This window comes from Carassius auratus, unplaced genomic scaffold (assembly GCF_003368295.1).
Source record: "Carassius auratus strain Wakin unplaced genomic scaffold, ASM336829v1 scaf_tig00023612, whole genome shotgun sequence".
Taxonomy (NCBI): Eukaryota; Metazoa; Chordata; class Actinopteri; order Cypriniformes; family Cyprinidae; genus Carassius; species Carassius auratus.
Genome location: NW_020525285.1, coordinates 172,512 through 244,600, shown reverse-complemented (window position 1 = coordinate 244,600; position 72,089 = coordinate 172,512). Strand labels below are relative to the sequence as shown.

At 36.5% G+C, this 72,089-nt stretch overlaps 5 long non-coding RNA genes across 6 annotated transcripts; all 5 read left to right on the top strand.

Moving 5' to 3' along the window:
* The first annotated feature begins 26,561 nt into the window (after positions 1 to 26,561).
* Positions 26,562 to 35,707, top strand: LOC113077955 (uncharacterized). 2 transcript variants are annotated; one of them, XR_003281426.1, is made up of 4 exons: positions 26,562 to 26,772; positions 34,289 to 34,480; positions 34,615 to 34,660; positions 34,802 to 35,707. It is a non-coding gene; the product is annotated as an uncharacterized LOC113077955 (long non-coding RNA). The 2 variants fall into 2 exon arrangements; XR_003281425.1 differs by lacking the exon at positions 26,562 to 26,772 and having other exon boundaries at positions 33,442 to 34,480.
* LOC113077954 (uncharacterized) lies at positions 28,958 to 32,482 on the top strand. Its single transcript, XR_003281424.1, has 4 exons — positions 28,958 to 29,403; positions 30,487 to 30,527; positions 30,620 to 30,734; positions 32,086 to 32,482. It is a non-coding gene; the product is annotated as an uncharacterized LOC113077954 (long non-coding RNA).
* Positions 35,708 to 38,458: 2,751 nt separating the features above from the next.
* LOC113077952 (uncharacterized) lies at positions 38,459 to 50,517 on the top strand. The gene is made up of 5 exons (XR_003281423.1): positions 38,459 to 38,527; positions 40,182 to 40,304; positions 48,826 to 48,976; positions 49,113 to 49,176; positions 49,371 to 50,517. It is a non-coding gene; the product is annotated as an uncharacterized LOC113077952 (long non-coding RNA).
* Positions 50,518 to 58,690: 8,173 nt separating this feature from the next.
* LOC113077957 (uncharacterized) lies at positions 58,691 to 61,985 on the top strand. Its single transcript, XR_003281427.1, has 4 exons — positions 58,691 to 59,083; positions 59,208 to 59,403; positions 61,579 to 61,624; positions 61,757 to 61,985. It is a non-coding gene; the product is annotated as an uncharacterized LOC113077957 (long non-coding RNA).
* A 4,829-nt stretch (positions 61,986 to 66,814) lies between these two features.
* Positions 66,815 to 70,799, top strand: LOC113077971 (uncharacterized). The gene is made up of 4 exons (XR_003281438.1): positions 66,815 to 67,011; positions 67,136 to 67,331; positions 70,422 to 70,467; positions 70,600 to 70,799. It is a non-coding gene; the product is annotated as an uncharacterized LOC113077971 (long non-coding RNA).
* Positions 70,800 to 72,089: the final 1,290 nt, after the last annotated feature.

The window sequence follows — 72,089 nt, the reverse complement described above, 5'->3', positions numbered from 1 at the left end:
AACAAAATGCATGCATTTACAAAACCCAACAAAACAGAAATGTAGAGAGGCTTCAAAAGAAACTGTGGTGTAAAACACAATCTATGATCAATACAATATACTGTCTATTGTATAAGAGCAGATGCATAAAAGAATGCAGTTTCTGTCATTTCAGCTGATGATAGTGTGTTTTTGTCATTGTGTTATGATTGACTAAATGTTCCTGTTGGAAGAGAACATGTGTTAGTGTCACTAAAATAAAGAACATCATTTACAAAACACACAACAATTTCTCAATCAGTGTACAGACATTTTTACCAAGAAGTTATCTGTCAAAATAAAGGACAAGTAACAAATAACAAGTAGTGTATAAATAAGTAGTGCATGACAAAAATGCATGTTGTTTTATTAAAGGAATTCTTAAATATAAAATATAGGCCTAATAATATGTGAGAATATTGACGTTTTGCATATTAATCCATGTAGCCTTGCTCACTAAAATAAGCTACCACTTTTAATGCTCCGATGCAAAGTAAACTACAATTTCACATAATTCATATAATATAAATAATACTGCACAGCTATTAAATGTGTCAAATCTTAAATATGGTGTAATGCAGTGTAGCTTAGAGAAAATATAAGCACAGGTTCGTAAGATTGAAGAATAAGAAATGCACATAACTTCATAAGCACTAAATAAATGTTAAGCATATAAATCTGTTATTATTATATTTGTGATGACTTTATACATCATATTTTGCAATAATATTCTTAAAATATGTTGAGAATATTTTCTATTTAAAAAGTCTCTCTTTAGAAAAGGATGTTTCAGAAGGGACAGCGTGTTTTGAGTAATGTGGGAGAGTGAAATATACCGTGTGTTATTCAATTTATAACATGTGCATTACAGTAAGAAGGTTAAATGCCATACATGTAATTTTTATTATTTTTGGGGCTTATAATACAGCAATATTATTTGTTTAAAAATCCAGATTTACAATTTAGCAACTAGAGGACGATGGGATCCTGAACCATGATGTGTCCATGACTGCCCAGGACTGATAATTACTATTATTATGAAGTCTTCTTACCTTTACAATTTGATTAATACAAGCTTTTTAAAAAATAAATTATTAAATAATAAACAATATAATAATAATAGAATTTATAGAAGTTTAATAACAGTTTTAAAGTCATTTCATGATCCAAATTTTTTATATTTTCAAAAATTGTTTATTAAATTATTTTGTTATCTTTATTATTATTTCTAACAACTCTCAATGCCAAAAAAGTGAAAGTGGTGACATTTGCCAAGTATAACCCATACTCCAAACTGGTGGTCTGCATTTAACCCACACAAACACACACACACACACAGATACACACACACTCAGACACACACACACAAACACACACACACCATCCAGCTCCTGCCGACCATAGTTTGTGGGCTCATATTGAAACATTATGAAGTTATGACACGACTGACTGATCAGTATTGACTAGCCTACAACTTGGATAAAACATACCAAACGTTCTCAGCTCATGTTTTATCATTATATTTTATTATTTTTGAGTTCTTAACTACTTCGGCTGTGTGTTCTGCGTCATCAAGCTGGAACTCAAGTGTTGATTCAGTTTAATTGAGAACCAGCTCAAAACAACGATTCGTTTCAGAACCGAACATCACTATTGTGCTAGATTACCTTGTGTGAATAATATTACAGACTTTTGTTTTATAATTACTATTCCCCGCCTCCAGTTCACTCACGTGTTTGAAGATGAAATATTACATGGAGCGTGTTGCATTCTGGGAAACAGTCTCCCATGCAGTGTCTTCAGATGAACACATCAAATTTCAGCAAATGTAGCAGATAATCTGGCAATTCCATGCATACTGAACATTATCTTACTATTCACAGTATACACGCAGCAAACTGCAATATAGTAAGAGTTGTGTGGTAGTGTGCCATTCTGAACACAGCTTCTGTTCTGGTTTCAGTGTTCATGAGATATATTCAGCAGATTCTGCAGGTCATCCGGGTGTCTGATGCACACAGAACATTTGCACACTATGCACATCATCCATACTGGATACTGCAGAAATAGTAAGAGTCGTATGATAGTATGAGTCTGCATCACAGTACGGTGAGGGACATGCTTGAGGCATTCGGCCAATCACAACGCACTGGACAGCTGACCAATCAGAGCACACCTCGCTTTTCAGAATGAGAGCTTTGTAAACATCTATGTGTTTCAGAAGGTGGAGCATAGAGGAGAAACAATACTATGCATTATATGGAAAATAATATAAAAAAAGCATTATATAACCCTTTAAAGTCTGTTCCAGAGTCATTTTCTTCATCGTGCGAACCCTTATTGCAACCAACTGTGACAGTCATGTATACAGACTTATACTGTTAAAAACACATTGTAAAAATGTCTAAAATCTTATCTTGCTAATCAATATATTTTTTTTGAGCTGACACTGTGTTTTATCCACCATTAGAGGTAATGCTAGATGTATAAATATTCATTTTTTGAAACGTAAGTGAAAAAAAAAAAACACATTATTTATATATTCATATTAAGGCAAGGCAAGGCAAGTTTATTTATATAGCACATTTCATACAAAATGGTAATTCAAAGTGCTTTACATAAAAGAAAGTAAAATAATCATGAAAAACATAATAACAAAAAAAAAAAAAAAGCAATTGTAAAACTTTTATTAAACAATTTAACAGTTTTTTTTTCTGAAACTTTACATTTTCACCCCACTATCACACTTTTTTCACATTTTTAATTTTCTCTGATCATGATCGCGTGATTGAGTGACAGTCTGTCAAGTGTCGCTCTCTACTGGAGATCAGCAGTATTACAGTAAATGCAGTGACATCCAGAGTAATTTGACCCGCCTGAGGATTTTTACAGTTATTATCCTATGTCTTTAGATTAATTATTAGCACCAAAAAAGCTGCCTTCTCACTGCCATATTGGATTGTCGTCTTCCCAACATCATGTTGTACTCTTGTTAGTTTGTTTTATATTCATTAAACTGTTAACTCGAAACACTTGTTTCCAGCTGCTTCTTCACCCAGTCGTCACAGGTTCCCAATCTTGGTCCTGGAGAAGCACAACACTGCACGGTTTTGGTGTCTCTCTTATCTTACACACACACGTTTGAGGTCTTGGAGTCTTCTCAATCTTCACACTCATATATGATGTTAATGTTTTTTTGATGATCCATTATTAATTTCCTTGAATCTAATTTGTCTTGATGCTATTTCATCAACTTTATAGTCTATGCTTCAATAAAATGAATATGGGGAAAATTGTGTATTGAAAATTCTTGGAAAACATCATATTATAGGGAGGCTCATAATGTGTTTATTTTAGACTTGGAAAAGCTACATATTATTAATTATCGGGATCATTTTTTACTTAAGACACAAACATTTTTGATCAGATAAATGACATCTGGAACAACAAAACACCAGAAAGCTATAATTGTTTATATTTAGTAACAAATATACCATTTTTTTGTGAAATACCTTTATTAATTATTATTTTGTGATTTAATTATTATTATATACATTAAAGCAGAAGATGATCATAGATTGAGTTCTGACATTTCAAACAAAATACAAAATCACCATTATTGTTATTTGTGAATTAATAACTTATCAACATTCACTGAATTAACCGGAGAAAATTTAACTTGTTTCAAAATGGATTTAAGGCATTATAAATTAAATGTTTATCAGTAAATATGTTTTATAGTTATCATAAAACATAATATTGACTGCAGTCCACTAGAGGGCGCAAATAGATCTTTTCTTTTACTCGAAGTCCTTTAGTTTTAGGTTAAAGACGGTGAAGAGAAATCAGGGATCTGCAGCTGGATAATAATATATAATAATATCACACACTCTTAAGAATAAAGGTGCTTGAAAGTTTCTTCAAGAGATGCCATAGAACCATTCAGTCAAAGGTTCTTTAAACAACCGTCTAGACTTCTGTGGGCTTTCACTGACTCAGAAGTGGAAGAATAACATGTTCACTTTTACTAATATTCAGCTGCAATATCACTTCATTGTGTTGATGAGTAACAGAAAAGAACAGATCTGTTTGTGATACAGAATGATCCTCATTTCAGCTCAACACAGTCACACTGTTGTTTCTAGTTATGCTCTAAAGGGATTTTTTTTGTATGAATTCTGGACATTAATGTGTTGTTTGCATTATAATTACAATCATGGCAGAAGATCTGTGGAGCATCACAAACTGCAGGAGGACTGAACTTCAAGACAAGAGAAAAAGAGACAATCTAATGAATCAGGAGAGAAACAGACACTGAGACAAGACAGACAGAACAGCATTAATACAAACTGTGAGTATTTATGATGTTAAAGATGAAACTCAATCCAGTTCTAGCTCAGTTCTTTTCAGATTTAGGAAACCATGTGCACACCAGAATCTGTGCAAAAAATTCAGCCTTGTCTCCTCCCCGAAATCACCAAATATACAAATGCATAACCCATCTACATAACACAAGTTTAACACTGTCAAAGTTACAAGTCGTTAAGGAAATATGAGATAGGGACTATAAATGCCATTTGTCCCATACTTTAATTTTTTATTGCTAAATTTATCCAATTTCCTTCAAAATATCAAAATAAATCAAAATATTCATAAAAACAAAACTGTTTAAAATAGTTCTGAGATAAATATTTTATATTTTTATAATAGAGTTAATCTTATTCTTACATTTAACCAGTTCAAATTCAATCAAATGCAGTTTTGCTAATAAAGTCGGTAACACTTTAGAATAAGGTTCCATTAGTTAATGTTAGTTAACTACTTCCGTTAACATGAACTAAGCAAGAACAATCCTTCTACAGCATTTATAAGTCTTAGTTCATGTTAATTTCAACATTTACTAATGCATTATTTAAATCAAAAGTTGTGCTTGTTAACATTAGTTAATGCACTGTGAATTAGCATGAACTAACAATGAATAACTGTATTTTCATTAACTAACATTAACGAAGATGAATAAATACAGTAATAAATGTATTATTCATTGTTTGTTCATGTTAATTAATACATTAACTAACATTAACTAATGGAACCTTATTCTAAAGTGTTACCATAAAGTCTAATAAAGTGACCGTCTTTTACTTTTTTCTTTTTTTTTTTTTTATGGGGAAATAGATATGTCTACTATATTACTGTTTTTAAATATATTACTATTACTATATTACTACTGTAAAAAATATTTTCTCATAACAAAAGATCTGAGTTTAAAGATGAATTATTGTGCACACTTCTCGCTGTCATTAAAACATAGCATGCCACAGGAAAGATGATCAAGAGCATCCTCTACAAATATGTCTAAATTCAGATAACTTCTACGTAATGGCTTTATTTAATTTCAGTCCTTATCTCCACCAGCGAGAGTGGAATAAACTGTTTAATGGAAACGTGTATAGGCCTATTGACATGAAAACAGAGTTTAAAATCCTTGTTTAGGAACTTTATAAATTTCCTCATTACAACATCTCAAAAATAGGGACATCAGCCTCCTCATGATCTGCTAGACATAATGATTTCAGAAGAGTTCACAATAATCAAATATAACATCTAATTTGTCAGGTAAGAATCCATCATGTTAATTACATAATTAAACTGAGAATCTAATTCAGAATTAAATTCAGTCACAGTTCAGATAAATCCATAAAATCAATTGCTAGAAGATGAATCTCTTTCATCAGTGAGAGATGTGATCACTGTGTGGGGGATTTCTGGTTACTGATTATAACCTGGTCTTACTGTAAGTGTGGCGCAATGTTTTTTCTTTGATATTTAAAGGGTGTGTTAGTAATATGTGCATGTAGGTGGGCAGACAAAAAAAAACCTATTACTTATTAAGAAAATTGGGACAACACATTTAGACTGTGCACTAGAAATGCCGACTCATTAAACTAGCAGAAGTGAATTCGTACGCGCCCTAAGTTCACCTGCGCCGTGCGCTTAGATCATTAAAATAGGGCCCCTGATCTTAGTGCTCATTTGTGCACCCATGGGCGTGCTGGTCTAAAAAAGAGGTGTGTTCAGGTGCATTACTATTTTAAGGAGCTGAAAATAGACTGCGCCATAGACCAACTCAAACCTGGTCTAAAGTCTAAAATCAATGTTTTATTTTTGTTATTTAAAGAGGACTATATATTTCGTAGAATATATATATATATATATATATATATATATATATATATATATATATATATATGCCTACATGTTATAATGGATAGTCATCGCATGCATCAGAATCTATTTGCTCGCACACGATCAGCTCCGTTTCATTTCAGAAGTCCTCCAGAGTTTTGACACTAAAATAAGATCTTAAATCTGTGAAAGGTTAGCAGTGGTGAAGATGACTCCTGAGTTTCCTAAAACAGCTGTTTCCAGTAATCTGCCTCAGAACCTAAACTTTCTAGAAACATTTGATGATAATGAGCTTTTAAAAAGGTCTCAGCTTTGGTTTTGGAGGTTATGAGAAAGCAACTCAGATTTTCCTTTGGTTAAATCCTTGTTTTCATTACAGTTTTTTTCTGATCGCTTAAGCACATTTTTTTGTAACTATTGGCTATTTTTGTAACTATTTGGCTATATTTGACGTGATGCCTGGTCATTATCTCCACATGCCTCCTTCATTGCCTGTAATTCTAATGAAGATGACGGTCGTACACTTTCCAGCGTCAGGCAGAGAAGAACTCCTCGATGGGATTTAAGAATGGAGAGTAAGGAGGGAGCTTGAGTGAGTGCCATGAAGGATGGGTGGTCTGTAAACCAGTAGTGGACCAAAGCAGCCCTATGGAAACTAACATTGTCCTATATGATGACATATTGGGTATGCTCTGGTCTCTGAGCAGTGAGCTTGTCATGTAAGGTGTCCAGGAATGCAATAATGTGTGCAATGTTGTATGGGCCTATGGTTGCATGATGGTGAACAACACCATTTTGGCTTATAGCTGCACACATGGTTATGTTACCACCACGTTGTTCTGGGACATTGATGATGGCACGGTGTCCAGTAATGTTCCTGTCACGTCTCCTGGTTTTACTGAGGTTAAAACCGGCCTCATCTACAAAAAGTAGCTCATGTCCCATGGCATCTGCTTCTAGTTCCATCCCTCTCTGGACAAGACAAAACGAATGCAACACATCAGGCCCATGCACAGCACTACAGTATGCACTTCCAAATTCAGACCCAATGACACTATAGCTTACCTGCACATAGTCATATCGCAGTTGCTTTACACGTTCTGTGTTTCTCTCGAAAGCAACTCTGTAAATTTGCTTCATTCTTATTCTGTGGCGCACAAGTACACGACTCAGTGCAGAAATGCTATTTTGAAAGATGGTGTCATTATCAATTATGCGCTGCTGTATTTCGCGCAGTCTTATTGCATTATTGGCAATCACCATGTTCACTATATGGGTCTCTTGCTCTGGAGTGAACATTCTTCCTCTGCCCCCAACATCTGGACGTGTAGCAATTATTTAAAGTAACAATTTCAGTATTATTGCATGTATGGTACTGTTGTGTTTCTTATTAGAGTATGGCAGTGCTACAAAGTACTTAACGATTCTGATTTTGAAATGTCCTAATGATGCTTGCCACAGTGTAGCGGCTCAAATTAGGCTGAACCCGTTGGCCAGCTTCCCTCAGGGTCATCCCATGGTTGATGACATAGCTCTGATGTCATCAGTTATTCTATTTCATACTCTTCTTACCCTTTCTCTTTCCCCTCCTCGTCCTCTTCTTGCACCTCCTTGTCCTCTTCCTCTAACTTCCTCTAAGCCTCTCACTTCTTCACCTCCTTGTCCTCTTCCTCTAACTTCCTGTAACCCTCTCGCTTCTTCACCTCCACGTCCTCTCCCTCGGCCTCCTCTGATTCTCACTCTTCTCACTCTTACTGCTCCTTCCATTGAACTCCACACAGACAGCTTACCTGTGACTTATTTATAGTGCTTAGGCTGATTGCAAAGTGAACTAATGATCTAAAACAGTTTTCACATGTGAAAGTGTGCCAGACAGTGGGCAAAATAGTGTTAATGACAGCCATACATGTGAATAATTTTGCTAGGAGTGTGTTGGTAAGTGAGTGTAAGCAGTGAGTTGTGTTTAAAGTTCTGCAAAAAGAGTGTCGTGCAGTGAATTGTGCCTACAGTTTTGCAAAGTGTGTGTTACAAATACAAAATTGCAAACTGAGTGCAAAGCAGTGTTTGTGCTTTAAGTTTTGCAAACTCAGTGAGTGGTTTTGCTATACGTAATCAGTGTTGTGGGTAACGCGTTACAAAGTAACGCGTTAGAGTACTCTAATTACTTTTTTCCTGAAATTTGTAACTTAACGCGTTAGTTTCGTGCGTAAGTAATCAGTAACTTCGTTATTTTTTTAAAAAAAGTAATCCGTTATTTTAAGGAAAGGAAAACCCCGACTGCAGCCTGCTTTTTGTCAGACAGTAGTCCTAGGTCTACTGTGCCACCTGCGGATGTACAGTATCAGCGGAGCCGAAGCTCTGTGATCGTAAAGTCAATGGCTGTGATACGTCTGTGCCCTGCGCCTGACCCTGTGTGTGTGGGGGTTTTTTTTTTCGAACTCCCGGAAAGATGGCAGAGAGGACAGCGTTTGGTTTATGGAAGTACGCACATTATTTTCAATTTGTCAACGAAAAAGAAAAGAACATAACGGTAAAATGCACACTCTGCTTTGGTGAAAAGCTTCTGTCGACCGCCAAAAATTCTACCTCAAATTTAACGCTACGTTTTAATCACTACTTTGAAGAGTAAATGTAAGAGGACTGTGTTACAGCGAATTTAGGCTTGTGACTGTGAGTGACACTTTAATAATAATTAGTTCGGCTATTAAGCGATTTGTCATTTGCCTGTGTGGCAGTGAAGGATTTAATTCGGTTTGTTATCATTTTTGTTTGACAGGCAGCTGTTAATTTCTGTTAGATCGTTGGCTGGCTGGTTGTTCGTCATTTCAAAATAGATTTAAATCTGCAAGCCTGTTTGTGTTTACAAGTAAGCATACTTGTACTTTGATAACTGCATTATGTAAAGTTAAAGAAAAATCAGGAGTTATCTTGTGGTGCTCATAATATACAGTAGCCTAGGCTACCCGGGCTGGGTAGCACCGGCGGCGACAGGGGGGGTCTTGGGGGGTCTCAAGACCCTGCCAAAAAATGCCTTTACCCCCCATTTGACCCCCCAGCCTCTTCCTGATTAAAATATATATATATTCGGGATAAAGATCCAAAAATGTTTCTCTTCAAACTACGCAGAACAATAATAAATAATAATTATTTCGACATTTATTCATACACTGAACCGAGAACCGTTTCTGTCGGACGCGTCCGATTCGAGAACCGATGAGCTGATGATAACTGCGCATGCGTGATTCAGCGCGAAGCAGACTGACACAGAGCGCATCTGAACCGAACTGATTCTTTTGGTGATTGATTCTGAACTGATTCTTTGCTAATGTTATAAGCGCGGGTAAACCAAAGGCTTGAATGAAGGGCAATCATCGCCAATGACGGCATTACATCGAGCGCAAAATAACCGGTGAACCATTTTTTTTTCAGCTGGTTTATTTGATCGAATTGTCCAAAAGAACCGGTTCACTTGAGCACCTGCTCCTTTGCCCCTTAAGTGCCCTTTTGTCAAAGCAAAATTTCCTCAATTTTTTTTTTTTTTGTAATAACATAAACTTTTGTGAATGCCTGCCCACGCCCAATCATAATATGAGTACAATTTATTAATAATAATTTAGCCGTAAATAAAATGACCAACATGATGACAGTTCACCTGACTACGACCTCATCCAACCGGGAAGATTCCTCATGCTGCACGCGCATTTTTTAATTGCTAGAGGATATTTTCAACATCGTGGCAGCTGGTAAGTGGTGTTTCATTCTCACCGAAGTGATTTTGGTGTTTATTTACTTATTATTATTTTACAAGAACGATGTGATGTGAGAACATGCAGATACGTTGTTTATATTGCTGTGTGTAGCCTGTAGTGTAGAAGTAACACTAGCGTGCTGTTTGAGGGAGAAAAGTTTCACAGGCATCGAGGGGTCTGGTCTTTTTTATGTTATTTGAATAAACTTTTATTATATTACAGTACTTATTTATTTTTAACACGTAAAAATAATTATCACAACACTGGTAAGGCTTATTCAGATTTTCTCATTCTCTGAATTATCATTATAAAAATAAAAACAATTCAGAAATGAATTAAAATATAATTATATTTTAAATGTGATGCAAATATTTTTTTTCTACAAAAGCAACAGTGTTTACAACAGCACGACCACTTTAGCCTGTAAACTCAATAATATTTATCTGGAAATAAATGTAAAAATATCAATGTCAATAAAAATGCATAATATACCTGACATGAAAGTGCAGTGTGAAGGATATGAATAACAAATGTAGCCATTTGTTTACATTGCAAAGGTGTTTTTGTTGTTTAGTAGCAGAAATATGCAGTTATTAGCCATGTCCACTGTATTTTTTGTTGGTTTTCATGAGACCCCCCTCGAAAAGACCAGGACCCCCCCATTGCCCCCCCAATCAAAATTGTCTGGAGCCGCCACTGCTGGGTAGGTGCGAATTTTGATTAATAATATGTTCTGTGATAATAAATAAATAAAACGCCATGTGGAATAGCCTATTGCTGACTGTCTTTCCTGTTATTGTTATCCTGCAGTGTTAATTTAGTCGGATGACTGACGTTATTCATTGTCGGGAGTCACGACTTCTAGGTGCATTTAAAGGGGCCGGGGGCTGTGTCTGTCATGTGTGAGCCGCTGCAAACGGCTTTTAATTTTTGGTAACGCATGAGTACTCTAACGCGTTACTTTTATGAATAGGTAACGCTGTATCATAACTGATTACTTTTAATTGATGGTAACGTTGTAACCTAACTAACTACTTTCCAAAGTAACTATACCCAACACTGTACGTAATAATAGTTTTAGAAATTGTGCTACAAGAATCACGATTAGAGCTTAAGCATTTAGAAAAAAAGTAATTTAATTATAAATATATTACCTTCTTACTTTATTACTCAAGTAAAAGTAATTCAAATATTGAGTACAAGAAAGTGCTACATTTGTATTGTTCTTAAGTATTAAAGATAAAACAAACAACAACTTTTATTAATGAAATGTAGTGCAGTAAAGAGTATGATATTATGCTTTGGAATGTAGTGAAATAAAGTTCCACACACACACACACACACACACACACACACACACACACACACACACACACACACACACATGGTTAAAAGCCTGTTCCCTGTCATAATATGTCTTCTCATAAATTGAAAAACACTCATTCAGCTCAACACAAGATGATTAAAACACACTTGTGGTTAAAAGCCTCTTTCCAGTCATAATGTGCGTCTTCTCGTAAATTGAAACACCCTCATTCTGCACAACATCAACAGACATCTCAGAAATGTGTTTCATGTTTCTTCTCTTCATCTCACCACGAGGTGATTAAAACACTCATCTTTCATTTTTTTGTTAAGAGTTTTTATTCATTTATCATGGAAGCTGTTAAAGTAGCCCCACTGTGAGACTAAAATAAATAAAATAAAATACACAGTGACATAGCAAAGATTGTAATTATAATATATTGTATTATAGTCTAATAACACCAACACAAGAACAACAGACTGGAGATTTGATGAAAAAGAAAGAGGTTTGCTTCTAAACAAATGCTTTTATCTCTTTTACATCACTGATGTAGAAACATGTTTTACTGAACAGTGTTTTATTCCTGTACATGAATTGATTCAATAATATATTTCTGTTTTGCCTCAAGAAGCAAAGTAAAGTCCATGTGCTGCATGCAAGAAAGAGCTCAATCTGATTACCAATGTTCAAATTGGTAAAAATGATTTTTGGGGTGAACTATCAGTTTTATAAACTCTATAGTGTAGATTGGGGAGAGGGTCCTGAGGACCACTATCCTGAAGAGTTTAGCTCCAGGTCAAACTAAACGAGCTGATCAAGGTCTTACAGATAACTAGAAAGCTACAGTCTGGTGTGTTTGACTAGGGTTGAGCCATAAACTCAAATTAAACACAGTATTGTAACATTTACTGTAATTTCACAATGGTATTTGTAGTTAAACTGGTTACATAAATGATAATCAATGCGCAGACAAAGCCTTAGTTTGTGTATATGAAGAGATTTCATATTTGTTTTATTTATTTGTTTATGTAATGTGGGATTTGTTTTAATACTTCACTTTAGTTTCTTTAGTTTAGTTTTTTGACATTTCAGTTTCACAAAGAACTGTGCAGAATTTTATAAACCTCATTTTGTTAAAAACAAATAGAAAATCATATTGTTAAAAATCATTAATTCTATTGCATTAAGTGAACGATTACATGCCTACTGTTGACTGTTACTGGTTCAGTGAACTTGCTCTTGAACTAAACTCTTCATGTCATCTGTGTGATTTAACAGATAAAGACAGACTGTAGAGAAAACTGCTGAAACCAACAGGACAGAGAGAAAAATGACCAGAGACCAGAAATGAAGCAGAAAGCAGTGAATCACAAAAGAAAAGCAGACAGACACACATTATGGAGCAGCTTGTGGAGTATAAAGACAGACTGTAATGGTGCTTTCCCTCTGCCTGGTACGGCTCGGATAATTAACATTTCTTGAAAATAATTGAAATCAGACGAAAAGAAAAGAAAACACAATCAAAACTTTTCTGATCACAGTCAGTTCCCCTCAGAGAAACATTTATATACATTTCCAATCACACTGTGAATTGTTTAACATCTCAACCGACTTAAACTGTCACATAATTTAATTCTCAACAGGAGAATCAAAGTGACCCTGGACCACAAAATCAGTCACAAGTGTCAACTTTATGAAACTGAGGTTTATACATACATTATCTTTCCATTGATGTATGATTTGTTAGGATCTGACAATATTTGATCGAGATAAAACTATTTGATATTCTTGACTCTGATGGTGCAAAAAAAAAAAATAATAATAATAATATTGAGAAAATCATCTTTAAAGTTGTTCAAATGAAGTTCTTAGCAATGCATATTACTAATTAAAAATTACATTTTGATATCTTTACAGTAGGATTTTACAAAATATCTTCATAAACATGATCTTTACTTAATATCCTAATGATTTGTAGCATAAAAGAAAAAAATAAACATATTTAGTTATGAATCATTTTCATACCTGGTTTATAAATTATATAATTGTCACTAAAACTATGATAACTGTTCTAGACACATTTAACTTTTGGGTAACACTTTAGAATAATGGTCCATTAGTTAATGTTAGTTAATTCATTAACATGAACAAACAATGAACAATACATTTATTACTTTATTTATTAATCTGTGTTAATGTTAGTTAATGTAAAATACAGTTATTCATTGTTAGTTCATGCTAATTCACAGTGCATTAGCTAATGTTAACAAGCACAAGTTCTGATTTGAATAATGCATTAGTAAATGTTGAAATTAACTTTAGTTAAGATTAATAAATGCTGTAGAAGGGTTGGTCTTGCTTAGATCATATTAACTAATTAACTAATGGACCATTATTCTAAAGTGTTACCGACTTTTGTTCTGTTCCACTGATAAAACATTTAAATCTTTAAGAGGATTTACCCAGTTCACCCAAAAATCATTCACACAAGAAGAAGATGAACATTGAGTGGTAATTTAAACAAAACAGATACAGTGCTTTCTTGCACAGAAAACATGGAGTTTGCATTCCTTCTTGTGACAACCTAAATAAATTAATTGATTTAGGAATAAAACACTTGTTCAGTAAAAATGTGAAAGTTGTGTGGTTTTGTCTGAAGTGTTGATTGGCTGCTTGTGTTAAACTATATTCTAACTGCTCTGTGAACACAATGTCACTAGAGAGCAAGAACCTCCTGATCTTGACAAAACTATGTTACACATGCATTATATTCATCTGAAAAACCAACAGCACTATAAGAAATTACAGACTGATACAGAAACCTGACACCTCTGACTCATGGCTGATATAATAATGACTGAAATAAAATATACACTAGCATTATCATTGTGTTGCTGTGGACGACACATGGAAGGAAAGAAAGTTACTGGATGATATTCATATTAAAAATAACATCTGATACATCAATCATTCACTATTTCAAACAAAGTCAAAGATCAGGACGAGATGCAGGATCATTACAGCTAACTGTCTTAGCTTAAAGACAACATTGTGAAACCACTCTGAAGACTGATTCATATTTGATGAAAATTACAAACTTAAACTCATCTAAAGCAAATCTTAAACTGTTCATTATCAGTTCAAATACTTCTAGTAGCATAAAAAAACAAGATAACATCAGATGCATGGAACAACGCCAAACCCGTCTGGACAAAATAAAGAAAAAAAGTGTAAATATGACAACTAACTAAACTAACAGTTTTAATCAGTGATCAATACTGACAAACAGCTACTTTGTAACCTAGGAATGAACTGAAAATAAAAATAAGGGACTGTAGAAGCCATAATTCATTCTGGTGCTCTCATATTTCATAAGAGGAGAGAATAGTGGTGCAAGCAGAGAAAGTGTGACAGAGCTCATTTATGTGAGCAATGATTGAAATGCTGGAAGAAAAACATAAATATTACACTGGGAAAAATAAGAACTGATAAGATGTACTTCAATGCAATGTGTAATAATACAAGATTTAACAGTTGTTCTCATTTTGTTGTTGTCAACTTTAGACTCATTTAGCAGTTTATGCTAACAGTGTGACACAAACATTCTTGATTGTCATTTAATTTGTAGAGCATTTGTCTCCATCCATCTCATTTCAAGGCTGCTACACAGAAATACAAGTATTTGTCATTAATGCCAAATGAAATTGTGGCTAGATAAATCTTATTCAGTTAATAACTCAGAAAAAATATATATGTTAAGAATATTGGGGTAAAACAAGACAGAAGCAGAGATTGAGTGTTCATGCAGAATGATGTCAGTGAAGTGCAGCAGTGAGACACAGATCTGTTTGTGATCAGATGAGTTCAGGAGCGGATGTGGTGAAGGATGGTGTTCAGGTCTCCACAAGAGACTTTATGAGATGAAAATATGTACCGCAATGATGAATAAGAAGACACAAACGTCCATAACGAACAAACACATCTACATGATCTTACTGTTACTCTTGCGGTAAAATGAGTGGTTCGTGTGTCATTACTGACTCTTTTTTTCCCTCACAGTGCTGTGGTTATGAATCACCTCTGGTTTCAGAATGCAATGTGTTTTTTTTTATCAGCTTCTAACCCACATATTTGTACTCTGTACTCCCTGAAGTCCCGATCAAGCAGCGGTGTTTCAAGCAGCAAAATTATAACGAAATTGTGAATAAATGTTCCTAATAAATGTAAGTAAAGCTGATAAAGCATGTGAGATTGAGTCCCGTATCCTCCACTGTTTGTATCTTGACTGATATTCATCTGTTCTCTCTTATTTCACTGCAGCTGCTCAATCTGACAAGGCTCAGTGTTTTACTCTTCTGTCTTCATGTGTTTCTGCCGTACTTAAATCAACAAGGACTATAGAAACAAACAATGATTACAATATTAGAAACATTTAATAAATTATTAAAACATATCTGATAAAATTACAAATAATCCAGATATCCGTGTGAAAATCTTCAGTAAAGTACAAGATGATTCTCAGCTGTGAGAAGAAGAGAGATGTAGAATGATTCAGAGATCCTACAGTGTTTAGTCACACAGAAATGAAGTGAAGGTCAACAGAGAGATTCACTGTGTGATCATAGAATCATATGAACTGTTTGTAGTCAAATTCTGAGAATGTACTTATTCTGTGGACTGGTTCCTGTTCTCTTTTTGTATTTGGGGAAATTAATATCTTAATTTTTGTACTGAAGATGAAACAATGTCTTATGCGTTTTGAACAACATGACGGTGAGTAATCAATGACAGAATTTTCAGTTTTGGGTGAACTATTTCTTTAACTTATTTACCAGTGAGTGAAGAACACGAACAAATTGAACAAAATCTTAAATTTGTTCTTAAACAAGTTATTAAATATTGAGCTTTTCAAAAGAATTTAGTTTAACTGTGTAAGCTTTATAATTATGGAGTTGCTTTTGAACTGGTGTAATACATTTTCATCTTTGATTATCGGTTGACTGTTTTTGACTGTTGTAATACTGTGAACCTCCCAAGGCGTGTCTTCCCAGTTCACCCCACATACCACTCTAACGGTTTCTACCGCCAGCCCATCCCCAAATTCCCTTCCAGTGCAGTGAGGGATTTTCTGGGTCGTATTAATAGCAAAGACACCGTACATAAACCGTACTCTATATTATGCTGCTCTCGCTTAATTTACAGATTATAAGACCTGAAATTAAACTATCTTCCTTCCTTTGAAGTCAAAGTCCAGGGACCATTTTGAAAATCTGGAATCCAAGGGTGCAAAAAAATCTTAATTTGCTCGAGGGTCACAAATGACACAAACTTGTCCAAACCTCTCTCCCTGCTCATTTATGACCCCTCTCTCTCTTTCCCTCCAAAATGCTTTACTGAAAGTGTAATAATGGTGCTTTTCCACAGCATGGTACAGCTCGCTATGGTTTACTTGTGTGGGGGTTCTCCACTGGGTACAGTACTTGGTGCTTTTTTTTTTTGTTTTTGTTTTTTGAAACAACCATGTGGCTATTTCGTTGTCTGTTGAGGAAGTACAGTTGTTCCTCTCGTTGCTCACACAGGAGCGGATCAAGCAAGGGGGCGGGGGTTTTGGATTGTATTGTCCCTTCTATGACTCTAGCTTTGTGGGGGTTATTTCATGTAGAGGTCTTCACGGGTCCAAAAATTTGTGCCCGAACCCGAAAGAGAACCGTGATGTACTGCACCGAACCGACTCGGACCCATCTATTATTTCAAAAGTTGGACCCAGCCCCATGTAGGTCTGAGAAATGCCTACTCGGACCCAACCCCTACCCATCTATTATTTAAAAGCTGGACCCAACTGGACCCGATTGTCACATATTCCCCCTTAAATTGCTATTACAACTCATTAAATCTGTTGGCGAAAAATACAGCCTTTTGTCTTACCTAATTTAAGGAGCCGTAGTCTCTCTTCCTTGTACCTGACTGCCTGTGATGCATTACAATCCTCCAACAACAAAGTTTTCCATGTTATTCCTCTCATTATTCCAAGTCCAAGCTTAATCCACTCATTATTTCAGCTTCAAAATTCCACTTGATGTCACGGTTATGGATTACAAATGCAACTGTGCACATTCTTACTCGAGTTAACTCGCATGATAACTTTGACTGTTTGCCCTTTTGAATTATAATAACCATTGCTCGTTCAGTGCCATGACCACTGACGTTATTTATTTGCTATCATCTCTGTGCTCTCCGCTCTGCGTCGAGTCTGAATCTGAGCACTAAAACTTAAAGATTAAACGTTCATTTATATTACTATAAAAATGGGAGAAAATGTAAAGCGCAGTTTTGCTGTCGAAGAACCCGCTTTTTTTTTTGGCTCACACTTTTCTTTTCCCAATTTTTCCCAAGTTGCACGTTACAAGAAACACAAGCAGTGTCTGATCACGGCCGGGTCCCGGGGCCACGGGTCTCGGGTCCACTGTGAAGACCTCTTATTTCATGTATGTTACATTTGCAGCAGCAACATTCTTCCATGCTCACAGCTGCATGTTGTTGATGTATTGGCAATAGCAAGTCTCTGTACTTGCTCTGCCCCAGCAGCGTAGTAGATCTATTCCCCCAAGACCAAATACATTAACGTTGTCATGTACATTATCATGCCAATCCCTCCAAGAGTTGACAGATATTATATAAGCTAACCATGATGGGAAACATAATATAAGAGGAGTGAAGTGAGATGTTTGGAGAGTGCATGACCAAACAGACCATAGCCCCAAGACAGAAAAGATGGAGGGAGAGACACATTGAGTTGCTAATATCAGACAGGCATTACCTGAGGAAAAGGTGGAGGAAATCAGCCCCAGAGGAAAAAGAAGGACTCAAGCTCTTACGGGATGACCTAAAGCAGAGGCTGGACAAGCTACACTGGGCAGAACAGATCAGGAGGCAGAGGAGATGGAAGGAGAAGGAAAGGAAGAACTTCTTCAAAGACCATTTCAAGTATGCCCGTCAGCTGCTGGACGAGAAGTGGAGTGGCAAGCTGGCCATCACTAAAGAGGATCTTGATCATTATATCAAGGACCAGTATGTAGATGCAGCCAAAGATACACCACTGAGCTCACCAGGTTATGTGCTTCACCCAGATTCCCCAAGGACCCCTTTCGACACCTCCCCACCCAGGCCGTGTGAGGTTAGAGAGGTCCTTAAAAAGGACAGATCCGTCTCATCACTAGGTCCAAATGGGCTACCATACAAGGTGTACAAGAACTGCCCACAAGTTGAAGTTTCTGAAGTCAGAGATGATTTGGGTGCCTTGTTGTCTGCTGGTGTTGGTCCATTGTGTTTTATCAAGTCCAGAGTCAATGCAGCCATCTACCAGTAGATTTTGGATTTTGTTGTCAAGCTTTATGGAGGTGTTGATTTAATTTTCCAGCAGGACTTTAACACCTGCCCACAGTGCCACAACCACTTCCAAGTTGTTTGCTGATCATGATATTACTGTGCTTGATTGGCCAGCCAAGTCACCTGACCTGAACCTCATGGAGAATCTATAGGGTACTGTGAAGAGGAAGATAAGTAACATCTGAAAAGCAATACAGAGGAGCTGAAGGCCACAATCAAAGCAAACTGGGCTTCAATAATGCCTCAGCATTGCCAAAGGCTTATCGCCTCCATGCCACACCGCATTGAAGCCCCAACCAAGTTTTGAGTGCATTATTAAACCTACTTTGGAGATCTTGAACATTACTGTTTTATAAATCTTTTTTTCGATTGATCTTTGAAAAAATATATAAAAAAATTGAGGTGGTGAATTTTCATAACCATCAGAATTAGAAAAAAAAGAAAGTTTGCTTTTTTTAATTAAACTACAAAAAAAATAAGACCTTTTCTATGACTGTCACGTGGAGGGTAGGGATGAACTCAATTGCAGACAGGATGTACAACACAGCGGTTTATTAAAGACAAAAAGGGGAAAACAAAACCCAGGAGGGGGAAAACAATTACTAGGACAGAGACTAAGTAACTTAACAAGACTGGGTTGAAACGATAAACAAAGACTCTTGACACAGGAACTCTTACTAAAGACGAACACTCACGGGTAATACAATGACTTCTTCAAGGGGAAACAATGATACAATATCTCACTAGGAAACAATCAGAAACAATGAACCGCACAGGACAGTGAACACAAGGGGATATAAATAGGAAAACTAATGAAGGTACAACAGGTGGCACAGGTAAGGCAATCACGACAAAACTAGGATAACAAGGGGGCGGGGCCCCCAACCAGGCCATGTGCTTGCACACAAAACACGGGTCTGTCATGATCCTGCCTCAAGACTAGAAGAAAATTAAGGACATGAGGGCAGAATCATGACAGAACCCCTCCCTTAAGTAGCGGCTTCCAGACGCTCCTCAAGGGAACATCAAACACGGGACAAGACTGACCTGACTGACTGGGACACAGACACAAACCAACAAAACATGACAAATAACATCAGGGGCAAACAGGAATACACTATGGGAGGGTTAGGGTGGCAGATCAAAAAAAAAAAAAAAAAAACAAGGAAGGGGAGGAGGCGGAACAACAAAGTTCAAGGGGGGAAAGTCCAGGGTGGGTGGGTGGGTGGGGCAGGAGTCTTAGGAGGACAGGATGAAGGCTGACGACGAGGGGTCCGGGCAGGTCTGGGTGGTGCAGGGTGGGGAGTGGTCTCTGGACAACTGACAACAGTGGACATGACAGGAGTAATCACTGGACACTTGACAACATCTTCAGGACACTGGACAACATCTACTGGACACATGACAACATGGCTCTGGAACCGCGCTCACTGCGGCAGGCTCGGGATCAGCGCTCACCGCGGCTGGCTCTGGATTTTTATTTTTTATTTTTTATTTAAACCATATTTCACCAGGAATAATCCCTTGAGATAAAAATCTCTTCTACCAGGGAGTCCTGGCCAAAATGGCAGCATACAAAATTTCACACATAAAATATTACAAGACAAACATTAAAGGAAAACAAAACAAAAACAAAAAAATCCTGTCACAAAAATGTCCAGCACTCAAGATTAATGTAATATATAAATGTTAAGTAAAACAGGAAAATGATTCCTTCAAATGTGACATCAAAAGGTTTCTAAAAATATTTAATGATGGCAGCATGTTTAGCTTCAAAATACTCTGCATTTCATTCCATAGTCTGGGCGCATAACAGGAAAAGGCAGTTTTACCAAACTTGGTGTATGATCGAGGCACAGTTAAAAGTTATTTAAAAGACGATCTAGTTCTATAACTACCAGAACAATAAGATAGGAGACTACAGATATACAGAGGCAGTTTACCTATTAGAGCTTTGGCAATAAACATCAACATATGCATTTTCTCCTCTGATACAAGGAGGGCCAGTCAACCAAATCAAACAAAGTGCAATGATGGGTACGTGTAGGAGCATTTGTCACAAATAGTATTGCAGCATGGTATATGCAATCTAATTTTTTAGTGAAGATACATTAGCATGCATATAAATCACATCGCGGGATCTCTGGGAACAGGGTCTGGGGACAAGACAGGACTGGCAGGGACTTCTAAGATCTTGACTAGGCGTGACAAATAGTCTGACAAGGTCCTGGCAGCAATAACAACAGGCATCTCCTTATGAGCTGAGACAGACTGCAACACCGCTTCTGCAGCAGAGTCGGCCGCGGCTCTCTCCTCAGCACTCACGACTGTTGACTTGGACACAGTTTTCTCAGTCGCTGGTTCGGGATCAGCGCTCACTGCTGCTGGCTCGGGGACGCCAGCGCTCACTGCTGGGGCGGGTTGGAGGGGCATCGCGGACTCAGGAGGAGACAGAGACACGGGACCGGAAGACCCCTACTTTCTCATCTTTCTCCTTGGCCGTGGTGCAGAGGTCACAGCTGGGTCTGAGACTGGTTGGGGAAGATCGGTCTCAGGCAGGGCTGACTCCGTCGCGGAGGACTCCGAAGCAGATTCCCATGAGAACCGTCTCCCTCGCTTTTTGGGGAGACTGAAGGGCGTGGGAGGTGCCTCAGGATTCGGGGAGGGATTTGCCTGATCCCCCAGTGTTGCAACGGCCAGGAGATGACCCTCTGGGATCACTGGCAGCTGGGCAGAAGGTGGATAACTCGAGGGGGAAACCTGCGGCTCCTCCTGGGAGAAACTCTCCCATAGCCGGGCATAGTTGTTCAAGATCCACTCACCCTGGGACGACACTGGGAGGGTGACACTCTTGTCAGTGGGGAATGGTAACCAGCATTGCCTACGAAACTCCAACTGTTGCTGAAGCTCGGTGGACATCCTGTCTGCTGAGCTCTTTGTTCGGCGGTTCATTCTATCACATGGAGGGTAGGGATGAACTCAATTGCAGACAGGATGTACAACACAACGGTTTATTAAAGACAAAAAGGGGGAAAAAAACCCACGAGGGGGAAAACAACGACTAGGACAGAGACTAAGTAACTTAACAAGACTGGGTTGAAACGATAAACAAAGATTCTTGACACAGGAACTCTTACTAAAGACGAACACTCACGGGTAATACAATGACTTCTTCAAGGGGAAACAATGATACAATGACGAACACTCACAGGTAATACAATGACTTCTTCAAGGGGAAACAATGATACAATATCTCACTAGGAAACAATCAGAAACAACGAACCGCACAGGACAGTGAACACAAGGGGATATAAATAGGAAAACTAATCAAGGTACAACAGGTGGCACAGGTAAGGGCGGGGCAAGGGAACGAGACAACACAAGCACATGGCCCAACAACCAGGCCATGTGCTTGCACACAAAACACGGGTCTGTCATGATCCTGCCTCAAGACTAGAAGAAAATCAAGGACACGAGGGCAGAATCATGACAATGACATTCAAATTTTTTATATGATCACTATGCTTACCGCTACAGGCACAATTGAGGCAGCTACCAGCTCCTCATAGGACCCCGTGGTCAGAAGTCGTAGCACATACACACAGAGAGAATGTAAACATCGTCATGTGAATGTGGGTAAAGTAATGGTTAGTTTATTATTGTGCTTCAGCCTGCATCTGCCCTGACCTGACTCTTTAGCACCAAAACAAACACACCCATACCCCAATAGGACCTGCTACGGTGGCCGAGAGAGATAAACGTGTTGCAAATGACAAAAAGCACCTGCAACTTAAGAAAAAATCAATTTGACAAAACACACTACAAATACTCATAACACAAAAATAAAGAAACATGCTAAAAAGACACAGACCATGTCGTAAATATTTAAGTGAACCGTTGAAGTGACAAACATGGCTCTGACATATTTAATTAATGTTTGCTCTGAAAAGATCTCTGTTTATTTTAACATCCTGGTCATATGATTCCTTAGCTGTTAACTAAATACTAAATACACAATTACTGTAACTGTGAAAGTTTATGTAAGCTGGCTAACTTTTACAACTTACCTTACAAAAACCAAACATGGCCTATGGTTTTACCATTGAAATTAATAAATACATTTATTATATTTTGTGAGGTTGCAGTGCTCTGAGCTCTCTTGGCCAGCATGCCTAGCCCCCATTTTGAAACCTTCGCCCCATACGTACATATGCAACCATAGCAAAAACGCTTGCGGAAACAAGTGAAGATGACACACAAGCATATTCAAACAAAACCCAACATGCATAAGTTGTGTGAAACAAAGCAAAATCAACCTTACTCACCTATCAAAAAGAAACAAAGCAAGCTCGGTGTCCGATTCAAGCCTTTCCCACTCCTTGAGTTTGTCTTCACCACTGGAAAGCTGCTCCTATATTTACGCGGGTCCTACCTCTTGTCTGATTGTAAACCCTTATTCTTAATGTTTTGTTTCGCTGATATTTTCATCTTTTCTTTCTGTCATCGCTCTCAATCTGTAGTCTCTCAAAATTAGTATAATATGCTAATTTGGATAAATGTCTGCTAAATGTAAATGTAATGTAATATGTGTCCTGTGCACTCAAATTGAGCGCTCTCTTCTCACTATCAGTACAAGACATACTCCCTTACTGCTGATTGGCTACAAGTGTGTTGGTCAGACACTGGGGTCAAAAGCGTGTTTCAAAAATCGCTTAGTACATGTTAAAGGAGCGGCAGGCAAGGTTGCCACTACTTAGGCTAGTGTACATAGTGGAAACTCTGATTAATCCTCGGTTTACCAATAGAGCCTTTCATTGAGAAAGTGAGGGGAACGGATCAGGTCACTATGAATCTGGGGGGTCATGTCAGCAGGTTTTCCAGGATGCATTAAACGCACATCCATGATTTGGGAACAGATACAAAATGCAAAAAAAATAAAAATAAAGAAGAGCGAACTTCATGTGGTGTGGCTTGACTTGGCGACGGATGACTGTTCAGTACCACATAAGCTGGTTGAGTTTGCACTAGAATTCCTTCACATCCCGATGTTTGTAATTGCCATCATTGTCAAGTATTTCAACAACCTGCGCATGTGTTTCTCTCTTGATGGCCGTACGACTGGATGGCAGCAGGGAGAGGATGGTATTGCTATGGTCTGCTCAATATCCCCCATCCTGTTTGTGGCAGCGTTTGAAGTCATCCTACAATGGGCTAGGATGAAGATTTAGCCCTCAAAAGCCACTTTTCCACTGTCACTTCAATTCCGGAGCTTGATCGTGCCTTGTTGGGGCTTCCTCGGGGCAAACGGCCAGGGTTTTTTGGCCCAACGAAAACCTTGGGCCAAAGCGAGCCAGCTGGGGCTAGAGGAGAGGTTATGAACAAAGGAGGAGTTTCTCCGTGTCTGGAGAGCGTCAGCACAGATCATTTCACAGCGGGAGGGGAGAAGATACCATTGTTGAAAGAGCATTCCGTCCGAAGTCTTGGAACGGAATACATGTCAGAGTTCTCTCCCAGACATATGGGGAAGTTGGTGCAGAAGCAGCTGAGAGAGGGGCTCGAAAAAATCGACAGCAGCCAGCTACCAGGGAGACTGAAGGTATGGTGTTACCAATTTACACTTTCCAGCATGTGGTGTAGCCCCTGAAGGTGTCCAAAATACTCTAATCCCCGGCTTGCAAGATGGACACCATCTCCAACATCTACATCAGAAAGTGGTTGGGCCTTCCGTGATGCTTCTCTGACACAGGCCTTTTCGGCAAGAATGCTCTTCAACTTCCTTTGAAGTCCATCAACCTCAGCTACAAGCAGGAGAAGACCCGTCTTGTAGTCGAGCTTAAGTAATCCAAGGATGAAGCATTAAAGAGTGCAGAGGTGACCATCCGCACTGAGCACAGATGGAGGGCCCAGCAGGAGGTCGACCAAGCCATTAACAGACTACAACACAAGGAAGTTATGGGAAGAGTCCAACACAACTGGGCAAGGTTGGGTTGGGAAGAGCCAGTCCAGTTCTGGTCGAGAGCCACAAGAGAGCAGAGGAAAACTATGGAGGTGGAATAGGACTGTTACCTCATCAAGGCTGTTTCCAAGGGGAAACAAGGAGCATGGAGGGTCATAACCTGGGCAGATATTGGGTGAACCCCGCAGTAGTGGCTCAGCTTCCTCTTGAGAACAGTGTGTGGCACTCTCCCTTGTGTTCTTGAGATCTCTAATATAAACTTTTGAGAAAACAAATGTGAGAGATCCAGAGTCTCTAAGGAGAAAAATGTGAGCACAGTGTGGCATGCTATTAAGATCTTGTTTTAAACTTTGGAGAAGACAAATGTGAGACTATCAGAGTCTCTAGCTAAGCAGAAATATCTGAGCACAGTGTTTGATGTTGTTAAGATCTCTTTTAAAGCTTTAAATGAGACCATTGTGAGAGAGTTAGAGTTAGAGTTAGAGTCTCAGGAGACAAGTTTGAAACTCAAGGAAAAATCTCAATTTGATCTTAAAGTAACCTAATTTCTGTCTAGGAGTAATATTTGAGATGTTAAAGAGATCTCACTTTTGATTTTTCTTTCCTATGGGTTCACTCTTGGACCGGTGGGTGGATCCTTACGCTGTATTTGATGGTTATTTTCTACTTCTTATTTTTATTGTATTTAATGGTATTAGAAGTACTTTAATAATAAACAATATTTGTTTTAAATGAGTTAATCCATGAAGGTTGAAAGTGTTCACATATTCTAATCACTTTTTACAGTGTTTTCACAAATCTGTCAATGAAGTCAATCAGCCATGATGATCCTGCTTCTTTGACTCTTTTACTTGCTATTTACATTAAAATGAAACTAATATTCAGTAAATAACACAACATACAGTACATAAACTTTTTATAATAAATTTATAATAAAAATACAACACATTACTCACTCTATTGACAGCGTGCCATTGGGTCCCTCTGGCATTGGACGTCACCTCCAGTTTATACATGGCATACTACACACAATGTGTAAAACGCTGGGTCTCAACAGCGGAGAAAACTCAGGATCTTCAGTCAGTAAGGCAGGTGTGTGATGCGATACTGTCAATGTCGTCGTTGTCGTCTGTCCATTCGTGACAACATATGCTCCCCACTTCTGTTGGCATCTCACAACACTTGGTACAAAAACACCACCAATTTTGAAGAGATCTCTGTCTCTCTGAGGGCTTGAAGACGTGCTGCTGCAGCGGATCGCTCCTGAGTACTTGATCTGTGTATTCTGGTTCAAATAAATATGGTTGTGAAAAAAATTCAACGTTGTCTATGGATATATTGAAATCGTCTTCCATTGCAATTTCCTGTACGTCTAAATATGTTTAGATCTTCACAGTGAAAGGTAATACTTCTGAAATCTGTGTAAACCATAGAGAGTAAGTGTAAACAATAAGTGGATGTACACATGTGAGAGATCGCTTCCGGCGCTTTCCGCGCTTGCGCAGACTAAGCCAGAGTGTGCGCGCACGTCACATCAGAAATCACTTGTGCCCTCAGATCAGTTGGACGTGGTTGTGTAGAAAAGGTAAAAACGATATAAATACTGTTCGTTTTCTTACACAAACTGCTCGTTTCGTGTCTTAGGTCATCAGTGTGTACTTATGATGGGGAATTGTTTAATTTTGACTCCTCTGTGCATGCTCTTAGAGGTGACCATAGAAATCCATTATGTTAGACACAGACAAGAACAGTTGGACCAAAAAATATCAAAATGGGAAATACTGAGGAAACAGAAACGTACATGTTGGATGTCCTTGAGGTAAGCTAAAACATAACAAAATTTAATCTGAGAGTGAACTATGCCTTTAAACTACCACCAACAACAGCAGCAGCCAATCAAAGACAAACTTCAGCCAAAACCACATCCTGTTAGTTTTGACATGCCTCCTGCTCACAGAGTTGAATCCCTTTGTTGTTTGCAGAATATACAAGGAAACCTGCTAGCATTAGAAACAAATCTTTCAGAAAATCAGTCTTTCTGTTTTATAACCAAAGCCCTTTCCTAAAGTGCATCTTCTCATGCGGTGATAAAAATCTGCGTCCTGATCCGTCTACATCAGCAGAAATCTCAGAGTTGTGATGGATATTTCTTCTCTTCAGCTCAGCACAAGGTGATTTAAAAAAAAAATCATTTATTTTTGTATGTGTTTTATTCATTAATCATTAAAGCTATTACAGTACTGTCAAACTGTGAAACAAATGTCTAAAATACACAATGACGCGGCAAAGATCGTTTATAATATAATATAATAATGACAACAACAATAGTTGATAGTTATTGGACTTATTTAAAGCAAGGTGAATTAGTTAAAAGGAAAGATGAATTCTTTTAGAGCAGAACAACTTATGCTTTCTTATCTTTTACATGCTCAATGTAAAAACAAAAACAAAAATTAAAAAGAAATTAAAAATAAATTAATTTGAACAACTTTAAAAATTATTTTCTCAATATCTAGATTTTTTTGCACCCTCAGATTCTAGATTTTCAAATATTATCCTCCTAATAAACCATCAATGGAAAGCTTATTCAGATGTTGTATAAATCTCAATTTCAAAAAATTTTCACTTGTGGTCCAGGGTCACATATGTTGTTGAAACAGATATCAGATTAAGCTATATAGGTCATGTTATGCTAAATATTATTGTTAAAAATGCATGTAGGGCTAGGCATGCATGGTTTTCAAACCTAGAACTTATAAGATGGTGGAGGGAAGTGATGAATCCGGAGGGCAGAGGTGAGTTGGCAGCAGGAGAGGGTGGCACAAGAACTGTGGGGAAGCGAGCCGAAGGTAAGATGTGATGCTTGATGGTGGTTGCGAAGAGTGGACGGGGTTCCGGGGAAAGACATGGACATCCAACACAGAAACACACATGAAAGCAAGGCACGGGTTAACAAACAGGAAACAATGCTCTCACGAACACAAGACGTAAAACAAGCCATTATATAGGGATAAGTAATGAGTGACAGCTGCTGCTGATGACAATTAATGGAGACGCCCACAAACTAATCAGTGCTGATGTGTAACACACAGACTTCACCCATAAAGTGCAAAACCGTGACAGAAAGATGTTCAATATCTAAAAAAAAAATCACCAGTAAAGAACTTTCAAAACATATACAATGAGCGTATAATGCATATTTCTGGTGAATACTACAAATATTAAGGAGACTATCACTGCTCACAGAACATAAACACAGAAAATTGACTCAAAAGAGCCACCACGAAAAGCCACATGACAGAGTGATGTGTGGGCTTTAGGATATGATGCAGCTCAACACAAGCAGGTGTCTTCCTACGAGAGACGAACACAAACATTACAAGAACCCAATGGAAAACATAAACTGTCACAAAAAAATAGTTTGACAAATTCTTAACTTTAAGCAAACATCCAATGGCTATTAAACAGTCATGGTCAGAATTACTGGCACAATCGGTAAATATGATAAAAGAAGCCTGTGAAAATAAATCTACATTGTTAATCATTTTGATCTTTCATAAATAAATTATTTATTTCATAAATACATATATATATATATATATATATATATATAACATAAATAGTATAAATTGGATACACACACACACACACACACCTGTTTGTTTGTGTGTAAAGTGTGTTCATCCCATAGGTGTAATGGTTTTTATTCTGTACAAACTGTATATTCTATGGCCCTTCACCAACCCTACACCTAACCCTAACCCTCACAGGAAACGTTGTGCATTTTTACTTTCTCAAAAAAACTCATTCTGTATGATTTATAAGTGTTTTGAAAAATGGGACATGGGTTATGTCTCATAAGTCTCCCTCTCCTTGTAATACCTGTGTCATACCCATGTCATTATACAGAGTTGTGTCCTGATATGCCACAAAAACATGCTCTCACACACACACACACACACACACACACACACACACACACACACACACACACAAGAGTAAAGGTGATCTTTCTGTGAATGAGCTGCACTGTAAAAAAAAACTGTAATTTTACGGAATTTTACTGTTTTATTTTACAGTTTTTTCCACGTAATTTTGAAATACAGTTTAAAATTGTAAAATTACAGAAAGAGACTGTAAATTTACATATCTTATGTAAAATCACATGAAAAACATGTCAATGTGCATAACGTCCCAAAAATATTTTTGAAGATTTATTTCACATAATGCGCTATATTTATATGTAGTATGTGCAGTATGTGTGTGTGTGTGTGTGTACGTGTGTGTGTGGCATTAATAATATAATGCCATATTTTTTAATAGATTAAAAATATAAATAACAACTGTACAAAAGTTAACGTTCATTATTATTATTATTATTATTATTACTATTGATATAATATGTTGTATATGTAGCCTACATTGCGTGTTTGCATAAAAGAGCAGGTTAATCCTTTTTTGAACAGGTTTGTTGAAAAATCCTTCTCGAAAGAATCGTATTTCCAAAGTACTGTCAACTGACCACATCTTCTTCCGCTTGTCAAAATAGTTCTGCTCAGTTTGGTGTTTTATTACGGATTTATTCTCATAGTACCGTTTCATAATTTGATATAATAATATAATAATATGCTGATATTAAAATTAAAAAAATAAAAAATGTAATATTCGAACTGAAGGAATTCCCGCCCTAGCGCAAGGACACATTCTCCTCCAAGCACGCAGTGGAGCTGCTGCGCGCGCAGAAGGAATAACTCGACCTTCAGTTTCACGGTCAATCTTCAATCTGAGGCGAAAATAAGCAGGTAAAGTTCATGTTTTCTCATTTTGGTCATTACTAAATGCTATTTCTACTATATATGAGTTCTAAAATTTAGAATGTGTACCTTTTTGAATCGTTAAACCAGTATTTCAAACTTCGGCGCTGACCAGTGCCGTTAGTCGTTAAGTGTGGGTAACGTTAACTTCTAATGTTATTTTGTCCCTGAGGGAAAAACAGGCTTACTTTAAGGAAAGTCGTTAGCTGGTTGTCTACGATACTGTTATTAAATATTATTATCATTTGTGGTTTAAGAACTCATAAATTTAACAGTTAGCTCAGTTAATGTTAAGTTCGAATATGTAGATGTTGCCAACTTTACCGAACTTCGACGCATAATGCAGTGTTTTTAATCAGTTTTGATATACATAATAGTAGGCGTCGGCTAAAAGCAAAAAAAAAAAAAAAAAATCATATTTTTCGAGGCGAGATTGGATGAAAATTCTGAATTTAGAAACAGACTCATTAGGACCAGCGCTTAAAGTGACGCGCGATTTGAAACGTTATGTTCGTCTGCATTTCTCCCTCTTCAAGCACTGGTTATTACGCTTGTATAATGAAATTCACTTAACTACTTTAATTTGTCTGCATGTTTTACTCTTTTACTTCCAGATTTAGTCTTATTGAGGGTCTGAAATATCGTTACAGTCAGTATTTAATCACTTTTTAATAAATTATTTCTGTTGGTTACCCTTTATAGCTGTCTATCGGTTAAGCAAATATTTAAAATATTAAAAGTGTTTCAAAAAGCTGGTGAAACCATTGACCAGTTAAAATTGTGAATGAAAAAACAATGTCTGCAGTGTGTCATCTGAGAATTCATATAACCTTGTAATCTTGTAATCTACGCCTAGGGAAAAAAGTTTCACAACTTCTGTTTTAATCACCCTTCTATAATTAAAGACTGTTATAGCTTATAGGGATTATTGATAGACTCACTGATAGGGATGAACAGGTGGCGCAGATAAGGTTCAGAACCATAGATATAAAACATTTATCAATATATTTCTTTGTATTTTTGTAGATTTCCTTAAAATTTCACATTTACATGCTTTTTTTCTCCTTACAGATAAGTTCAGTGAGTGCTAAAACCATGGTCAACATGAAAGGGTGAGTTGCAAAATGCAAAGATGTTCACATATTACACTTGTAATAGTTGTGGTGTTTATGGTTTATGAACTTTATGTTTTCTGTTCACCCAGTCATAGTTAACAACCACATCACCATCTTCTGCAACGCTCTGATGTTTGCTTCATACAACTGCTTGAACATTTCATACCCAGGAAACCAAGGAGAAACGCAAGAGATTGTGCAAAGGTAAAAACACACACTCATACACTCACTCTCACACATATCACACTCACACGTGTGTTCTCACACACACTCACACTTTTTCAACACACACTGAATTACGCATCCTTACATACACTCACTCTAACACACACACTCTCACACACAGTCACACACGCACCCACACACAGTCACACATGCCTACTCACACACACAGACACTCACATACACGCAGTCACACACACACATCCTCACACTCACATACACATTCTCTCACATGCATTCTCACACACACACTCAATGTCACATATGCATCCTCACACTCTCACATATACACACGGTCACACACACATCCTCAAACTGACACACTCTCACATACACACACTCACAAATGCATCTTCATACTCGCACACTCACGTCCACATTTGCACACATGCATCCTCACACACACACACACACACACTCACTCTCTCAAATGCATCCTCACACTTACATACTCTCAGATACACACACTCTCAGAAACGTTTCCTCACTCATACACACACTCTCACACGCATCATCACACACACAGTTACACAGTTTCACATACTCTAACAAATGCATCCTTACACTCACACACTCTCACACACGCATCCTCACACACACTCTCACACACATTCTAATACAAACATCCACACACTCTAACATAGACAGTTACACATGCAACCTCACACACATTCTCTCTCTCACACACACACACTCTCACACGCATCTTCACACACAGTTATACACTTTCACATATTCTTACAAATGCATCCTTACACTCACACACTCTCACACACGCATCCTCTCACACACACTTCCTTATACAAACATCCAAACATTCTCACATAGACAGTCACACACACTCTCACACACACTAACATACTCTCACACGCATCCCCACACAACCTTCTAGGGCTGCATAATTAATCACATGCGTTTTTCAGGCGTGTCTCGTCATTAAAGTCGGTCCTGTGATTAGTAGTAAATATCCATCACCTGTTTTCAAATTAAGCAACATTTAATAAACAGAGCTGTAGTTCACTGACAAGCTATGCAGTATCCTGTTCATAATCTAATGCGATTCATCTGCAAATGCATCTGACAACTGCATGTGGTTAATTGTGCAGCCCTACATGCATCCTCACACTCTCATCCTCACACAACACACTCTCTTACATTGTCACAACCTTCTTAGTCTGCCTCACACACAACTACCTCTCACATACTTCTTCACAACATCCACCACAAGCATGCCCTTTACAAGTTCTTATTGTTCTGCTTTTATTTTAAATATATTCACAGCATATGGTACAGTCCATGTTTTATTACTAAATATGTTTTTTTTACTCAACAGATTCCTTTTTAAGATGAACCCCGAGAAGGGATCGAAAGTGGAGAAGACCACATCGAGAAAGAAATCAGCAGTCAGTCCAAAGGTTCTTTCACTGATTAACAAGATTGCGGACTTTGAAAGGATGGAGTAAAACTTGGAGTGTCAGATCTTCCTACATTGCCTAGCAGAAATTCTTGACAGTGTCAAAGACTTAAAATACTTGCTGATTATTTGCTTTCATGGTTGATTTTTTTTTTTTTAATGCATCATCTGTTGTCAAGATGAATTAATCTGTTCACAGGTGGTTCAGTTTTAAGGACAAATTAATTCTTATTTTTTATTTGTTTACCAATTTGCTATATTGTTGCAGTTTTGAACAATTCTTTTGTGTGTTGTTGCAGTTATTAAATATATATATATATATATATATATATATATATATATGAAGAGTTCAGATGCAAAAGCCTCTAAATGCCATCTGAAATTTTCATCTAAAATTTGGATTTTTATCAGGCTCCTATATTTATTTTCAGTTATTTCACTTTAATAGTCTGGCAATGGACCTGCACATTGCCATTAAAGTAAAATGACTCAACTTAAGCATAGGAGCTTGATAAAAATCCCAATTTTAGATGAAAATTTCAGATGGCATTTAGAGGCTTTTGCATCTGAACTCTTCATATATACTGTTGCAGTTATGAAAAAAAACTGAATTGTATGTGGTTGCAGTTGTGATCTAATTTAAACTTTTGGGCTTATTTTTTTATTGGAATATTGTTGCAGTTTAGCTATAATCTCTATACTGGTATATTGTTGCAGTTTTGTACAAAGAATATTAGTAAATTGCAGTCCTGAACAAACTATTTGTATATTCTTGCAGATTGGTCAATAAATTATTAAAACACATTTTTGCACTTACGTATGATTATTTGAATTAAAGCAGTGTTCAAACTTTATGATAATTTAATGGTTTTTTTCTTATTAACTTTCCACAATATTTATGTAAAACATCTTATCAAACATTAAAAGCTGAAGAAAATACAGAAAATATGTAAAATTACAGCAAAAAACTGTATTTTTGAATTACGGAAAATTACTGTTACTTAATGTGCACGTTATTTAACGGTAATTTTCCGGCACCCCAGCTGCCGGAATTTTACCGTTTTTTTACGGGATTTTTTTTTACAGTGTGCTAATGCTGCAGTGATCTGCTACCTTATTAGAGGAGCTATACCCAACTATACTAAATCAGCTTTGATCACAGGAATACATTACAGTTTAAAATACATTCAAACAGTTATTTTAAATAGTAAAAATATTTCACAATATTAATACTTTTGATGTTTTTGGGATCAAAAAAAAAAATGCAAAAATGCAGGCTCGGTGAGCAGAAATGACTTCAAAAAAAGTTTTGACTAGCAGTGCAAGTTTTATTTATTTTTTACTCAGACACTTCAAAGGGAGATCTAAGAACCTCAGTGCAGGAATTTCCCTATAAGCAAAAGTGAAGAAATGTGTGACCATAGGCCTACTTGGAAATTGTGCTCTACATTTCACCCACCCACAATGCAGTGAACGGGTTTTTACACAGTCGTGATATTGAGGGATGAAGCGAGCGCTGCTCAACCCACATAAAATTCCTGAGATACTGAGTCTCAAACCCGCAACCGTCATCAGTACATTTACATCTACATTTAGATTTAGTCAATTAATTTAGGTAATTCCACCAGGAGCGAATATTTAATTTAAAAGTCCAAACAGAACAAGAGCTTGAACAAAGAGTTGTGCAGCATGTTCAGAAAGAAAGGGCTTGATCTTCTTGATGTTGAATAAAGCAAATCTGCAGGAACGGAAAGTATTAGCAATGTGGTCTAAGAAAGTCAGCTGATCATCAATCATAACTCCAAGGCTTCTGTTTTTGGTTGATTTGCCTAACTTGATGGCGAAATTGGATCGAATGGGATTGAATGAGAGGTAGAGTTGAGTGTCATCAGCATAGCAGTGGTATGAAAAGCCATGTTTCTGAATGACAGAACCTAATGATGCCATGTAGACTGAGAAGAGAAGTGGTCCAAGAACTGAGCATTACAAGTTCAACTCTCTAACTATTAGCCATGACTGTAAACTCATCACAATATCATAACACTGTATTGTACGACACATGAAGGGTATTTTATTAGTAATTCCGGACACAAGGATGTTAAATATTATCTTTTTTTAACAGATAATGGGAAAAAAATACAAAAAATCATTAATGGCAGAAGATCTGTAGAGCATCAAAAAATGAAAGAAAATGAAATGGACAGAAAAAGAAAAAAGGCAAACCAAGAGAGCAAGAGACAATCTTCAGGACCAGGAGAGAAGCAGACGCTGAGACTAACCAGAAGAAACAGCATTAATAGTGGAATACCAAACTGTGAGTGTTCATCATATTAAATATAAAACACTGCGACATGTCTATCATCAATACATAATCAACAATAGCTTTAACATTTATCCGCTTCATAAAAACTATGTGGATAATCAGATGATTGTGTTTTTAATTTCTAGTTTGTGATGATCCAGACAGTTTTATTCTGAGTGACTCTCAGACGAGGTGAGATTCTCACAAATCACACACACACACACACACACACACACACAGACTAAATGACTAAAACACTCAGTTCTGTTGAAATGACAGAATGTATGTACTGTATGTGTGTGTTATAGTTCTGAGAGTGTGTTTTCTCTTCAGACAGGAGCAGCATCTATAGCAGGTGATGGGTGCTGATAGTTTACACTGAATCCAAACTGTGGGATTTACAACATTTAAGGTGCTTCTTCCAAATCACAGTCATTTCACTGGGTTTGGACATGTAAGAGCAGCTCATATCTCTTTGAAAGTGACAGAGACATGACATACAGCCAGATATGTGACCCATACACACACCTGAAGAAGTGGGCAGCCATTTATACTGCAGTAACGAAGGGGGAGGGGCTATCAGACATTATGAATGTCTCAATAACCTTATATAATTCATACACTACATGGTTGAGTACATAGTACACAGTGTATGAGTGCATAGTGTGTATTGTGTCAATTGTGTAATTGGGACACAGCTATAGACTGTAAAAAAGATGGATGACACACCTACATTCACTTCCGATGAAAAAAAGTGAAGCCACCATTTTTTTTACATGTACTTTTACATTTTTTATATACTTGTGTGTTGACTGTGCAAAAAAAAAAAGACTGATGTTTCATTTCTTGCCTCAAAACGTCCCTTTTCATCATGCAGAACAACATTCGCTCAGAATGACTCAGTAAAGATTTTTTTCCAAGAAATTGACTATAGTTTTGACTAAACTAAATCTTAAGAAGATAAAGCATACTCTGATTCTCCATATGATAAAAGAAGGATGTTGTGTTCGAGACAAAATAAAAGAAGCATGGATTCATCTGTACATCATAACCTTCATAAATGTTTAAACCTTGTTTAACCCTTTCAGACCTGATAGATGCAGAGTGAGATCTCATACAGTTTATTATTATTAGTTTAGTTTATCATACAATGAAGTGTTGCTCTTTACAGAAGAGTAGCACAGCTCAGAAAATCACATGCACAAGAAAATCTGCTTTAGGATTGACTTTATAAGAGAATTGTTGCAATTGAATATACATTAAAAATATATATTTTTTTTTCTTTTTGTTGTTGTTGTCAGTCACACCATTGGCTATCATGAGTGTTTTCTACAATTCCAAAATGAATCAATTAGTGAAGTTAATTCTTCTAGAAGTGTTATGTTAGTATTAGTGTACATGAACACCATGATATAAGGTGATTTTCAGATTTCTGAAATGAAAACCAGGGACATTTCTTCAAAATATGTTATATCAAATGTAACTCAATGTATGCAGTCTAAAATAATCTTTATCATAAAAGGAGATAAAAACAAGTGACAAACGTTTGTTCTCCTGCTTTAATAAAGAGAAGTTTAGTGTGCAGACCTCGAGTTAAGTTTGATAGACTGTTTAATTTAACATGTTCATTTTCACATGGTGTATGAATAGCTTTTCAAATGTTATTTTATGTTTATCCTCTGTGTGAATACTACACCCATTATGATTAGTGTGCTAGTTTAATCAACAGTCAGCATGCTAGTAATATGCTGATGCTAATAAGCAGCTAGTTAATATTGAGAATTGGTCCCTGAACTAAAGTGTTATCAAGACTAAAACTAGCATCTCCTCTAAAAATAAATAAATAAATAAATAAATTACACACAGCAAAACAAGATCAAACTGAAAGTGAAATTAATTTTGTTTCGAGATTGAGACATTGCTCAAGGGCAAATCAGTGGTAAAGAAAGAGCACTGAAATACAGGGACAAATTAACCCTTTGTGCTCATCTGTTCATTTACTAAAAAAAAAAAAAAAATCAGTGTGTGAAAGCTCATGCAAGTATCAAATACTATTTATACTGCATATCAGGAACACATAAATCACCACAGTGACAAATAAATATAAAACATTAATAAATGTTAAACATTAAAGACATTTTTTTTATTGTGTCACAGTTAAACACTGTTAAGCGGGATCTGCATCAACGTCCCTCTCTCTTAATTCTGTGGTGTTTGCACTGGATTGTGTCTGACACAGTGAGGTGTCTCCCTCTACAGGAGATCATCAGAATCACAGCAGGTTTGTGTGATGATCACATCTGTGAGCTTCACCTGCACAAATACAAGCGTCTCCAACACTACAGCATTTCTACAGCTCGACTAGATCATGTGTCAGACACACCAGGGCTGTGGGTTTGATCACATGAACTGACCAATGAATCACTCTACATGACTCTGAGTACAATTATCCACAAATGTATAACTCACAGTAACACAGATGAAACACTTACAGATGTGAGTGGTGTGTGTGTGTGTGTGTGGATCAATCATTTCAACAGTTTGCACTTCTAGAAGAATATTAGTTAATCAGTGAGAACAGTACTGGTATTTATTAATAAATACTACCAAGAAAAAGGTATAAAGGTGCTTAAAAGGTTCTTCACAGCGATGCCATTCAGGCAAAGAGACATCTCCTTCTTACCTTTTTAGAATCTGAAGAGAACACTCTTTTACCAAAAAGAAGCTTTTGTGAAACAGAGAGGTTCTTCAGATGTTAAAGGTTCAAATCATTAAAAGCCTCTTCTAAAGCATCGTGAAGTACCTTTATTTTAAAATTGTATTGAGTAATTCATATAAGCAGAAATGTGTGTTGTCACACAGTTAGTTTTACCACATCCTACACCACAGGACTATGGCAGAATTATGAATTATGAAATATCCATGACAAGGACATTTCTAAATGAAACTGTGATCAACAGACAATCTCACTGGAGAAGCAGGGCCTCAAAAACAGTTTGAGGAGAAAGAAACACATGAACTGTGAAAAACCTGAAATATGTCATGAAATAAATGAAGACCAATTCTTTAGACATTTAGATATGAATAACTCTTGAGGGATGAGCACCAGATCAAGATGTGTCTTTCTCTCGGGCATTTCATCATTTTCTTTTTAGGTTTTTGTCATTTAAATCTCTTGTTAGTCATTTTACTTATTAAAGTCCAAATAAGAAGAGAATAAATTCATAGATCAGATGCAGTAATTGTAATATCGACAGCTGTGTGTGTTGTAGTTCTGAGAGTATTTTCTCTCTTCAGAAAGCAGTAACCTGCAGAACATTCATCAGATTCAGAGTCTCGTAATAATAGTTCATTTACACACAGTTTAGACAGGACAAATCTGTTGTTCTGTACTGCATGTCTTTTCATATAATGCATGTTTTTATAAATGAGCAATAATGATGATTATGTATTATTAGAACAAAATGTTACACACCTCTCAGAAATCACAGAAAAATATTTGTTTTTATGAATTTCACTGTATTTAATCAGTACTACTGAATGATATAAGTTCACACGCTGCTTCAAATAAATATGAACAATGCTTCTGTTAACTTTGTGTTATTTTCAATTTACTTTGTGATAAAAAAAAAAAGAATGATACTGTAATATTGTATGCATTCATTAAAAAAAATGCATGAGAAAAATGTTCAAAAAGTGCATTGCAAACTTTTAAAACAGGGCTTTACTCGCCACACCGCATTAATGTCTGTGCAAAGCTGCTGAAATTACACTTTTCAATAAACTGATAAATTCATAAGGTTGTAGTTCAGTATTTATTTATTTAAGGTGTTTGGTTTGAAAACTGTTAGATATATTACTGTGGCATCTATCTAAGTGCTTAAAGCAGACAGAGAAAAGTGTACTCACACACACACACACGCACACACACACAAGTTTGAGATGTACTGTGTAAAACAGCGTCATCCTCCAGTTCCTTCTTCTTTTTCGTCTCAGTGTCAGAAGAGACGTTAACCTGTGTTTCTGTGTAACACTTCAACACAGACAGCTCTTCACAAGGTAATGACTCCCTTATCTTTAATTGTGTTGTAGATGAAAGACTTTTATATTAGAATGAAATAAACTTTAAAGTGTATGTTTCTAGTTCAACTAAATTGCTCACATCTCAAACTCAAAGGGGCGGTCTACCATCTTTATTAAAGACTTGCTTGTGTTTATGGTGTTTAAGGGGTGCACTGTAAACATGGGTTCATGCTTAAAAAAAATAATAATAATAATAATTATTATTTTTCACATATTGAGACCCAGAGAATATTAGTGACAAGGATCACGCAGAACTTGTGCAAGCACGGCTCTTAGGATGTTTCAGAATAGTATGTTTTAGTTTTTTTGTACTTTGTCTCATTTTTTAAGATACAATGTGCATGCTATTGTTGTTTATGTTATCTTTTGATCTGTGGTTTTATCCATACTAAAGCTTTATCCATGCTACATATTACAATGGAGATATTAATGGAAAACACCTTAACAAAGAACATACAACTATTCTTCCTCTTCTCTAAAGCAGCCCAACACGGGAAATGGGGTGGGGGGAGTGCATGAACAGCTCTCTCTCCACCTTCAATACCACGACTTAGGTGTCCTTGAGCAAGGCATCGAACCCCCAACTGCTCCCCGGGCGCCGCAGCATAAATGATGAACACTGCTCACAGTGTGTGTTCACAGTGTGTGTGTGTGTGTGTTCACTGCTCTGTGTGTGTGTGCACTTCGGATGGGTTAAATGCAGAGCACAAATTCTGAGTATGGGTCACTATACTTGGCGGAATGTCACTTTCTGAGACACACTTCTGTTTTTTTTGTTTTGTTAGAATTGTATTTTGTAATTTGTAAGTTTTCATGGTCAAACTCACACACATTCACCATAACTATAAAGCAGTTAAATGATTAATGTCAGAATACATATTTTTTCCTTTTGAATTTAGTTTATAATTAAACCTGGGGCCAGAAGGACAAATATAGCCACTATGTTAAGACTGTCTCTCAAAAACAAGTTTAACTGAACTGACTTTAAAATGTTATGAGCAGTCTTTAATAAAAACTTCAATTTATACATATTATACATTGGCTATACGTGTCTTTCCCCAACACATTATTATTAATAATAATTTATATTTACTTTATATTTAAAGGTTATAATTTTGAGTGTCCAAACATCTAAAGATAGACCCCTAAGAGTTAAAGTGAGATGTTAATCAAAGTCACTATTAAATTAAAGTAACTTACACAGATCATTTTGGGAAACAGCATTGAAGTCAAAAAAAGATATCAAATTTAAGTCAAACAGCTCACTGAAATACATATACATTTCACTGGATTCTGTGTGTATTTTGTTAAAGACTAAATCAGACGTTTGGTTTTGTAGCTGATGGTGCTCATGGTTTGATCTCATTATGCAGAGTTATCTGTAGTTTCACTCAACAACATAAAATATCTGTTTCTGAATGTCACTTTCTTAAAAAAATTAAAATAAGAAACAGTAAATAATTTGTATTCTTTAATGTGTATTAGAATATTATATCACAGCAGCAGTATAAGGTCATGTTCCATCTGTTATTATTTGCCACTGGGCGTCACTGAGTAAATGAACCATGCCGTTACTATAGAGATATCCATAAAAACACCACCACCACAGAATAGTTCTGTCTTTGTTTAGGCTCAGTGACAGAAGAGGCATCACCAGTGCACACTGTACGTCTCTAAACCTCTTAACCTCAGACACTTCAACATCACACATCAGAACTGCACTGGAGATTCACTGGACTCAGTTCATCACAAGGTAATGACACCATCTTTAATTTTGTTAGATGAAAGACTTTTAGAAGCTCAAAATGATTAATCAGGATTTTGAAACAATTTTATTTCATATTATTAGAATACCAATTAGTACAGAAAAATTAACATATAACTTAAAGGCCGTGTTGCAAGGTTAATTTTTTTACGAATTTGTGCAATTTGCTTGTTGGTAATAAACATTTAAACTGTTATCCATTGTATTTTATGTTGTTGGGTATAACAAAACTGAATATAATATGAAAAAGTAGGTACTATCTTACAACAGTCTCCTTTCCCCCACAATGCATTGCATCACGTCACGTTGGGGAGAGAATTTACCAAAGCTGCCTTGAGAGCATTGAGAGTGACTAGAGAGACGAGTAGTAGACGAGAGTATTCAGATAGCGCAGGTTATAGATAAATAGATAAATACATAGATATATATAGATAGATAGACAGACAGATAGATAGATAGATATCGACCAACAGCGACCCAAACGCACTCACTTCCCCTACAGCACAAGCTTTCCAGCGCAGTTTCCATGTGACAGCTAGCATGATGCCTTCTATTTCTAGATGACAAAGACAAAGTTTACCAGTTCTACGACACTATGACAAAGGTTACCGATACTTATCGGAACTAACGTCATGATCACTGCCACTAGATATAAAGAAAACTTAGATTTTTTTTTCACTCTGTGCTACTCGATGACATTAAAATATATATATATGTGTGTGTGTGTGTGTGTGTGTGTGTGTCGTTATTGTGCACTGCTGCTCGTAGACTAGCTCCAGTGCTCATTGCTGCGATGCTAAATGATAGCAACTCACCAGGACACTTCACCAACTCTCCATTCATTCTCCTCAGACCATGCATAGGCTTTGACAGACATCAGTTCTTGGCAAATCCTCATTTGCCTTCTTACGGCTGGCTCGATCGAAATTACACGGCTGTGGGTCATTACACATGTTGGCTCTTGCCACCTCTTCCTCATCCCAGTCAGTCGCTATAACGTTAGTTCTGATGCTGCGTTCCAGGCAGGTTTTTGAGCTCGTAATCACTATTTCATACCACTACTAATAACTTTGTACTGTTCCGTCAAGGAATTGTAACTAGATTATTTATTTTATTGCAACGTTACATTGACCTAAAATCATTTTTTCAACGTGTACCACTTGCATAAAACTGCATCCGTAGGCAGTATTATTCATAGGGGCTGTCATCGTTGTTTCACGTGCTGTGTGACCTCGGAACTCGGAGTACATCTATCTAGTACGAGACACAAGTTCACGGGTGGGAAGTCACGGGTTTGATTGCCATTCCAGTGCACTTTCACGGGTCTGAGGTTGGAAAAACACGGGTTACGGGCTCCCTAAAACGCGGCATCATACTAGGCTGAGGGTACCTTTCCTCGACTTCTCCCCAACGTGACGTCATCGTGACCGTTTTTGAGACATTTTAAAAATACAAATATACATATCCTGAGTGATTTATGTACCCATTAATTGAAAGTGGTGGTTAACATAGCAACAATTAACATGCAACATGGCCTTTAAATCCCAATATACGACTGTTTAAGCAAACTCAATTATCAGTTATATTTCTCTAGGCTCATTGCTCAGAGTGTTTCTGTAAATCTTTCAGCTTCCGAATCCTCAACAGTTTTCAACTTTAAAAAAGTTGCTTGACTTAAGTTGGATATTTAAGTTATCTCAACAAATTTTAAGTAATCTAAACTAAAGTTAATTTTAATTTTAAGTCCTTATAACTAATTGCAGCAGTAATTTTTTTACAGTTTAAATATGTTAGCATATTGTGTAAGGCTATCAGACTTTTCAGATGTCAGAATTCTTAATTAAGACGCTGCCTAAATTAATTTTTATTAAGCTGACATTGTTTTTATCTACAATGTAAAAACTTGTAAACAACATCTATCCACCGGCGGCACCAGGAGGGGTCTTGGGGGGTTTCAAGACCCTGCAAAAAAAAAACGCTTTGACCCCCCCCCATCCTCTTCCTAATTAAAAAATATATATATCCGCGATAAAGATTAAAACATGTTTTTCTTCAAACTACACACGCGCATTTTTTAATTGCTAGAGGATATTTTCAACACCGTAGCAGCTGGTAAGTGGTGTTTCATTCTCAGCAAAGTGATTTTGATGTTTATTTACTTATTATTATTTTACAAGGACGATGTGATGTGAGAACATGCAGATATGTTGTTTATATTGCTGTGTGTAGCCTGTAGTGTAGAGTAACGCTAGCGTGCTGTTTGAGGGAGAAAAGTTTCACAGGCATTGAGGGATCTGGTCTTTTTTTGTTATTTGACTAAACTTTTATTATATTACAGTACTTATTTATTTTTTAACATGTTGAGTGCCTTAAAAATAATCATCACAACACTGGTAAGGCTTATTTAGATTTTCTCATTCTCTGAATTATCATTATAAAAATTTTGTAAAATGATTTAAAATACAATTATATTTTAAATGTGACGCAAATATTTTTTTCTACAATAGCAACAGTGTTTACAACAGCAAGACCACTTTAGGCTGTAAACTCAATAATATCTCTCTGGAAATAAATGTAAAAATATCAATGTCAATAAAAACTGCATAATATACCTGCACAAAGTGCAGTGTGAAGGATATGAATAACAAATGTAGCTTATCATTTGTTTACATTGCAAAGGTGTTAAATTTTAGACAACTACAACGGTAATAATAATATTAATCACTATATTCCAGTGTATCAGTTTTTTAACGTTTTGAATCAATATTTAGGGTGGACTTATTGAATAGGTGCAAGAGTAGTAGTGATGGTTAAAATAATAGATTAATGCTGAAATAGTAAATTGTGCCTTGTTCCTAGATGGACAGAGAGTGGAAAGTAATAGATCAGATGAGGAGATGGAGATAGAGGAAGAAAAAGAGGGAAATGTAGAGGCACACATGACAGAAAGAGAGCAGGGAACAGCAAGCCAGGTGACAGAGGCTGGTGAGAAAAAGGACAATGTAGAGCATTTTCTATAGTTTTTACTATAACCACTGTTCTTAATTATTCTGTAGAACAGAAAAGAAAATGCCATCAGGTTGGGACAATTTAAGACATTTCAGTTTCTAATCCCAGAGCTATTATTATTTTAAACTTAAAATTGTCTTCTCTATTGTTTCTTTTTCAAAACTGCATCAAAGCATTTGCTGCTGTATCAATACGTAATCATCCATATCGATACGTGAATCAGCATAAGTCATTTGTGGATTAATGCGTATTGGAGACGTGAACTGTTTAAAACGATTCAGGGCCCGGTTCCCCAAAACGTTCTTATCGCTTAGTAGTTCTTAACATATTCTTAACCTCTCTTTTAACCTTATGGCATGATTCCCGACACGTTTGTACGCTAAGTATATCTTCTGTAAGTCACACCTTCGTAAGGTTGGTCTGGACCATTCGTAAGCTCTCTCTTATCGTTGTTTGAGCTCAAGACTCTACTGTACAGAGGTCTTTAGCAGCGAAGTACAAGTCAAACTATGGTATGTTGACAATGTTGTGGCTCAAATATGATTTTCTATGATTTTTTAAGACTCATAATAAATTATGTCTGCAATGGATACAGGCCTATTTATGAAGTTTACTTTATGTGGTGGTAATTAGCCTAGGCTTTTTCGTAATGTAATTAAAGCGAATTGGCAATAAAAAAATTTGATAAATAAAATCTGGCAAACAATTTGGCTCTAAATGGCTAAGATCTATAAATGGGTAATCATGGATGTGTCCAGTAAGTGACCATAGCAGCGATCCAACATGTCCTTGTATTGAATCAAAGACGGAGCCGGACGCGGAGCCGTTTAGTCCATGTCAATTTTTTTATTCGGCAAAACTTAAGCCCTTTTGACATTTTGCCTGATGTGACTATATAAAAAAAAATTGCCTCCCAAGTCAGCTCATTATGGAGCTGCTGGACCTTCTCAGACCTGCGCTTGCCAGGATAATGCGGCAGAATTTTGCTTTAAGCCCTGAAGCCCAGCGCTACATTTTATTTTTATTTTTATTATTTATTTTTTTTGCTACAGAGAGATTCATCGAGGTCGTGGGAGAGGGCTACGGCTTAATCAAGACCTCGGTGTAGAGGTGCGTCCACACTGTCACCAACGCCCTTCTGCGCCATGCCGGGGATTACACCCTGGTGGATGGGACTCATCCCAATTGCCAATCCATCAGTGACAGGCGTACATTTCGGGAAAGAGAATACGCGGCCATAAACGTGCAGGTTATCGTGGACCATAGGGGTGTGATCTTTGACCTGGTGGCAAAGTCCAGCAAAACTTCAAGTTCCTCTGATGAGAGGCTTGGAGCCCTTTTTTACGTTGCTTTCACACCATATTTTGTATCGAACTCTCTCTCTCTCTGTTCATTGTAGATAGGTTGCTCTTTATTAAAAACATAAACCAATTGCAATCAATACAGCATTAAACAGAAGTAACTGCAGCTGCTTGTCAATCAATTCTGATTGTAAAGTACCTTACCATTAATCTAAAAGTGTATTATATAATTTTTATAAGTCATTAAACCCATTTTAAGAAGCGGCACAAGTGGCAAAACGGGATAAGGAGGGTGGATGATAAGCGTGGGATCCCCGGTTCGTCTAACCGTCACAACATACAGTATCGTGTGAACATATTACTGACCATTTGATAATTTAATTTATAGTCTATATTTTACTGATAACTTAAACTATGTTAAAATAAATGTTACTGGAATAATTTGAGGAATGTATAATTTGCATAGAACGTGTTGTCTTTCTTAACGCTGTATTGCACCTTCGCGTGAAGTGGAAAATCGATTCCTGAGCTATCGATGCCAACTAATTCAGCACCTTCGCTCGGGACAGCGCTCTTGTAACGTCGGACGTAAGAGGCAGCGTGTTAAGAAGCTTCCTAAGGGACACTTCGGGGAACACACTTAGGAACATAAACAACTTTGGTAAGATATATCTCTCGAGGTCTTCTTAGTGTGCTAAGAGTGAGCGTTATCGGGAAACCGGGCCCAGTTCGATTTGATGAACTGTTTCAAGAAGATCCGGTTACATCAAATGATTCGTTCATGAACCGGATATCACAAACTGCTTTGTTTTGACCTCTCTCACAACAGACACGGAAGAGAAGACAATGCTGAATAAAGTCATAGTTTTTGCTATTTTTGGACCAAAATGAAAATATTTTTGATGCAGTAATATGCAGTTATTAGCCATGTCCACTGTATTTTTTGTTGGTTTTCATGAGACCCCCCTTGAAATGACCAGGACCCCCCATTGCCCCCCCAAATAAAAATTGTCTTGAGCTGCAACTGCATCTATGGCTGCCATTTGTGATTATACTTAATTTAAAATGTATTTAGGGGCCAAGCACCGAAGGTGCGTAGGACCCTCTTGTTTTTGTTGGCGTTCTTATTATTATTATTATTATTATTCTTCCGACTGGGCGTCTATGGCAGCCCATAGAACCGAATGCGGGAAAGTTGTAATGGTTTGACATTCTGATAGAGGACAGTGCCAACATTAAGTACACCAATTTTGGTGTGTCTAAGTCAATCCCTCTAGCGCCACCAACTGTCCAAAATTTCACTTTAATTTTGTTAATAACTTTTTAACCCTAAGGCCAATCAACGAAATTCTTTTTTCCTCTGATTTCTGAGCTCATGCCGATTCGATTGCACCCTACGAAGTCATTTCCGTCATAGAAATATGACCGCCATTTTGAATTTCTTTAAAAACCTACTTTTTCGAACTCGTCCTAGACGGTTTGTCCGATTCACACGAAAATTAAACCATATCATCCTCAGGCAGTGCTGACCAAAAGTTATGCAAATCAAATTGATTCGTCAAACCGTTTTCGATAAACGCTCTAACAAATTTTATGTAGTGCTTACAAAAACAGTCGTAAGGCTGTATCTCGGCAACGACTTATCCTATTCAGACCAAACTTGGTACATGTCATAACAAGCATGACCTGAGGCAACATGCTGTGATTGGGCGCAGCGCCACCTACTGATCCGGAGATATGAAAAACTGCTATTTTTGCTTATAACTTCTGAACAGTTTGTCCAAAAATCATAACATTGGTCTTGTTAGATTCAGGGCAACATGCCGAGTCGACTGATATCCAATTTGACCATTTCGGCCATTTTGACTGTCGGCCATTTTGAATTTTGTGCTAAAATGCTGTATTTTCTGAACACATCAACGGATTGTTACGAAACATGGTATGGGTCATCAGCACAATGTCCTGAAGGAGTATGAGAAGTTTCGAAACAGCGCCACCTAGTGGTGATCTTCTATTTTTAAATGCTTATAACTTTGGGTGTGGTCGACGTATTTTCACCAGACTCATCAAATTGGACTCCTGAAACCTTACAGAGTCCTACAATACCAAACATGCTAGGTTTTGCCTTACGGTTTGTGTAGCGTTGTGATTTAGCGCTTAAAAAACATTTGGCTATATCTTCGAAACCGCTTGTCTGATCGAGACGAAACCACCGTCAGAAGTTCGGAAACATAGGTCGATAGCTATACACCAATGCCCAAATGCAAAAATATTGATAGTAAGGGGTAGTAATATTCAATCAAAGTCAAGAGTCAGTCAATTTTTACGTGTTTTTTCATGTAAATGTCTATAACTCTGAAGTGAATTGAGATATTTTCACCAAAATTGACACGCATATGTATGGGCTCACTCTGATGACACATAAAAGAAATGGTGGGACTGAGCCTCTTGGTGGCGCTATAATAGAACAAAACATGAAATTCCCATTGACTTCAATACAGTTTTGTGAAATAAAAGGCTATACTAAACAAATGCATTGGTGTTATATTCCACAACTCAGAATCTGCCAACAACATCATCCCCTGAAGGTACTCAAAATATTTTGAAACAGAGCCACCTAGTGGTCAAAAGTTATAACTCAATTTACATAAAGGCTAATAACTTTTGAAAAGATCTGGCTATTGACATGACGCTGATCTTAATAGATTCCTTGGGTCAAGCCGAGAACATAGATATCAAGTTTTCCTTATTTGGCTGAACTTCCTGTCCGCCATTTTGATTAATGTTGAAAACCTACTTTTTCGAACTCCTCCTAGACCGTTAATCAGATTTTCACCAAATTGGACGTGGATCATCTTCAGACCATGCTGGCAAAATGTTATGGATTTCATGTCGATATACGAAACGGTTCTCATTTAGCGCATCAACAAATTTGCTGGAATGATGCCAACATTCATTTGAGGCTGTATCTCTGCAAAGCTTTGACATATTTGCACCAAACTTTGTATGTGTCATCGTCACCTCACACTGACCATTCCAAACTAATTTGGTAACAGCGCCACCTATTGGTTACATGTGATAAGCCAATAAATCCTATTACTAGTTGTTGTGTTCATTGTTTTTAAGCCATTTTGCCTAAAATAATCTTAAAACTGTCTTAATTACTCATTCCTGCCATTCGTCTGAAGCTTGCTTCTGTAGTGCTTGGCCCCGTTATTGCTGCTTGCAGCTATATTTATATATTATATTTATTTTTAAATTATTTTTTTCTGAAATTGAAACTTTTCAACCTTCTATTAGCTTCTCACAGTTGGTTTAAAATGGTGATTTTGCCAAGTAAGATATGTTCCTGGATCAACATTATTGTCCAAAAATATAAAATATAACCCAATCCCGACCCCTAAACCTAACCCTACACATAATTTATTCTTAAAATCAGTGTGAAAAGTTTAACAGTGGTGTAGAAGCACCTAACCCTGATCACAAGCCTAAAACAGATACTTCCTGAAAAGTTATATCTCAGTTCTGATTGGTTGATAGGAATTTTGTTCCAGGAACATGTTGTACTTGGGGAAATCAGGCTCCCCGGTTAAGACACCAAAAGTGATTCTTTCTGTACCAGATGTGAAATGATTTCTGTCTGAGCAAAATAAAGAGGGCCTAGAACAAAATGACATGTATAAAGTTCCTGCATGATCAAGATGTTTTAATCTTAAAAACAATAAAGAAGGAAATGTAACTCAACACCTACACAGCTGTTCATCTTTCATTCACATCAAAACACAGATGCAACATCCTGCAGTGAACTATGAACACTAGCGTCTTCTTGTTTTCTAAACACATTTTATGATAGAAAACATTGTATAATGCTGTTTCTAATTAATTGTTAATTGTTAATCCCGTTTCTAGTGCTCTTCAGGTCATTGTTTTGTGAGAGAGAAAGTGTGTTTGCTGTCTGAACACCTTTGTGGTGAAAGAATTAGATTTTTTTTTTTTTTTTTTGTAGTTTTAGCGCATTTTGAATGTGAAATATACTGCTGTCCCAAGATTAAAGTTAATGAAGAGCAAGGCTATAGTTTGGTTTTGTCATTGTGGGGACAAAACAGCAGACAACTCCAAAAAGTGCTAATGAAACATAAGCCTTTATCACACAAAAATCAATGATAAATGTCCATCTTCACTTGAACCCTATATTCTAGATTTTGCTGTATAAATGAATGGCAGAACATCAGAGGAGCATCACAAACAACATGAGCAGCAAAGAGAACAAGAGTCAATCAGCAGAAGCAGGAGAGAAACAGAGAAAGACACTAGTCAGACTGAACAGCTCTGGAATAAACAGACCAAACTGTGAGTGTTTATGATCTTTATTAGAAAATACTGTTTCATCTTCTGTTATCAAAACACATTAAAGTAATCATAAACTTTAACATTCATCCACTGCTAATAAACTGCATGAAAATAATCAGATGTTTGTGATTTCCAGTTTGTCATGATTCAGACAGACCTTCTGAGATTCATTCTGATGATAAGAAGACATGCTAACAGAGGTGAGATATTAATAACATAAAGAGAAAACTGAAATATAGTGTTAAACTGACAGTCCTGACAGAGGTTTTCTCTTCTTTAGAAAGCAGCAAATATTATCTTACTTAAGAATTTTGACTGAGTATTTAATCAAAAATACAATTTTATAGTACAGCTAAATAGAATGCTAGTAATATCTTAATTTCTTCACTTTTAGATGATGTAAAGCACCGCAGGTTTATGTTGGAGAAGGCAGCAGCAAGTTCTTAAAACTTTAGTTGGAAGCAGCTTTTTAAGAGTTTCTGGAGAAACAGAGCATGATGTGCATCACAGACTGACTGAGAGACAGGACTTTTATTCTGACAAGGACAACATTGGGCATGAAACACAAAACCAATGGCAGCATATCCCATTAGGACATTAGGACTGCCTATGCATAGGGCCCTGGATTTTTTGCAGCTCCCCTGACACTAACACACACTTAACACCATCATGATAACACACATGATACTAAAATAGTGGTATAAACATTAATTTTACAACATTAGATGTAAGATTACCCTAACGCACACAACTGATAATAGAAAAAAGAAGGTGAAATGGTTAAAACATCTAATATGAAGTGTCATTCAGGGAATTCCTGGGGTGTCAGTTTATGTTTTTTTCACTTTCAAAAAACTGTAATTACAGTTATTCAGCATATATAGTGTGTAAACTTACCGTTAACTAATTAACCGTTTTTTACTGCATTTTTACAGTCTTTCAATGTTAAAATCAGGATTATTTATTTTACATTGGACTGATAACACTGGATCACGTGGCATTAAACACAGATCAATGAATTATAAATATATTTGATTAAATATAGCTGGTGCACACAGTGTCATTTAATTTTATATTTCATAATCTTTTTTCATTCAGCCATAAACTAGTTTTTTTTCTTTCACCCGAGCAAATTTTAGTAATTTGAGCAAATTCTAATCCATCATTAGAGTTACTGCTTGATGTATAAACCTGAAAATCAACACATATGGTTGCCAAAAGAATGAATTGATATATTTTGTATTTAAAGGTGAATGTTATTGATATGGTCTCGTTTTGTACTTCAATATGTGTTGTGTAGTTTTGCATTGATTAATTCTAGGACTTATGGGGGGGGGGGGGGGGTGTTGTCTTACGATGTTTTGAGGTGTTGTTTTAATGTGATATACTATAGCTGCTCACTTGATTGACATTGATTGTTAACAGCTGTCATCAATTGAAACTGTTTGAATCTGTGAGAACATATTGAACTATTACCCTTGCTTGTGTATGTGTATGTTTGCCTGACGTTGCTATTTTTTATTTTTAGAATAAAGGGAGCGTAACAGTGTGCAGGTCTTTTTTTCTATTATTTGCCAAAAGAATAAAGCAATGGCTCTTAATCATATTTTCTGATCAATTCTGATTACTTCATTAATTTTTTTTTTTTTAAAGTTATCAAATGAAGGAAGCATGCTTTGGGGCAGGCGTTCTCAACTCTGACCTTCAAACTCCACTTTCCAGCAGAGTTTAGCTCCAACCCTGATCAAACAGTCAGATTGTGCAGAAGAATCATCTGTTTCCTGTGGTCTTGTCCTGGTGCTCCTCTGAGACAAGGTCTTTACAGGGGATCTGTATCTGGGGCTCTAGTTGTCCTGGTCTCCGCTGTCTTTCAGGGCAGTAGAGGTCCTTTCTAGGTGCTGATCTTGATCTTCGATTTTTTGGGTTTTTTTGCCAAAATATTGGACGAGGACTCTGGCTAACGCTATTGCTAATTTTGGTTTGTTGCCCTTTGAAGCCATCAAAGGACTTAGACTTTTGCTTTCAAATGAAGATTTTTTTTGTACTTATTCAATTCAATTCAGGTTTATTTTTATAGCGCTTTTTACGATACAGATCATTACAAAGCAACTTTACAGAAAATTACATTTCTACAATATTTAGTAGTAGCTTATTAGTGGTGACTGTTAGTTTGTGCACGTATGACAGGATTTTTCAGAATAATTAATACAAGACGTAGTCAGCCAGACAATGAACATTATTAACAGCAATTATTATATGATGCAGTCACACTTGTAGCAATATTTGTTAGTTCTGTTTGTTGATTCAGGGTTAGCATCATATGATGGGATTCAATACTTATTCAATCCTGACTCACCTTTATAACAGTCTAAACGTGGTTTTCCTTACATTCATTCTTGCAAACCCGTTTCTTTTTTGTGGATTGTGTTTCATCTTTATTCTCATTCTGTCATTGTGTATAGTTACACTAAATGCCAGGGGGGCATTAGAGATCGTATTAAACGGAAAGCTTTGTTTTTATTTGTTAAGCAATATATATTTTTTTTTTTTCAAGAATCTCATTCGATTGCTGATGATGTACGGTTTTGGAGAACACAGTGAGGAAGCGACATTTGGTGTGCACATGGAAATGAGCGCTCTGCTGGCGTTGTTACTCTAAAGAACTGGGCCCGGTTTCCCGATAACGCTCACTCTTATAGCGCGCTAAGAAGACTCGAAAGATATATCTTACCAAAGTTGTTTATGTTCCTAAGTGTGTTCCCTGAAGTGTCCCTTAGGAAGCTTCTTAAGACGCTGCCTCTTACGTCCGACGTTACAAGAGCGCTGTCCCGAGTGAAGGTGCTGAATTAGTTGGCATCGATAGCTCAGGAATCGATTTACCACTTCACGCGAAGGTGCAATACAGCGTTAAGAAAGACAACACGTTCTATGCACATGAAACATTCCTCAAATTATTACAGTAAACATTTATTTTGAGATAGTTTAAGTTATCAGTAGAATATAGACTATAAATTAAATTATCAAATGATCATTAATATGTTCACACAATATGTTGTGATGGTTAGACGAACCGGGTATCCCTCGTTAATCATCCACCCTCCTTATCCTTATGTGCCGCTTATCAATCAATTATGATTTCTGACCCGTATTTATTTATAAAAAAAAAATACATCTTTTAAGCAGTTTTCGAGCCACTATCACATTTTTACAGTAAAGTACACTAGCCACTATTGTTAAGACTGTCTTTCAAAAACTAGTTTAACCAACTAAGTTTAACAAGTTAATCAGACTTACATTTCAGATTCAGACTGGGCCAGTCTACCTTTCCTGTGTTAGATAAAATGAAAACCACTCCAATTAAAGACTGCAGCAATTTTTCACATTCATCTGCCATATAAAAGTAACAAGTGAAAGTGAAGTGACATACAGCCAAGTACGGTGACCCATACTCAGAATTCATGCTCTGTATTTAACCCATCCGAAGTGTGCGCGCGTGCACACACACACACACACACCAGGGAGCAGTTGAAGGGCTCCTCAGTCGTGGTATTGCCGGCCCGAGACTCAAACCCACAAACTTAGGGTTAGAAGACAAACTCTAACCACTAGGCCACGACTTCCCCATGAGGAAGAGAGGAAGATGATCAAAGATTGCATAAGATTGTGATGTTTTACACAAAATGCAAAATCACCATTTTTGTTTAAGAGTTAATAATTAAATGACATCTATTGAATTAACCTGGAATAATGTCATATGTATTATATAATTTAAAGCATAATCAGTCAAATATGTATGAGTAGATGTGTTTTGTGTAGAATATTTACTGCAGTTATCATCTTTGTCCACCAGATGGATCTAGATCTTCAGTCTCAAAGGTGTTCAGTTTCAGTTTAGAGTATGAGAAGAGATCTGATCTGAAGATTAATGAGGATCATAATGACACACATGGAGCATAAAGAGACTCTCAGCTTCAGTCTTATACAATCAGCTTCAGCAAACTGTTTTGGAGAGGAGATGACAAACTTGACAGTATTTTTAAAAATAGGCATAAAAACTGGGATTATTATCTGATGCGTTTGTACAACCACTGAGGGTCAGAAAGCCCTTGGATTTCTTTAAAATATCTTAATTTGTGTTCTGAAGATGAACAAACGTCTTACAGGTTTGGAAAAAAAACATGAGGGTGAGTTATTAATGACAGAATTTCCATTTTTCAGTGAACAATCTCTTTAAATCTTCACAGCAGATCTCTCTTTTTTTATAAATAGATTCATGTCTTTGTTCTTTCACTGCAGCAGAGTTCTGCACTTTCTGAAAGTAAGAAACCCATTTATAGTGATTTTACATCTCACATTTCCACATGTGTCTTTTCCTCTTCACCTGTTTTGTTTTTGTTTTAACTTTGCCATTTCTGTATTGCATTAGTTTTGAATATTTCTCATTTTTGGGGCTAGTTTTATCTGTAAAAGAAACCTACATAATAATTCTGCACAGGTGAATATAAGGAGTATTTTACTTCTAGCCTTCATGGAAAATTATATCTCATATCCCGTGACTACGTAGGTTTTTTTTTATAGTGTTACAGTGATATATAATAATTGTGCACACACTGTAGTCAGTTGCACATGTGTTATCAACCAGTTTTACATGTGTGGATGATAAGAAGACTACCATAGAAGATCATTTTGCATAAATAATGTCTAAAGTTATCAAAAGAAGGCAGCATGCTTTGGGGCAGATGTTCTCAACTCTGACCTTCAAGGTCCACTTTCCTCCACTTTCCCACTTTCCTGAGTTTAGCTCCAACCCTGATCAAACTCATCTGAACAAGCTGATCAAGGTCTTCAGGATCACTAGAGAGTGACATACACTGTGTGATTTTCATCCGATTTAAGTTTGAGCAAAATTGGAGCAAAACTCTGCAGGAAAGAAACCCCATACAGGGCATACTCCTTCATTAGAACTATTAAAAGTAATTTATTCATGCAAAATAGTTTTCCTATCATCCACACATGCAAACCTGGTTGATAACACAAGTGCAATAATCTATGTTTACAATTACTTGTTTGCATAGAATATATGAGTTAAAAACATATAAATATACAATCTGACATTGTGTTGGTGTCTAAAATATATTGGTTTGTTTAGATGTTAAACTTGATCTAAAACTCATTAACACTTTCACTTCTCATGCACTAGCCCGGTAAAGTTATTTTTAGGTTTGATATTCACTGGATATTCGCCTAGGCTTGCTTTAGGGACCGTCTGCAAATTAACCTCTCAGTACAAAACGAAGTACAATATTTAATACAAATTATGATTTCAATGCCACAGTAAATGCGTTGTGGGCAAACTGACTGAAAATAATATAAATATCCAATATGTCGCTACAGACATTATATCCCTTAGGCTGGCGACACACTGGATGTGGCGTGGCGTGTCGGTTTTAAATTCGGCTCCCATGTTAACAGGTTAGAGCTTACAGACCGCCTGTGTGAGATGCGCGGAAAACGCGTGCATGCTAGAAATTGAACCGACGCCTATTTTTCCCGCGACACACGCGCGTGTTGGAAGCGTTTCCAGGCAAAATATAATATTTTGTATACAAATACATATGAATTCATGATATTTTGATATTTGAAAGTCTATAGGTTGACATAAATTCAGATATAAATGTAATTTAAAAAATAAATAAATAATTATCGATTTTCAAATATTGCACCTGTCAAACATAATCTATTTCGCCGTCAATACTTTTGACGGTGTCCTTTATCAGTAAGCGTAGGTGTAGGTGTGTAAAAAAAAGTATATATTGTTGTAATGAAGACATGAGCCTGGTCTGTCAACGGTCTCCCTGTACTGCAGCAGCGCGCCAGCGCCGCGTCAGGCACGCTTCTGGTGTGTAAAGACACAGAATCCGCCACACTTCTGGGACGCTTCTGGGACGCTTCTGGGACGCTTCAGACACGCGGCGCTCACGCCACGCAGCCAGTGTGTCACCGGCCTTACTGTATGTACAGTACACAAGCTATTTTCTTAAAAATATATAATTCTCCAAAAGTTTTTTTTTTTTTTTTTTTTTTTTTTTTTTATGTTCCAAAGGTTGTAGGACATGTGTAGTTACAAAACTGAATTACTACAGGTGAAATTTTGTCAATATCTCCCTTACTGTATGTACAGTAAATAATAATTCTTAGAAAATAATTACTGTAATTGACCTAAAGGGTGTTTTCATGTTCCAAAGGTTATAGTATGTTAGTAGTTACAAGACTGACTTACTACAGGTTAAATTTTGCCAATATCTCCCTTACTGTACGTACAGTACATAATTATTCTTAAAAACAATTACTATAAATCACCATAGGGTTTTTTTTTTATGTTCCAAAGGTTGTAGGACATGTGTAGTTACAAGTTAGTCTTGAAACTACAAGCATACCACAACCTATGAAACATAAAAAACCCTTTTGGTCAATTACAGTAAATGTATTTGATAATTAATTATGTTCTATGTGTACAGTAAGGGTGATATTGGCAGACTTTCACCTGCTGTAAGTCAGTCTGGCCACTAGGAATGTACTGCAACCTTTGGAACATAAAAAACCCATTTGTTGAATTACAGTAATTGATTTCTTTAAATCAATAAGTATTGCATGTACAGTAAGGGGGATTTTGGCAAAATGTCACCTGTATTAAGTCAGTCTGGCCACAAGGTTTGTAATGCAACCTTTGGAACATAAAAAAAACCCTTGAGGCGAATTACAGTAATTGTTTTTCGAAGATTAATTATGTATTGTACATACAGTAAAGAAGATATAGGCAAAATTTCACCTGTAGTATGTCATTCTTGTCACTACAATCTCACTGCAACCTTTGGAACATGAAAAAACCCTTTTGGTGATTTACAGTAATTGTTTTTTTAAGAATAATTATGTACTGTACGTATAGTAAGGGAGATATTGGCAAACTTTCACCTGCAGTAAGTCAGTATTGTAAATACAAATGTACTACAACCTTTGGAACATAAAAAAAAAAATAAAAATAAAAAAAAATAAAAAAAAACTTTGTTTGGACTTCTTTTAGTACTGAGAGGTTAATATGCAGACGGTCCCTAAAGCAAGCCTAGGCGAATATCCAGTGAATATCAAACCTAAAACTAACTTTACCGTGCTTCATGAGCGTTCACTGGATTCATCCTGAATATCAGTTTTTAACAGCAGGTTAATGTTGTTCTGTCAATCATTCTGTCACATTATCACTCTGACTGGGCTTTTGTTGCCTGTCTTGTTCTTTGACCTATACAGTAGTTTCTGTCTCCCACTTTTATTATTTCAGTTAGTTCAGTGTCTTATCAATCATCCTTATTTGACTGTGTACTTAAGTTCCTTTGAGTTCATTGTGTGTTTGTAAGATTATAACATCCGTACCTTGTGTGTCTCTACCTGTCCTGTCTGGATTATTAAAACCGTTTAGTTATCTTCATCCTCATGTCTGTTCCTTCTGCACACTCATGTGACATTCCTTCTGTGGGATGTTTATAGATTAAGTGATGACTAAAGAAATTAGATGTTTGTTGTTTTGTTTTGTTTTTGTTTTTTTTCTAGGAAATTATTATTTACAACAGATGGAAAAGCATGAAAGAAATGTACATAAATATGAAATGTTGCATGAATTACATCAAACTGCTAATGTCTCATTTCCTTAGATTTTGGCCACATGATTAAAGGATCCGTTCATCCTCATCCTTCAGTTGTTTTAAATCTGTGTTATTTTTCCTGAGGTTTAACTTTATTTTCTTATTTGTTTAAAGTCTGTGGACACTTGCAAAAATCGGTTTACCTAAACCTCTGAACACACAAACGTTCACCTTTAACTTTCCCAATTCTGCTCGAATGTCCCTGGTCATGAAGTGATCATTGGTTTGTGTGTGAATGTTATTAGATGAAAACATAATGGATCATGCATTTAATCTGCACATCATGCTGATGTGGTCACTGAAACATTTTCTGCTGTATCACTTACAACGTATATATATATATTTTTTTTTTATAATTTTTAGTGTATTTTAGTAAATCAAGTTATAGTACAGTAAATGAAAGTGATAAATATTTCATTGGGAATTATCTGAAACTAAACAAGTTTATGTTTTTTTTTTTTTTAAATATATAAATTTAATTTTATTACAGTTTATTACAAGGTTTCAGTTTTGGTTTTAGTTAAGTATAATAACCCTGCTGACTGAGAAGGTGAATTCACGTCAAACATTAAAAAGGCCTCATATTTACTGTCAGCTTACAGTCTTAGTATGTCATTTTACTCTACCTGTCCCTTGAGAAACAATTCTGCTGTTTACTCATGCAAATACAACCACAAGACCAAAGAGTCACGATTGTCTCGACCGTCTGTCTCTCACTGATAACTTTAAGACGCAGACAGGAGTGATGCAAGATCCTCATTAAGCTGTTCTTTAAACATGTACCCTTTGCAAACATAATGACAAGATACTTTATTTCAAAAGTAATTAATTACATTACTAGTTACATTATTTTTTTTCTCTATGAAATTTATGAAATCCCAGCATACACGCTCCTGATAAATATTTGTTATTAAAGCATCAACATTCACAGAACACTGTTATTTTTTACTAAAGCAAGCGGATGCTGTGTGCATGGTTTGGCAGAATGCAAGTAAAGAGCTCTGCATTTATAACCTCTAAAAGACATCTCAGTTCATTGCAATCTCACAAATCTCTGTTATAACCATAGACTGTAAAAAAAATATGGACGTAGTGTCCGTGACGTCACCCATAGACTCCTCAATAGCGGTTTTGAAGCCTAAAGTGTGCAGAGCGGGCCGTCGCCATCTTGGCAGCGCGTCACCGCGCGACTCTCCCGGATAATCGAAAATGGGCAAAAAGGCGGGAGCTGATTGCTGAAGCCACGCCCACCTAGCACGACGGCTGTGTCAGCAGCGGCAATCCACCTGTCACTCAAGTGGCCACGCCCTTAATTATGCAGAACTTTAAGGCTTAATATACTTTATACGGATGAGTTATAAAAAAAGTCACCCCCCTCACAAAATTAGCAATATAAACCAAAATCATTTTTTGAACCAGGATGTAAACATGTTTTTTCCTGCTGTAAAGTTGGGCATTTTAACATGGGATTGACTCTCTTTTGCAGCCAGCCTCGTGCGGCCAGTCGATGAATTGCAGTTTTAGTCACTTCCTTATTGGCTTCACGAGAGAGAGTGAGAGGTTGCCGCTCGGTTATAACACAATAAATAAATACATAATTAATATTTCATAATGTCTACAATTCATGTGTTATAACAAGAGGAAAGTACGGTGGCCAAGATAGTTCAACGCGCTGACTGATGAAGATGTTTTCTTCATTTGCTGGTGTTTTTTCAATTTGCAAGTGTTTTCTTAAATTGCAGCGCATTGAGCTCTCTCGGTCACCGTAGGAAAGTGACGTGACATACAGCCAAGTATGGTGACCCATACTCAGAATTCATGCTCTGCACTTAACCCATCCGAAGTGCACACACACAGAGCATTGAACACACACACACACTGTGAACACACACCCGGAGCAGAGGGCATCATTTATGCTGCGGCGCCCGGGGAGCAGTTGGGGGTTCAGTGTCTTACTCAAGGGTATCTCAGTCGTGGTATTGACAGCCCGAGACTCACACCCACAACCCTAGGGTTAGGAGTCAAACTCTCAAACCACTAAGCCAAGACTGCCAAAATGTGAGCATGCAAATTTCAGCACTACATTGCTAAACGCTGCAAACACGCGTTATAACCTAATTAGCCTGCTAATCCTTTATATTTTATATTAGTTCATGTTGCTTTTGTGCAATAGATGATGAGTCCTGTGAATCTAAAAAAGTAATCAAATTGGGCGTGAGTAAATGAACCATGCAGTTAATGTAGAGATATCTATGCAAACACCACAACAACCACAGACTAGTTCTGTCTTTGGCTCAGTGACAGAAGAGGCGTCACCAGTAAAGTGCACTTCTCTTAACCTCTTAACCTCAGACACTTCAACATCACACATCAGAACTACACTGGAGATTCACTAGACTGGATTCAACACAAGGTAATGACACTGTTACCTTCAACTGTGTAGTAGATGAAAGCTTTCCATTATTAATTCTGGACATAAATCTGATGTTTGTGTTTTAATGAAACTAAACTTAATCTATTTATTTATTTTTCCAAAGAGATGATGAAAAATAGTTTAACAGAAATTAATTCATGGGAGAAGATCTGTGCAGAATCACAAACTGAAGGAGAATTAAACAGAGAGGAAAAGAAAAATGTCAAACAAAGAGGATGAGATAAAATGTAATGAACCAGAAGAGAAAAACCTCCTGAGACGAGTCAGACGGAACAGTATTAACAGTGGAAGACCAAACTGTGAGTCTTTAGGATATTACAGTTTTTTGCAGACGTTAGGACACATTTCTCAATACTTAGGTCACTTTTGCAAAACTCTTCACACAGTTCTCCTAACCAACTTTCAGCTTGGCAAAGCAGTTCACTTCACATTCAGAATGCACTACAACTACCAAAACACTTTCTTCAGGTCTCAAATCAGCTCATTCTTCCAGAGCACTAGCAAAGGTCGACAGCCGACAAAAATGACCTAAAAACACTAACAACATGTAGCATTATACAATGTTTTCTCCTTATACAAGGAGATATCTCTGTTTATAATTCACTGCAATATATGTCACTGGAATGAATCAGACATGATGCAGAATTCGTCAATATTTTATGTTGTTTATTTTTTTTTATTTTTTTGCGTAATTCAAAAATAGAATAATTTGTATACACATCATCCACTGATACAAATATAATAGTGATGCAAATCTACTAACTGTCCAATAGTTTTATAGCATTTAATTTTAAGATTTAAAATGTATTTCATTCAAATATTACTGTAGAAATGTAGCAAATTGCTGTCTTATGCAGTTTTGTATTCTGTTATTGTTTTGAACATAAGTTTTACAGTTCTGAAAACAGTATGTAAGCATGTGTAAACCGGCCCATACGTACAAAGAGTTTTGTCAGTTGTTGTGTCTGAGTGAAAGAAGAATTCATGAAATTTGAGAGATGTAGTCATTGAATGCATTTTGTGCCAAATTAATGATAATTGATCCTCAGTTTAGCCCATATAGACTTCTGTTGTGCTCACTGTGTGAAGAGTTTTGCAAAAGTGACCTAGTTAACTGTTTGAAGAATTTTTGGGTATATTTTGTCACAGATTATTTTGCTATCCTCACTTACAAAAATGAACTATAGTGTCCTGCACCCATTATTAAAAAAATATATATATAAAAAATTATATCTGGTCTCGGAATAATTTTTGGTTTGACTGTATATCCTTTCGTTATTTTCACACTTAATTATGCCCATTAAAATTTATTTTACAAGTTTTTGTTACTTTCGTTTTTTTTTTTTTTTTTTTATCTGAAACATGCTGCAATTTATATCCCAAAGCCACTCATATAATGCAGAAACACTCAAGCAAGCAAAACACGCACAAAGCGTGCATGTATCTGTACTAGGGGTGTAACGGTACGCAAAAATCACGTTTCGGTACATACCTCGGCTTTAAAGTCACGGTTCTGTTCATTTTCGGTACAGTAAGGGAAAGAAATGCACATTAAACTGCAGGTTGTTTATTACTATAATTTTTCTTTTTTACAATTTGTTTACACTTTTTTAAAATACTTTTTAATAAAATATATATAAAATAAAAAAAAGAATAAGAAATAAAATACTGCTGCAAAGTTCTCCACTAAATAAAATCCTCTCAGTCTCAAACCAATATCATATAATAAAATAACATCAAAGTGTCATGAATTAATATGTATTTGTGTACAGAATGACATATAAACATATTTTCCTATTATATTTAGCCTGGAAACGCTTCCAACACGCGCGTGAAAAATAGGCGTTGGTTCTATTTCTAGCATGCACGCAGGCAGTCTGCAAGCTCTAACCTGTTAACATGTGAGCCGAATTAAAAACGGACACGCCACACGGCTGAGACGCTTGCGCCACGCATCCAGTGTGTCACCGACCTTAGAATCAGCTGCAGGGCGGGATTTGCGCTGAACGCGGAGACTTCCGCCACTTAATATGTTCGTTTGGAAACATGAAAATGAACCTATGTTCCGCACACAAAATATTGCATTCAGTCATTCGGTACACATGCACCGTACCGAAAGCCCTGTACCGAAACGGTCCAGTACGAATACACGTACCGTTACACCCCTAATCTGTACTGTTGCAGAGCAAGAGGGAGTAGTAGTAGAGCGAATTACACACAGGCTCGTAGATTCACTTAGTCTTAGTAATTTATGCTAAGGTTGAAAATAAATGATGTTTTTAGTGAATGACCCCATAAATTGTCTTTTTTTTGTGATTTAGTTTTAATCCAAATGCGTGTGCTAAGTGAGTGTCACACAACAGAAGTGAGCGAGTGTGCTCTCTCTCACTCTTCCTACTGTTAAGTAACTTGTGCATTGTTTTACATAATAAAAACTGTTAGGATAATCAGATGATTGTGTTTTTAATTTCTAGTTTCTGATGATGCAGACAGGTTTATTCAGAGTGACTCTCAGATGAGGTGAGATTCTCACAAATCACAAACAGACTAAATATAATCAATCCTCTTACTCTGTATGCGGACTGTATATACTGTATACTGACAGTTACTGTATGTGTGTGTTATAGTTCTGAGAGTGTGTTTTCTCTTCAGACAGGAGCAGCTTCTTTCGTCTGACCAGCAGAATATTCTTTATATTCAGTCTCTAACAAAACACTGCTTTATTTTAGATCGTTTGTTCTATTTTTGTGTTACTATCTTTTCAAAGTATTATAGACTATATAATTAGCCAATATCAACTTCATTCACTGTATAATGTATAATTATTTCATTTATTTTTTTTCAAAACTAATAACAAGAGCATTATCTGAAAAACTATTGTTAATATTTCCTAGCAGTTTTTTTTTTTTTTTACTGTATGATGCTATACATATTACAAACAAAAAATATTTCTGTCCATGTTTCTAAAACTATTATAATAATTCATAGTGACAAAAATATGTATATTTATAAAATATGTATGTTTTATAAAACAAATTTTTGGATTTTTTCTGCAAAACATCTGTATATACTGATAACAAATATTAAATATTTTTCTATTCAATATTTAGATTTTGTTGTATTGTCTCTTTTAATGGTCAAAGACAAGGGGAGGAAATGTGTTAAAACTGGTTAGTTCCTTTTAATTCTTTGATTCATCACATGCTGAATAGGGAGGGATTCTGGAAAACTGGGTTATTCTGAAAGTAGGTGGTGGGATGAGTCCCTGAAGATTCACTCAGAAAGTCCAGGACTTTTCTCTAACTTACCAGTATTCAATTTTAGAGAAATTCCCTAAGAACAGAAGACAGTTTGAAAGGCTGGGTCACAGAATGATATCAGAATTCACATTGAGCAGGACTGGCACACACTCAAGAAAATAAGATGAGAGAAGCAGAGAGAAGTTTACAGACACGTCACAGAAGATCAACAGCCGAACACTTGCTTTAGCAGAGTCTTTAAGTATTTAGGTGTTTGGAGTCATCTTTTGAACACCAAAGTGATGGCAAAAATCTGAAATTTTGTTTGAAAGCATGTACACCAAGATCAAACTGAAAATTAACTTAAATTTGGTTTCAAAATTGGATTGCAGTATGGGCGTCCAGAGTCTGAATTCTGACGTGAAGACCTTTCCCAATCCTACCTCCCTCTCTCTCCCACTTTACTTCCTGTAAGCTTTGATCTGTCCTATCATAATAAAAAGGCAAAAATACATCTTTATTAATTATGTAATTATGATTGATTCAGATGTGAAGATCAGAGAACTCAACTAGGCTGAATTTGAATCTGTGCATCAAATCATATTTATTAGATATAAATCACTTTTAAAAAGTTGGACATGGGAAAGACACATACTTGGGAAAGGAGGTTGGGAATGGTCAAGTGCGTCCTCTTAATTCCAAAATACAAGCCATCCTTGATTTCCCAGTTCCTAAAACTAGGAAAGAGCTCCGTCGATTTCTTGGAATGACTGGCTACTACAGATTTTTTTGTAAGAATTTTTCAGATGTTGCCAATCCTCTCACTGGACTATTATGTAAAGCAGTCTCATTTAAGTGGTCTTCTGAATGTCAGTCCGCCTTTGAAGTCTTGAAAACTTTGCTTTGTAGTGCCCCTGTGCTCGCTGCCCCCTGTTTTGAAAAACCATTCTTGATGGAAATGGACGCTAGTGGTACCGGTGCTGGAGCCGTCCTTCTTCAAACCAATGCCGCTGGTTTGAATAACCGAATAAGTTTCTTTTCGAAAAAGTTCCACAAACATCAGATTAACTACAGTACTATAGAAAATGAAGCCCTTGCCTTAATTCTCGCTCTTCAACACTTTGAGGTCAATGTTGGTTTGTACTGACCATAACCCTCTTGTATTTCTTCAACGGATGTCAAATGCTAATCATCGTCTTATGCGCTGGTCGCTAATCTGCCAAAGTTACAATTTGGTGATCTGTCATAAAAAGGCCATTGAAAATGTGATTGCTGATTCACTGTCTCGTGTTAATCTGTAAAACAGGATGTTTCATTTTGTGGGTGGGGGTGTTATGAGCCAAAGTCATTTGTTGGTTGTGTTCTCTGTGCATGTTTGTTTCAGATGGGCGGTTCCTGGAGATAATTAATTGGAGGCTGCGATTGGTTCTCCTCTTCACCTGATCCAGATATAAGGACTGCCCCAAACACTCAATTGAGGCCATGATTGTGCCATCGCGTGTGACTCCATAGTTTGCTGTTAACTTGTGTGTGTGTGTGTGTGTATATATATATATATATATATATATATATATATAAACATTTTGTTAATCTTAGTTTTTGTTAAGTTGAGGGATGTAGGGGGTTAGACGCCATTTTATTTTGATATCACTTTTCACATTGTTTTGGGTTTAGGGAATTGAATCTGTATTTTATTTCTTTTGGTTTCTTTAATTTTGATTTAGGAAGTGTAGAGGGTTAACAAAGAGGATTTTTGTTTGTTATTTTGGCCTTGTCTGCCCCTGACGCTAAGTCCCAACTTGTAAATAAATTGTTTATTCAACTTCTCTCTGGTTCTGAGACTCTTTTCCTTTTCCTGTTACGGCTGACCCCTAGCGGTCGTAACACAAGTCATTCACTCGTACAAATGATCTGCTCTTATCATCTGATCGTGGGTGTATCTCTCTATTAGTTTTATTGGATCTTAGTGCTGCATTTGACACAATTGACCACAGCATTCTTTTGAATAGACTTGAACACTTTGTTGGCATTAATGGAAGTACATTAGCATAGTTTAAATCTCACTTAAATGACCGACATCAGTTCGTAGCAGTGAATGAAGATGTATCATATTGATCACAAGTGCAGTATGGAGTACCTCAAGGCTCAGTACTAGGGCCGCTACTCTTCACGCTTTATATGTTACACTTGGGAGATATCATCAGGAAACATGGTGTTAGCTTTCACTGTTATGCTGATGATACTCAGCTCTATATTTCCTCGCGGCCCGGTGAAACACACCAATTTGAAAAACTAATGGAATGCATAGTCGATATAAAAAACTGGATGACGAGTAATTTCTTACTGCTAAATTCAGAAAAAAACAGAGGTGTTAATTATAGGACCTAAAAACTCTGCTTGTAATAACCTAGAACACTGTCTAAGACTTGATGGTTGCTCTGTCAATTCTTCGTCATCAGTTAGGAACCTAGGTGTGCTATTTGATCGCAATCTTTCCTTAGAAAGCCACGTTTCTAGCATTTGTAAAACTGCATTTTTCCATCTCAAAAATATATCTAAATTACGGCCTATGCTCTCAATGTCAAATGCAGAAATGTTAATCCATGCATTTAGGACCTCAAGGTTAGATTATTGTAATGCTTTATTGGGTGGTTGTTCTGCACGCTTATTAAACAAACTACAGCTAGTCCAAAATGCAGCAGCAAGAGTTCTTACTAGAACCAGGAAGTATGACCATATTAGCCCGGTCCTGTCCACACTGCACTGGCTCCCTATCAAGCATTGTATAGATTTTAAAATATTGCTTATTACTTATAAAGCCCTGAATGGTTTAGCACCTCAGTATTTGAGTGAGCTCCTTTTACATTATACTCCTCTATGTCCGCTATGTTCTCAAAACTCAGGCAATTTGATAATACCTAGAATATCAAAATCAACTGCGGGCGGCAGATCCTTTTCCTATTTGGCGCTTAAACTCTGGAATAACCTACCTGAGATTGTTCGGGAGGCAGACACACACTTGCAGTTTAAATCTAGATTAAAGACCCATCTCTTTAACCTGGCTTACACATAACATACTAATATGCTTTTAATATCCAAATCCGTTAAAGGATGTTTAGGCTGCATTAATTAGGTAAACCGGAACCGGAAACACTTCACATAACACCCTATGTACTTGCTACATCATTAGAAGAATGGCATCTACGCTAATATTTGTCTGTTTCTCTCTTATTCAGAGGTCACTGTGGCCACCAGATCCAGTCTGTGTCCAGATCAGAGGGTCACTGCAGTCACCCGGATCCAGTACGAATCCAGGTCAGATGGTGGATCAGCACCTAGAAAGGACCTCTACTGCCCTGAAAGCCAGTGGAGACCAGGACAACTAAAGCCCCAGATACAGATCCCCTGTAAAGACCTTGTCTCAGAGGAGCACCAGGACAAGACCACAGGAAACAGATGATTCTTCTGCACAATCTGACTTTGCTGCAGTCTGGAACTGAACTACTGGTTTCGTCTGGTCAGAGGAGAACTGGCCACCCAACTGAGCCTGGTTTCTCCCAAGGTTTTTTTCTCCATTCTGTCACTGATGGAGTTTTAGTTCCTTGCCGCTGTCGCCTCTGGCTTGCTTAGTTGGGGACATTTCATCTACAGCGATATGGTTGACTTGATTGCAATAAATGCACAGACACTATTTAAACTGAACAGAGAGAGAATGAATGTTGTTCAGTTGCTTTGATGCAATCTATTTTGTTTAAAGTGCTATATAAATAAAGATGACGACTTGACTTGATTCTGATCCCATAGGAACCTTGACATTTTTTAATACCATTCACCACTGCGTCACCAGTGTTGGGCGAGTTACTCTGAAAATGTAATCAAATTACTGATAACTGACTACTTTTAAAAGTAATCATGTTATTGTTCTGATTACTTTATTTCAAAAGTAATTAGTTACATTACTAGTTGCATAACTTTTTTTCTCTATGAAATTTACGAAATCCCAGCATTTTTTATTAAAGCATCAATATTCACAGAACACTGTTATTTTTTACTAAAGCAAGCGGATGCTGTGTGCATGGTTTGGCAGAATGCAAGCAAAGAGCTCTGCATTTATAATCTCTAAAAGACATCTCAGTTCATTGCAATCTCACAAATCTTTGTTATAACACAATAAATATATACATAATTAATATTTCATAATGTCTAAAATTTGTGTGCTATAATGAGAGGAAAGTGAAAGTGACATGACATACAGCCTAGTATGGTGACCCATACTCAGAATTCGTCCTCTGCATTTAACCCATCCAAAGCGCACACAGAAAGTGCATTGAACACACACACACACACACACACACACTGTGAACACACACCCGGAGCATCATTCATGCTGTGGCGTTGGGGATCAGTTGGGGGTTCTGTGTCTTGCTCAAGGGCACCTCAGTAGTGGTATTGCATGAATGAGTCCCATGAATTTAAAAAAGTAATCAAATTACTGTAACGCTACTCCCAAAACTGTGCGTCACTGAGTAAATGAACCATGCAGTTAATGTAAAGATATCTATGCAAACACCACCACCACAGAATAGTTCTGTCTTTGTTAGGCTCAGACACTTCAACATCAGACATCAGAACTGCACTGGAGATTCACTAGACTGGATTCATCACAAGGTAATGACACTGTTACCTTCAACTGTGTAGTAGATGAAAGCTTTCCATTATTAATTCTGGACATAAATCTGATGTTTGTGTTTTAATGAAACTAAACTTAATCTATTTATTTATTTTTCCAAAGAGATGATGAAAAATAGATTAACAGAAACTAATTCATGGGAGAAGATCTGTGCAGCATCACAAACTGAAGGAGAATTAAACAGAGAGGAAAAGAAAAATGTCAAACAAAGAGGACGAGGTAAAATGTACTGAACCAGAAGAGAAAAACCTCTTGAGACGAGTCAGACGGAACAGTATTAATAGTGGAAGACCAAGCTGTGAGTCTTTATTACAGTTTTTTTTATACAGACGTTGGGACACATTTCTCAATACTTAAGACACTTTTGCAAAACTCTTCACACAGTTCTCCTAACCAAGTTTCAGCTTGGCAAAGCAGCTCATTTCACATTCAAAATGCACTACAACTACCAAAACACTTTCTTCAGGTCTCAAATCAGCTCATTCTTCCAGAGCACTAGCAAATGTCGACAGCAGACAAACAATGACCTAAAAACACTAAAAACATGTAGCATTATATACAATGTTTTCTTGTGTAAAACAAGGACAAACCTCTGTTTATAATAAATATACACAGAAATATACTGTATGTTACTGGAATGAATCAGACATGATGCAGAATTCGTCAATATTTTGTGTCATTTATTTATTTTTATTTTAGTAATTTGAGTAATTCCAAAATAGAAGAATTTGTATCCACACCATCTGATACAGATATAATAGTAATGCTAATCTACTAATTGTCCAATAGTTTTATAGCATTTAATTTTAAGATTTCATTCAAATATTACTATAGAAATGTAGCAAATTGCTGTCTTATTCAGTTTTGTATTCTGTTATTGTTCTGAACATAAGTTTAACAGTTCTGAAAACAGTATGTAAGCGTGTGTAAATTATCTTGTACGTACAAAGAGTTTTGTCAGTTGTTGTGTCTGATTGAGAATAATTCATGAAATTTGAGAGATGTAGTCGTTGAATGCATCTTGTGCCAAAGCAATGATAATTGATCCTCAGTTTAGCCCATATAGACTTCTGTTGTGCTCATTATGTGAAGAGTTCTGCAAAAGTAACCTAGTTAACTGTTTAAAGAAGTTTTGGGTATATTCTGTCACAGATTATTTTGCTATCTTACAAAAATGAACTATAGTGTCCTGTTCCCTTTAGTTAAAAAAATATATATAAAAAATTATATCTGGTCTCCGAATAATTTTTGGTTTGACTGTATACCCTTTCGTTTTTTTCACACTTAATTATGCCCATTAAAATGTATTTTACAAGTTTTTGTTACTTTCTTTGTTCAAGGTTTTGCTCTATGTTTCATCATCTGTAATTTAATAGAGCTTCTTCACTGCAGCGACTTACTGTAATGACACGCTTTGATCTGTAATAATGAAGGGAACCATCTCCTGTGATATTTTTGACACATAGAAGGCGTTTTTTTTTTTTTTTTTTTTTATCTGAAACATGCTGCGATTTATATTCCAAAGCCACTCATATAATGCAGAAACACTCAAGCAAGCAAAACACGCACAAAGCGTGCATGTATCTGTACTAGGGGTGTAACGGTTCGCAGAAATCACGGTTCGGTACATACCTCGGCTTTAAAGTCACGGTTCGGTTCATTTTCGGTATAGTAAGGTAAAGCTTTTACAACTTGTTTACACTTTTTTAAAATACTTTTTAATAAAATATATATATATATATATATATATATATATATATATATATATATATATATATATATATATATATATATATATATATAATAAAAAATAAGAAATAAAATACTGCTGAAAAGTTCTCCACTAAATAAAATCCTCTCAGTATCAAACCAATATCATATAATAAAATATAATGAAAAATATAAATAAATAACTATGATTACAGTGCAGCATTGCCAATCCCAGCTTATAGGCCTGCTCATATTTAAAATATATACAGTATACATAACTTTTCCAAAGTGTAAAGTGCAGCGTCAAAAGTTTACGTTTTTAGACCTGCTCAGATTTCGTTATTGCGTTGGACCAATCGAAATTAAGAGCAAAGGTCTGTTTCACTAGTTCACGCTTATATATAATCAGCTGAGGTATGGCATGCGTATTTGGTGTGCTGTGCGGGGAAGGGCTCCGAGCTCGGGAATGGACCGAACCTAGAGTACCCCCCTTCCCCGTCTAATTATAAAGTGAACTTGAAGTGGGGAGATGGGGTGGAGGAGGGATGCTGATTAACCGTCAATGGATAGAGGTAAGTCAGCGATATTTATACTATGGGATTGATTACTTGATTATGGTCCACCTGTGTTGATTAGGCTAAGTATCTGACGCGCTCCTCCCGAATCTTATTAGTAAATTACATTTAAATGCCGACGGGAGCTGCGTTTGAATTACAATATTTTTTTTTCTTGTTTGTAGTGATGTTCACACTCGCGTGATGCCTTTTGAAAACATTAGGCCGGTGACACACTGGCATATTGCACCTGTCAACAGTATTGACGGCAAAATAGACTATGTTTGACAGGTGCAATAATTTAAAATCGATAATTATTAATTTATGTTTTAAAATACAATTGTATCTGAATATATGTCAACCTATAGACTTTCAAGCATCAAAGTGTCATGAATTAATATGTATTTGTGTACAGAATGACATATAAACATATTTTCCTATTATATTTAGCCTGGAAACGCTTCCAACACGCTTGCGTGTCGCGTGAAAAATAGGCGTCGGTTCTATTTCTAGCATGCACGCAGGCAGTCTGCAAGCTCTAACCTGTTAACATGTGAGCCGAATTAAAAACAGACACGCTACACGGCTGAGACGCTTGCGCCACGCATCCAGTGTGTCACCGACCTTAGAATCAACTGCAGGGCGGGATTTGCGCTGAACGCGGAGACTTCCGCCACTTAATATGTTCGTTTGGAAACACGAAAGTGAACCTATGTTCCGCACACAAAATATTGCATTCAGTCATTCGGTACACATGCACCGTACCGAAAGCCCTGTACCGAAACGGTCCGGTACAAATACACGTACCGTTACACCCCTAATCTGTACTGTTGCAGAGCAAAAGGGACAGTAGTAGTAGTAGAGCGAATTACACACAGGTTGCTAGATTCACTTAGTCTTAGTCATTTATGCTAAGGTTGAAAATAAATGTTGTTTATAGTGAATGTAAATTGTCTTTTTTTGTGATTTAGTTTTAATCCAAATGCGTGTGCTAAGTGAGTGTCACACAACAGAAGTGAGCGAGTGTGCTCTCTCTCACTCTTCCTACTGTTAAGTAACTTGTGCATTGTTTTACATAATAAAAACTGTTAGGATAATCAGATGATTGTGTTTTTAATTTCTAGTTTCTGATGATGCAGACAGGTTTATTCAGAGTGACTCTCAGATGAGGTGAGATTCTCACAAATCACAAACAGACTAAATATAATCAATCCTCTTACTCTGTATGCGGACTGTATATACTGTATACTGACAGTTACTGTATGTGTGTGTTATAGTTCTGAGAGTGTGTTTTCTCTTCAGACAGGAGCAGCTTCTTTCGTCTGACCAGCAGAATATTCTTTATATTCAGTCTCTAACAAAACACTGCTTTATTTTAGATCGTTTGTTCTATTTTTGTGTTACTATCTTTTCAAAGTATTATAGACTATATAATTAGCCAATATCAACTTCATTCACTGTATAATGTATAATTATTTCATTTATTTTTTTTCAAAACTAATAACAAGAGCATTATCTGAAAAACTATTGTTAATATTTCCTAGCAGTTTTTTTTTTTTTTACTGTATGATGCTATACATATTACAAACAAAAAATATTTCTGTCCATGTTTCTAAAACTATTATAATAATTCATAGTGACAAAAATATGTATATTTATAAAATATGTATGTTTTATAAAACAAATTTTTGGATTTTTTCTGCAAAACATCTGTATATACTGATAACAAATATTAAATATTTTTCTATTCAATATTTAGATTTTGTTGTATTGTCTCTTTTAATGGTCAAAGACAAGGGGAGGAAATGTGTTAAAACTGGTTAGTTCCTTTTAATTCTTTGATTCATCACATGCTGAATAGGGAGGGATTCTGGAAAACTGGGTTATTCTGAAAGTAGGTGGTGGGATGAGTCCCTGAAGATTCACTCAGAAAGTCCAGGACTTTTCTCTAACTTACCAGTATTCAATTTTAGAGAAATTCCCTAAGAACAGAAGACAGTTTGAAAGGCTGGGTCACAGAATGATATCAGAATTCACATTGAGCAGGACTGGCACACACTCAAGAAAATAAGATGAGAGAAGCAGAGAGAAGTTTACAGACACGTCACAGAAGATCAACAGCCGAACACTTGCTTTAGCAGAGTCTTTAAGTATTTAGGTGTTTGGAGTCATCTTTTGAACACCAAAGTGATGGCAAAAATCTGAAATGCTGTTTGAAAGCATGTACACCAAGATCAAACTGAAAATTAACTTAAATTTGGTTTCAAAATTGCATTGCAGTATGGGCGTCCAGAGTCTGAATTCTGACGTGAAGACCTTTCCCAATCCTACCTCCCTCTCTCTCCCACTTTACTTCCTGTAAGCTTTGATCTGTCCTATCATAATAAAAAGGCAAAAATACATCTTTATTAATTATGTAATTATGATTGATTCAGATGTGAAGATCAGAGAACTCAACTAGGCTGAATTTGAATCTGTGCATCAAATCATATTTATTAGATATAAATCACTTTTAAAAAGTTGGACATGGGAAAGACACATACTTGGGAAAGGAGGTTGGGAATGGTCAAGTGCGTCCTCTTAATTCCAAAATACAAGCCATCCTTGATTTCCCAGTTCCTAAAACTAGGAAAGAGCTCCGTCGATTTCTTGGAATGACTGGCTACTACAGATTTTTTTGTAAGAATTTTTCAGATGTTGCCAATCCTCTCACTGGACTATTATGTAAAGCAGTCTCATTTAAGTGGTCTTCTGAATGTCAGTCCGCCTTTGAAGTCTTGAAAACTTTGCTT